This window comes from Saccostrea echinata, unplaced genomic scaffold, assembly GCF_033153115.1.
Source record: "Saccostrea echinata isolate AGI-Se365-2 ecotype Australia unplaced genomic scaffold, CSIRO_AGI_Sech_v1 ptg000056l, whole genome shotgun sequence".
Classification (NCBI taxonomy): domain Eukaryota; kingdom Metazoa; phylum Mollusca; class Bivalvia; order Ostreida; family Ostreidae; genus Saccostrea; species Saccostrea echinata.
The window spans coordinates 12,442,535-12,514,623 of record NW_026889805.1 but is presented as its reverse complement, the minus strand read 5'-3'; the positions used below and the strand labels follow the sequence as shown (position 1 = coordinate 12,514,623).

Genomic DNA, 72,089 nt, shown 5'->3' with positions numbered 1-72,089 from the left:
GTCATGATCGGGAAATAACGGAAAAATCCGTCGACAATTCAGTGTGTAAATAATGGCCTAACAATTAGTATGAAAAACGTCAGTCAGCATTTGACTCAATGATAAATTGTATTTGCTGACAAGGTCATTGTATCGACCATAGAACTTACGAAATGATGACTTTAAACGACACAGCTGATATTCTTGTTTCATCAACGTATTTGTCAATAATTTACCTCGTTTTAGAAATTGAACATAATGGAGCATGCTCTTGCGTATCGAATCAACTGAGAGATATATACCCCGTATGCAGGTGATGAAGGTTTACTGCTGTATAAGTAAGGGAAGTTGACGGTTGAAAAAGTTAAAGTCATCACGTTTATCATAAAGTTTGGTTGTTAGATTACCATTAACGTCTTTTTCAAGTAAAATATCCAAATATGAAACAGATGTGTCAGACTCTGTGGTATCTTTTATCTCAAGTTCACCAGGATATATCGTATCGACATAAGAATGAAAATAGCCATTGTTAATTGACAATACGTCGTCGATATATCTAAATGTCGAGTTGAACGCCACGACAAGTGTTTTCTTCTTTTCACGTACAAGATTTTGGACAAATTCTGCTTCATATGAATACAAAAAAAGGTCTGCTAATAACGGGGCGCAATTGGTACCCATAGCAATTCCAATAGATTGTTGGAAGACCTGGTCTCCAAAAACCACATAGATATTGTCAATCAGAAACTCAAGCATCTTTTTAATGTCAACTTCAGAGTACTTGTGTATACAATCAGAATGTTTTTTAACAAAATAATTTTGCAAATGACCAATGACAAGGTAAGTATATTTACGAGTTCCATTTTTATTGAAAAAGCAGCTGTCAATGATATCAAAAAGCCTGGACTTTTATTTATCGTGGGGAATGGTTGTGTATAAAGTTGAAAAGTCGTAAGTTTTTAAGCTGTTGATTTTGGTAAAATCTTGTGATTTCAAATTTTCCAAAAGTTCCTTGGAATTTTTAAGTATCAACATCTGATTTACACCACTTCTCGAATATATTGTTCCACAGTACTCTTGAAGTTTCTCCTTCACCACTGTTAATATCTTAGTGAGGAGTAAAAATAGAGGCTTGGTTGAACATTTACTGGAACCCGCTATGTATCTTTGTTTGTAAGGATTTTTATGAAGTTTCGGAATCCAATATAAACATGGTAATTCGAATTCATTTTGGTTGTTTGGAATATTAAAAATATTCAAAACTGACATATGATTTTGAAGAATTTCTTCCTTAGAAAGGGAACTATGAGTATAAGTTGGATTACCACTTGTAGAATTAAATCCAAGTTCCTCTAAAATACATTTAATATAATGAGCCTTACAAACAAAGACAATTTTGTTACCTGCTTTGTCAGCAGGGACCAGTACGTACTGATCATGTAATCTATCTAATTATTTTTTCACTTCTGGATTATTAAATACAGAAGGATAGATGGTTCTCATATTGCCTCTCAATCTTTTAATGTGCGATTTTAACAAAAGAAAAAAAAAGACCCCCTAATGGATTAAGAAACCGTTGTTTCAATCTTAACAATACACTGCAGACACTTTTGCAATTGGTATGACTAAATTTTAAGACCATAGATGATTTGTAAATGGTCGATATTAAAAATTTGAAGTTTTCGTCTAGAAAAGCGGGAACATTGTACATATCATGCTCTTTAAATTCTTTCATTTTGTTTGACTCTGATGTGTACTACTCTGAAGATCTCTCGGCAAAATCTATAAATAATAATAAAAAATAAAGCAGATATTTGCTTTGAAAGGAATGGGAAAACCGAACAGCTTTATGCAAAGGGTTTATAACCCTTTTCTATATATTACTACAATTTCTTTTGAAAGTTAACAACTTTATGTTGACTATCCTACTTTATTCACTGAACTCCATTAGTTTTGTGAAAGAGTTTGTAATGATTTCAGAATGACTCCAACTCTCATAGAATTGTATCATTCTTGATATTCTTCGAAATTAACTAATTTTGTACCGTGTGATTTTTTGAAACTCGTTTGAAAATGTAACATTGAACATTAGGAAAGTTAATGATCAATTTTAAAAAATCCTTATCGTTTTAATCATAAGTTGACACTAGATAAGCTATGAACTTTGAAATGAAGGATTTTTTCAAATGAAAATCTCAGTATTATTATTATTTACCATTACTATAGCCTAGACTCACATAATATTTGAATGAGCTTCAAGTTTTTTTCTTCCTTTAAATTAAGTTGTTTATCACTCCTTTATTTCCTTATTTATTGCAAAGATTCAAGCATGTATAAATAAAACTCACGTGTTTGTAGAAATCTTGCCATCGGGAATAAGCAGTCATCAATATTCACAAAAAATTTCAACTCAACCAATGGCGATAATGGACAAAGACAACCAATGGCAAATCAAAAGAAACGATTTTGGAAAGAAAAATATTTCTCGAACTGTGAAATACCATGACAGAGGGTCAAGAATCATCATTCGAAAGCAAGGTGATTACACAGTAATTGTTTTAATTACTGTTGCTGGGACTTCTATCTCTGTACTGTTACTTGTTGCCATTGGCTTTCAACTTTGCTCAAGCAAACTCTGCGGTAAACGAGAAAAATGTCTCTCTAAATTTCATATAAATAACACAGAAATTGAAAATGAATACTCAGAGGTACAAAATTTTAACTATTGAGCAGACTGTTTTTATCTTATTCATGTTCAAAAGATCGAATCCATAACTACGATGGTCATTATTTAATAAGACCAAAGACAGATTTGAAGAAAGTTCACGGCTTGACAATCATTTACATTTGGTCTTATGTCTCCTTACTGATTCTATTTACAAGAGTATGCTCGGAGGACCTTCAATTTTTATACCGTGGCAGACCGCTGACAACCACTTTGATGTTACAGGCATTTCAATAATCTTGTTAAAAGTCAGTATTTTGAAAAATCTATGGTCTTTATAGACCTTGTTTGCAAATACAAACTATCAGTGGGTCGTATTTTGACTGATATGTTTCATACCGAGTGTAAGGCCGTTAGTTTTTATTCTAAATTTGACTACCGGTTACTCCGTCTTCTTGATCAAAGGGCTCAGTGCTAGTGTACCAAGTCGACATGGGACACTCACTACTCCAGGGCACCTGATTCTACTTTTGGAGTTTTCAATGGTCCCTGCCGATTAAGAATATTGAGATAGATCCCTGTTCGATATCGTCATCTTTTTCACAGCAAAACATATATGTATGCTCATTTTCATTTTATTTTCCTAAAATTTTCTTTTAGAAAAAATATTTTTTATACATTTTCTGTAAATTAATTGATGCTGGAAAAGTTGGCACTCAAAAGTTGTGACTGAATCCTTTTTTTTTTTTTTTCTTTTTCTTTTTTTAACTTTTCTTCATATTTTCTTAATGTAAAGTTAAAAAAAAATGAGACGTGTTTTCAAAATAAAATGTAAATACGTTTTGGACATCTTGCTACAAACATATAATATTAATAAATATATATCTATCTCAGATGTTATTAGAAATAACTGTTTTGTAGTTGATAGATTTATTTAAAGTTGTGCGTATCTGGTGGCGGTGACATAATTTATGACAAATTTGGAAGCGGCCGCCGGCCTGGTCGTCTCCTCAACCATCAAAAGTGGTGACCCCAAATGGGCTAAATTGTGCACTTGGTAAAGTTCACGAATGCACAACGCCACGCAATATGGGTAAAATGGACCAATATCTCATTAACAATGTTATCAATGTCAAATAAATAAAATAAAGTTCAAAGGGCTTTATCCCATTTACAATGTTAGCAATGTCAACTACAAAATTGTTCAATGGGCCAATATCTCATTAGCAATGTCATCAATATTAAATCAATACAATATTGTTCAATGGGCCAATATCGTATTTACATATCCAGGGAATTTCAATGTTGAAATTCGATTTACAAGTGTTGAAAATAAAAGGAAATGCGCCAATAGGGCCACAAGATTATACGAGTTAACAGCAGCACTGGTCCATTTGAGGTGGGGTTGACGATAATGCCACATGCACGCAAGAGCATCCGCCACCAATGACTGTCCCACATATTGGTGAAGGCGTCACTACATCATCTCAGTCACCACTGACCAGCGCCATGTAAAATTAATCTGATTTATTCCATTAACCACTTAAGTAGCTATATAGTCATGAAGAAACATACCCTTTTAAAGCTTACCTTGATTATTTTCCTTATTTATGGATTAACATTGCATTAATTCTTGCAATCCAATATGCTTTACAGCTCTAAAATGTTATAAGAAACCTATTGAATCAGATATAACTGCTTTAAGATATATGGGATATTCTTATTAGAAATATACAAAATATGAAGAAAATTGAATGACATTTTTTTTTCAGCTCAAGGTCCTTCTTAAATGCACTTTTAATGTCTGCTTTTACCAAGAGTGCCCCCTTCCCAACTTGCTTATGGTATCCACAACTGTGTCAAAAGATGTGTAGTTAACTGTTGTGTCCCTCGGAGTCTATGTATGCTTTTATACTAAATAGCGCTTGGTTAGACATGTGTGATCATTCACCAACCGCCATCATTTTGGGGTACCATCCCGAGTGGAGATATATCAAGTTTAAGCATTGGTGGTTATAAAAATGGACCCCCATGCGACTCTCGTCTACCTCTTTCTTTATTTTAGCCTGCAAACTATTCCCGTGCTGATTTGCTGATACTAAGTTATTCAAAACAAGTTCTTGGTCCTGGTTATATTTCAATAAATATTTTTCTTTAACATGGAGTTTAAATATGTAAACAATATTTTAATAAGACTGTCTTATGTTTCCAGTTTAACATTGTAAATATGGCGAATGACGTCAATTGAAATTATACCAGTAAACATTCAATCCGATGGAAATAAGCACCATCAAAGTAAATATTTAACTAAAAATAGCCAATCATGCTCTATATAAGTAGGCGCTGCCAGGATCGAACACATTTTTTTTAAATAACACAAAATTTAAAACTTTCTTTCACATGAACCAACCTACCAATGTGTTCGCGATCGTCTGCTAGATTAAAAGAAGGAAAATACGTTTTGGACCTCGGTATATATAGTCACTGTAACATATCTAAAAAAAAATGAATCTGGTATGCGCAACCCGGATTATCCGCGAGGCACATGAGCAGTATAAAAAATGACCATGTACATGCATCATTGAGATAAAATTCCATATTCCTAAACGTTGCTTGAATATGGGCTATATGATATCTTATATGATATGCTATATCTTATGTATATGAAAACTTTTTCAAAAATAAAGCATAATAAAAATATGAATATGGGCTATAATTTAATTTAATATTAAGTAATTGCAATTGTTCTACACGGTTAAAAAGTCTCATTTTTTGCCATTTCTATTACATATTTTACAATTTTTTGTCACCTAAAGACACTTTTTAGAAACCAAGAATAAAATTCAAAATTTCTTGTGGTAAGACTTATTTCTACTCAATATAACCATAAATCTAGTGAATGATTTCATGACTGTTTTTTTTTAAGTTAGTTTGTATCAAGTGGACTCAAGTTAAATGGCGTTTTGTACATCCATCTGCAATAAGCAGATTTTTTATAAAAATATCAGTCTTATAAGTTGAATTCGTTGAGCATGTGGATCAAACAGGAACAGTGAAATTGTGTATTATTTCATAGTAAATTCGTTATCATACAACGAGCTACATCTATACAGTGATTAGATACACGTCGTTTAAATAACTTCAAAAAATAACTGTTAATGTAAAAATATTATAATATGGATTCTCTACTTTGTTTTTGCCCAAAGCAGATGAACGAATTCACTGTATCACTTCAGTTGTCAGGATTAGTCTCTACATTATCATGTTCAGATAAGTTGTAACAGATCAGCAGTGTGTTCGAATGCATATTCTTCTCAGAAAACCATATATTTTTGCTTCGATTATTTCGTATACATTCAATGTTTCTTTATATAGTTATAGTTATTGCCGTCGTTTTTGGCATGTGGATGTCAAATCCTCCGGATCTCATGTACGACCAAAAAAAACACAATCCTGTTTTCATCACATTTAGTCTTTTAAATGTTATCTGTAATTGCTTCCTTGATTAATGTTTCAAGTAACAATCAAGTACATACATGATAGAATACTCATCTAAAGTCCAGATGACTTTGATTTGTGGATACACCACGCATTACGATTGCGAATTATTTAAAATAAGATCTCTATTTCTCATATAGTTTGATAAGGCTAAGTCCAAGCATTTCCTATAATAAATGTTAAACAAAAAATACATTAAAGGGTTATTATGCGTTACCAGAAATCATCCATTTTTATTATTATATTGAGGTCTTGATGCAAGTTTGATGTGTACATGTATCTATTTATTTATAGAACCAATAAAGCAACATCATGCTGTCTGACTATTATGTTATCAATGCTAAAGTGAGATAAAACTGTTTATTGAGCCTTGAAGCACTTCTGATTCTTGTTTTTCTTAATCCTCTAGTAATGTAAGAGAATCTCCTTTTCAAACAATTTTTGAACTTGAATATCGCCTGCGTGGCGCAGTGGTTAGAGCGTTCGCTCTGGAGTCGCGGAGTTAGCAGTTGATCCTTAAGTCGTGGGTTCGAATCCCACAGTAGGAAGTGGAGACCGGTCCTTCGAATGAGACCGTATAAATCGTGGTCCCGTATCGCAGTAGATGCTGGCACGAAAAATAAACCTCACTGCTCAATGACCATAGACGCAAATGAACCAAAAAACAACTTAACAAATTGATGTGATGGCTACAGCTTTTCTATCGTTTATTTCCTCTATGTTTGTGGTGATATTCCAGTATTACCTGCATAGGAAGTTTTTTTCCTTCAAAATGACTCGATACGCAAGGGTATGTTTTCAGTGCAATCAATTTTTTAAACCAAGGCAGACTTCTGACAAATAAGTTTAAGTTACAGGGCTCTCAACCTCGTTTAAAGTCGTAAAGAAATTTCAAATCTGCGATCGATATATTGCTTTTACCTGATAGATACAGAGGGCTGACCGAATGACAGGGGATGAATACTTCTCCCAAGTACCTGATACCACTTCTTGTGTTCTAGAGGTCCATGTTTTTGCTATGTACGTGATTCGTATTGCTTACCTAAATAATGAGATCGATCGCAATTCGTTACCTTCACCTTTTACATTTTCAGAAAAACGCCGAATGAGAAAGGTTTATTGAACTTATATTGGTGAATATTGAAATTGACACGCAGTGGCGGATTTAAGTGGGGGCGCACCCGGCGCCGCCCCCCCCCCCCCCCCCCAAAAAAAAAAAAAACAACTGTCAAAGCTAGCGTAAATCATAGTTTCGTCGAATTCAGGACCCCCTGCCTACTTCTTGCCCCCCCCCCCCTCTTAATTTCAATTCCTGTATCCGCGCCTGGCACGAGTTGCATGGCTGCACAAAGGCACGAGCTTGCGAATGCATATGTTCAGCCTATATTTACCAAGATAAAGTTCAATAACTCATTTATTATATAGCTTAAACATCTCCCATAGATTTTTATTAATTATTTCAATTAAATGACTCAAATTAATAAGAATTTTTAAATTAACGTCTGTCCTGTACGTGTTCAATAACGCATCATTCGAATGACCCTACCAAGCGTTATGATTTGCTTATTGGGGTTTTATTGAGGCTAATATGGACTAAATTAATATCATTAATTAATAATCTCAATTTTGAAAATAAAAAAAATGAAAATAAACAGATCTTATCTAGCTGTCACTACCTATCATAAATTTGCCTTTTAGAGGTTGACCAGACGACTTTTTTGTTTACAACGGGGTATTCGATATTGAACGCTTCTATTCGGAATGTTTCGGACATACTCATATACGTAATACAAACTAACGCCAAGATATTGAACGCTATAAAATTCTCTAGATTTTTAGTAGGTTTTTTATTATAGGCTAAGACTTTACTTAATTGAAAAGTGAAATTGCTGATAAAAACCTCAGATTAAGATTAAATGTACCTTGAAAAATATTGGTGCTGCAAGTAAAATTTGAGGAGGGGTGCTCTTTGGTTGATTATTACAAACAAAGATACTTTGGAAGGGCAAGCAAATGACGTACAAATCTCCTATCTTTACTCCTCACATAAATACTAGCTGCTGTGAAAGAGAAATTTCAGCATATTCAAAAAGTGGTGACAATCAAGAATTATTAAAAATCATAAAATTGAAAACCATAAAATCTTTTTTAAAGTCAGAAACATCAGAACTTAAGACTTCTATACTTTTTATGTACACACATTTCTCACGATCAATTAAATATGGGGCTTCTTTATATCATAGACAAGGGCTTCTTCAAAATAAAAAGGAACTCATAAATTTCAATATTTTTGCAGATAAAAGTGAAAAGTTCAACATTACCCCCCGGGCGTTTATTCAATGTTAAAGAGAAAATAATTAAGTAAAAACATATTTCTGGACCATAATTCATGTTGCAGAATCGCACTGTCCTATCACAGAATAATTGTTCCGTATTTCCGCGTTTCAAACTTTTTACAGTTTTTAAATATAATAAAAGAATTTTCACCGACTCATATTTGCCTTAAAATTTCAGCGGTTTTTCCAAGTATTTAAAAACAGAGCTTTTGATCGCAAATATTATATTTTAAAGTATGGGGTGTATTGTTGATCTTTTGCATCTTTGATGTCGATCAAGAATGACGGAGAGTAAGGTGGTGGGGATTTGATTTATGGATTTAACAAACTTGAATCTACACTGGGGATGCTTGTATGAAAATATGACGAATCATGACTTTGCTCTTCTTCAGATTTTTAAAAGATTTTTCCCATATGTTACCATATGACCCTCAAGGTAGCTCAGTCGGTAGAGCGCTCGCTCCGTGATCGGAAGGTCGTGTGTTCGAATCACGGCCGCGACTCTACCTAAGTCGATAAAAAAAAAATAGGTAGCAACTGTTCCTTCGCCAAGCGCTCAGCACTTTGAAGTGAAAGTTGCTGGTCTTTTGGAAGAGACTTTTTAAAAAACCGAAGCCACGTGTCAGGGTAGGCGTTGACACGATAAAGAACCCTCACTGCTCAATGGTCCTGAGTACTGAGTAAAGGTCTAAATTCGAAGCCCTTCACCGGTTTATGGTGACATCTCTATGTGAGAGAAAAATTCTCGAATGGGACGTAAAGCGTCATAAAATCAATCAATCATATATGGTACCATGTAAAATTTTAATCGCCCATAGTAGCCCCACCCTCCCCAAGGGGGTCACATCTGAATAAACTTGAATCTACGCTATGTCAGGAAGTTTTTGCATATGTTAAATCTTTTCTGGCCAACCGATTCTTGAGAAAAAGGTTTTCAAAATAACCACTCTAAATTTTCCCTATTTCTTAATTATCTTCCCTTGGAAGAAGGTGTAGCCCTTTATTTGTACAAACTTGAATCCTCTTCACCAACAGATACTCTGTGCCAAGACTCTGACAAAAAGATGAAAATGTGAAAAGCTTACGACGACGAAGACAGACAATGGGCAAATCTCGATCAGAAAAGCTCACTTAAGCCTTCGGGTCAGGATGCCTAAAAATGGTTTGAATTTGTTTTTCATTTTGGAGGTTTGGAGATGTAGTTTAAAAGCATCCATCATACAACAGATCCTTTCAAACAAAATAGCAACCAACATTTTTCGACTTTGTGATAATTTTTGCCTCAACAGACTGAAAATTGTCAGAATAAAATATTAATGCGAACAACAGAGTACACGATTTGGAAAATAACCATGATCAATATATTAATGCATCTAAATATCTTCTAGATGAATGATTGCCATACATTTTCCGAAGTCTTTTTAAATATAGTTTTGTGTTTGTTTGTCTAGTTTTTTTTTTTTAAATAATTGAGCAGGTTTCATGTTTATTCATGTTACATGTAAATATTAACCTGTAATGTTTTCTAGAGTGTGATTTTAAAGCTATTTTAGGTTTTAAAAAACCAGAGCCTGGTTTTTAAAGGGTGAGTTCATCACAGAATGATGCAAAGCTTCACGTTTCTGTTTGAAACTGAACATTGTGCCAGGGATTACTGTATGCATAAAAAATTAATTCATAGCATATTCCATTATAAATTCGAGAGTCAGACACTATGAAAATGTTCTGTCTGAAAAAGCACCATAGAAAAACCAACTACATGTATGTGGATCAAGTCTAAACAGGTAAATTTGCACGACAGTAAAATAATGGAAATACAATTGAAATTTTATAAGAACATTACATAACGCTTATATATCCTGAAAAGAAGGGGATAACGAATAAAATATTCTCTTCTGTTTATCTGTTTTGTTTGTCTAAGTGTGATTTCTTGTTTATCATATATTGTGTGTGGTTATTGTATGTCATGCATTTGATGTTATTTCTAGCATATGATTTATATTATGATTTGCAATTGATTGTTGATGAGATTTATTGCATGTATATGATGCTTTTATGAAAACTATGATATGTGATTAAGTGTGTGTAATTTTACGTTTATATTTTCTTTGCGCATGATCTTTAGTTTAATCTATGTTATGAAAGGTATAAAACAACTTTATCCCAAGGTTTGTTTACAAAATACCAAACATTTTGTGCTCAGAAGATGCGAAATTCAAAAAAAAGTTAACACCTTTTCAATGCATGTGTTAAATATATTTCATTGTAGAAATAATTTGATAGTTTAAAATTAAAGACTTTGATTCACTCAGTAACAGATGCTTTGGACTTCAAAGAATGAAAGATGCCATGTGTAAATTTCAAAATCCTGTCCATTGTAAAACAACAAAATTGAACAATTTGTGTAAGATATGATCCATAACTCTGATGAAGTTTTATTTCGTTTGTTTGTTTGTATGTTGTTTAACGTCCCTTTCGAGAATTTTTCACTCATATGGAGACGCCATCACTTGCCAGTGGAGGGCTACAAATTTTGACCTATACTCGGCACTCAGGGCCATTGAGCAGTGAGGGATCTTTTTCGTGGCAGCACCTACTGCGACACGGGACCTCGGTTTATACAGTCTCATCCGAAGGACCGGTCTCCACGTCCCGCAGTGGGATTCGAACCTGCGACGTAAGGATCAACTCCTTACTCCGCCACTCTAGAGCAGACGCTCTAACCACTGCGCCACGCGGGCGACAGTTTTATTTCGTAAGAAGTACAAATCGAGTCAATTTCATAGCTATTCACCGTCGCGGGTTCGAATCCCACTGTGGGACGTGGAGACCGGTCCTTCGAATGAGACCGTATAAACCGAGGTCCCGTGTCGCAGTAGGTGCTGCCACGAAAAAGATCCCTCACTGCTCAATGGCCGTAAGTGCCGAGTATAAGAGAAAATTTGCAGCTCTCCACCGGCAAGTGGTGGCGTCTCCATATGAGTGAAAAATTCTCGAGAGGGACGTTAAACAACATACAAACAAACAAAACAAAGCTATTCACTTCAGGCCAGCACAAGAGTACATTTAACGACAACGTTTTCTTCTTTATAACCTTTTTAAAAATGCAACTATAGTGTACAATAATTGCTGTTTTTCATGAGGAGTACAATATTTACCGAGTCCCGAGGTGACAAAATCATTGTATTGAGTGAAAAAGTCGTAATAATTGTTTTATTACATGTATATGACTCAGTGATTAAATGATACAAACTCATTAAGCAGTCCATACCATCTTATTTATTTAAATTTGCTTAAGCACTAGCCAAACACAATGAGAAAAGCTGTATAGATTTGGAATTTTTAAATTTATTTGAGGTGCAATGTAGGGAAATTAATGTCAGGCACGTAGGATCGTTTTGAAAGGGGGTACATTATGAGGGAAACAATGACAACTTACCTGAAAAAAAAAAAACTTTAACTAGTCATTCTCCCCCAAAAAATGAAATTTCTCCAAATTCTAAATTTCATTTCGGGGGATGGGGTGGATGTCAGTGTCCATTACCGGGAAAAGGGGCAATCAGCCTTTCTTACATTTAGAAAGAAAAGTCTGAGGAGGGGGACAGGCCCCTGCACCTCTCACCCCAGCCCACCCCTGGTTCTATGTACCTGATTTGTATGTTCTCCTGAGTGGAAGTTGAATGCAATTGAATTAATTTTTTAGATCTATTTGTATCAATTTGGAATTTCCTAACCTATTTTTAGTCCAATAAAGAAAAATAAACCTTTATGTTCACATGAACGGTCACGTGCAGGTGAACATAACGTAGTATTTTTTTCTACAATGTTGGATTAAGCCAACAAGGAATTATTGAATCATATAATAAAATAATACAACAAATATATCTTGGAGTACATTTTACATAAAAATGAATGTCATTTTAATGGGGTAACAGTTTAGTCCTTTTTTTTAGCAGGAAGAGCGCATGAGATAATGTGCTCCACTCTTTTTCATATATTTCATTTTTTTTCTCTTCTATGTGCACATTAAAAAAAAAATACACGGAAATTTTAAATGAAAAAAAAAAAATTCTTTAAAACTAATTTTCTGTATTGCCTGTTACACAACTGATCTACTATTTTCATTGAGAGAAGTCCTTACTGGTCTTTGCATGTTGCAAATGTTAGTAATATTTAAAAGCTAAGGCATGATTTTACACACAACGATGAGGAAAATAATTACAAAATAAACTCATTAGATTAAACAATTATGACAGAAAGTTAAAATATCAATGGTATTGAAAATATTATGTAAAGTTTAGTTCAGAAAGCCGGTAACTCATAATTTCAAAGTTGACACAACGAATGTTTACTTCCTCATTTATTTGTTTTAGATCAATTTCAGTAATACATTTTATTTATTGTATATATATTGACATCATGATCATGAGGTCTTTACTTTATTGGATATTTATCCTTTTCTTTAAAATATCTTCTGGGGTGGAGAAGTGCGTTAAGTAAGACTTTTTTTCTTCAATTTTGTGTCCAAATCTAAGAAGTCTTTTCGTATTATAAATGATAATAGTATACAGAAATTATCTCATGATACTACTGCCTTAATAGAATATACTTTGATATTGTAAAACTTTTAAATCCTTTGTCAACACTAGAAAACATAAATATAACCTTGGCAAAAATGTAAATTCATTTACATGAACATAATTATGTGACTGACTCGTATTAAACATTTATGTAGTCTTTGAAGACCAGGTCTTCCAACAATCTGTTGGAAATCCGATGGACATTAATTGTCAGGCGTGTAGCTGCCTATACGCAAATACGCAAGTGTGTAGACATCATTTTCAAAAATGAAATAAAATAAATAAATAATTTTTTTTTTTTAATTAGAATAGAGAGAGAGACGGAAGGTTATTCTGAAAAAAAAATCTCAGTACCATTAAAAAAAATTTTGTGTTTCAAATTGTTTTGTGTCATACTGTTTCGAATCAAATTTAATATTATCATGTCTGTATAATCAAATTTGAAGTTTTTTATTAAATCATTGACAAATCCAAATAAATCATTGATTAATTTGTAATGATTCTATAATACACGGATATTTTCTTTTAAAAAGATCTTTGAGAAATCATAATTCAAACATTTCGTTGAATGCTATGATCTACTCGTATATGATTAAAATACGACATTCTTTGTTAATAACTAACATTTATTATGCTTGTTGTTGAACGTTAATAAAGAGTTTATGATACCAAAATATCGGTAAAATATTTAGCCTCAACTGCACGTACAATAAATTTCCATGGAAGTATAAACTTTGCGTTAAAAACAATATTACTATGGCTTTTATTTTCTAAAAGGCGAAATGGCATAATTTTTATTTTGCAAGAAAATGAATGAAATATATCGTAAAACTCAGGAGCTTCCGGGGGCTTCGCCATCTGGGCCCCACCAGGGTTTCGTCCTGGACCCACGGGGGGGGGGGGGGGGGGTGTCAAGGCGGCCCCAGACGCCCTGCCGTTCTCTGTATACACTTCATTTCCATTCTGGCCACGCGCCTGATTGTGCTCCTTTATTAGATGACCTGTTTTTATATTCATATAAAGTATAATTCATTCAAAAGCTTCTACATGAGAAGAAGAAAACGCCTGCTGTCGTTTGAAGTCAACATTTCGTAAATTCTATTATCGTTGTTATGACCTTGATAGCAAATATAACTTATCAATGGATATTTTTTTGACTGACTTATTTCATTCTTATTGTTAGGCATTATTTACTTAATTTGACTGTTGATTATTCCGTCAACCTTATCAATACGTAAGGCATAGGGCGGGTGTGACCGATGGTCAGGAGGTGATCCCACCTCTGGAATTTCCAGGGTTCCGTGTTTTATGCCCTGTTCACAGATTAGTATTGTTTGTAGGATTTTTGAGATCAATTACTGTTCGATATTTCACATATTTCGTTCTAATACATGTTTAAGTATGAATTGAATCCGTTGAACAGGTCGACAAAATACGAATTCCTTGTCAAATTACGTGCACCGTTTATGACTATTTAATGAATTCATGGTTAGGTTATGAACTGTATTTATCAAGTTATAGTTATACTCTGGTCAAATGTAATAACAGCATTTGTAAATGCAATTTTTATTATTAGGATAGTTTAGAAATGTCTTCTACTCCAAGCAACCTATTATTGTAAGTCATACTTTCTCTTCGATTTCCAGATCCGGAGAATCGACCTTATGTTGTGCTGACTATTTTTTAGTAGGAGGGCAGTGTGTTCGTAAGTAAATATTTATCATAATACGATGTATTTTGTTTTGAATATTTTAGCATATTTAAATTCTATTTGAAATTCTACTGATTCCAATGCGTCTTTCATATAAGCATGTCCAAAGGGATTGTTTGGGCCGGAATGTAAGTACGCATGTCCATTTCCTAGTTATGGTCATCGTTGTTTGGAGGGTGAGTGTCGATGTCCTCGAGAATCATGTACCCCCCAGACTGGCTGCAGCGATCGTAAGTATTATACACAGTATTTGATTTGCTTCAAACAATAGCTATAGATGCCTTAATAAACGTTTACAAAGTATAAAAATGTCTTGAAGACGATTTTAATCGATTATAAAGAGTTTAAAATCTGTATCATAAAATTACATAACAATAAACTTTGTATACAAGAATTATCTTATTTCCCATCCATGGACAGTTCTCTCTCAGTTAAGGTTTTATGCTCTTAATATAAATCAAAGCTGACTGAATTTTCATATTTAACCCTTGTTACATTTCAAAGAAGGATATAATTCACCTTTTCGCTTATTTAGCTTCATTCAACATACTTAATCCGTTGTTTGATTCGGATTCACGTTCACCAAAAACCATTTCAAAATCAAACTTGGGGAATCCTGGCCAAAAGGATCAAACAAACGATGAGGTGAAGGAATATGGAGAAAATAAATCCGGTTCTGCAGGTGTGATAATCGTCATGTCAGTAATTGGTATACTTATCATATGTGTTATAATCTCAGTAATTGTCTTCAAACTAAGGGGGAAGATAAAACTGCGAATACGAAAGTCAACAGCAAGAGGTTCTCAAATGACAAGCCACATTGAAACATATTGCGAAATTGACGATGACGATGTTATGGAAAAAGAAAGTGAATCGGAAATTTATGAAAAAATCGACCAATCCAAAAAAGATGGAATAAAGTATACATCGTTACCACAAAGACCAGGTTTAACCAGAGAGGACAGAGCAATTCTGTCCAGCCTTTCAATGCAGAAAATACTGGAGGATGACGACAAAGAGGAGAATGAAACAAAAGTGCAGCTGAGAAAAGATAAACACATTGGCACGACCCAACTTAAGAGAATGGGTAAAACAGCCACACAGGTCAGTGGGTATATTGAAATGAATAAAGGAACTGAATTGGAGGATTATGTTCCAATGACTTCAGAAAAACATGAGAATGATACATCCTAGATAGTTAATGATACAAACTAGTAAAACAGTCCTTTTATCACAATTCAAGTTATTTAACGAAATGTCTCTGAATCTTTTTGTAGATTCTCTCTCTCTCTCTCTCTTTCTCTCTCTCTCTCTCTCTCTCTCTCTCTCTCTCTCTCTCGTTGCTGTTTTACACATATTATGAGACAACACGATCTAACTGTTGTATTTTATGTATTATAAACATATGCCTTTCTTTACAATTGACCTCTTTGTTATATTAAACACTCGCTATTAAAAATACTTTATATCACTGAACTTGTTAAAATAAATCAATGATAATAAAATGAGACTTTTAATTAAGAACAAACATTAGAGAGAGATTGGACATAAAAAACACTTTCATGAGTATATTTTCTATTCTGATCTTAACAAATTGTCAGCATTTAATAATTTACCAAAATTTAACAGATCTTTTACACTATACGTATTTGGCGATTGAATAAACTTAAAAACACTTGATATAGTATAGCACTATCTTATCCGAAAATCTTTCTTAAGTCATTATACAAAGGACATTTCAAAATAAAATGTCGAAGTAGCCTACTAGTTGTAGTTGTATTTGCTTCGTGATCGGAAGGCCCGGGTTCAATTCTCGTTCGCCGCGCCGCGTTAAACCTAGAACATTTAACCTACACCCCTACTAATGTGTTCGAAACGTTTTATTTTTCGGTGTTCTGCAAATTGTAAAACCCAAGGAGTTCCTATTTGCTCAGGCAGAAGTTCTGGCGAGAAGTAGCGAGACTACAGCGAGATAAGGTAAATTATGCAAGGAAATGTGGCTAGGAAGTGACTTGCACGTGGAGATATGGAAAACAGAAAAGTTATATTGCTCTTCAGTTTTCACCATTGTATAATATCTGTAGAAATGTACTTCAATCTCTCTTGAATTTATTCAAACTTCAAAAAGTATACTTTATGACATTAGTTTTTGCAGTTATGTATTAAAATTTCTTTTTTGGACAAACATACGTACATGTACATGGGAAATGGGACTATATTTTTGTTGTCAGATTAGCAAATGAAGTAGCAACATGGCTTAAACAGATATATCAGCTGAGTGAGTTGAATTGCATTGTGGGTTACTATAGATATTATAGGAACTTTACGCTATGAAAAAAAACAACAAATCTACATTGCAGGCGATTGGAAAGGCACAAAGAACTTTTTTTCCCATGCATTTCGTAGATGAATAGAAATCTGACCACTTTTAATCTATTATTTCCATGCTCACAATTAAAAGAAATCATTTGTTAAATAAACGTGGAATTCTAGGTTTCTCAATTTAAAGCCATATTGTAAGGCGATTTGCGTCTGTATTCCTTTGTTGTACTATCAGTGAATACAATTGTCAGGAGGGTTCCCTGGCCAAAGACACATGCATCACGGGCATTGTAATGTGAAAAACCCTGTTGTCCATTTAAATTCCTACGAGATGCTGCTCGTTTTCCTTCAACTTGAAGCACCTTTATCCTTTTAATCCTTTTACATTTTATACAGTAGCCATCTCATCTTGTGCAAATTGCAAGATGTTTGTTGGCGTCCTGCAGATGAGCGTAAGGTTTCAGAATTTTCATTTTCACCATGGGGTTAAAAAAACAAGTTTTTGTACCAAAAAATCCTGGTTCTTAGAATTCCTTCTGCATATTACACACTAGACGTTTCATATTTTGGAGGTGTTCTACAGATGTGCAATAAGGTTTCGAAATTCTCATTTTCAACTTGGGGTCAAATGCGGATAGAAAGTGACTTTATTTCACAAAACACAACGTTTTATTCAGTAGCCATTTTAATTTTGCAAGATGATTAGGGTGTCCTGCAGATGTGCAATAAGTCTCCAAATTTTCATTTTTACCTTTGGGCCCAAATGGGGGTCGAAAAACTGACGTTTTCAAATTCCAATTTTAGCCGATTTCTTCTTCTGTTTATCGTATGCCGGGAAAGTTTTTTTTTTCCTTTTTCTGAAATTCTCTCTTTTAAATTCAGAATTTGCTTCAATGCAATCTTTAATTTTAGACTGGAATTTATTATTTAAATAATAACATAAGAGGCCTATGGTCATATATATGTTCACCTGTGCATTTAATGCCCGATTTGATACATGTATATTTGATACATGTTTCTATAGTCCCCCAAAAGTATAAATAGATGTTTAGTGCTCATTGGACGCAAAACATTGGTATAAGTTGTGTAACAAGAGGGAAACATATTATAAAGGTGTTAATGATACATTTGAACGCTGACCGTCTGGTCCTTTATAAATTGTTTTTGCTAGGTTCCCTTTGTGTGTACCGTGGATACATGTTTTTTCAGTAAAATTGTGTTGCAATATTTAACCTCTCTTTCAGAATTTACAATACACTAAAATGGATTGTAATGTGCCTATATTTACATATACATTTCAGACATTGCGTCAGAAATCAGGAAGAAATGTGATAAAATTCCAGAATTGTTTCAAGGAAGAAATAAATCGCCACTCAAGAATAACTTTGATGATCATTATAATTATATAAAAATTATGCAATTTTTCGTGTGGACCGAGTATTTGTACTTCGCTTTGCTTTTGCATTGATAAGTAATAATAATTAGGAAAAGATTATGTTTCTATATGTTGAATATAGGGGGCCATCAAAATGCCACGCAGAATTTTTTTTCCTTACAAAAAACCTCTGAATGTAAGATAAACATCTTCGAAAATTTATAAGACAAATGAACATTTTCAATAATTTACAATCTTTAAATATAAGTCAATGCTGTAACATGATTTTGGTACTTGTTATAATGTAAAGCTGGTACAAGTACAAAAAGCGTTCTCTGTAAACTTTTAGTTTAAGCCATGATTGTGTTCAAAGCCAGTATATCTTGAAATTAAATTTTCGTGTTTGTTGAATTTTTAAAAAAAAATTCTTATGCATTCTTTGAAAATTTTGCAATATAAAGCTCTGAGAAGGATCGATTTTAAAACCAAGCAACCGACAAATATTTTGGTGTTACAGAACTTTCAGCAATCTCGTTTAAAAATAGTCTCTTAGCTAATGCAACTTATCGTTTGGTTGTGTTTTAACTGACCTGTCTTACCAATTGTTCTAACCCATATTTTTTATAATAAAAATTAGACTACAGATTATCCCTTTGCCTAATCAATACAGAGGACTCAAGGTGAATGGGACACAATCAATACAGAGGACTCAAGGCTAATGGGACCACAATCAATACAGAGGACTCAAGGCGAATGGGACCACAATCAATACAGAGGACTCAAGGCGAATGGGACCACAATCAATACAGAGGACTCAAGGCGAATGGGACCACAATCAATACAGAGGACTCAAGGCGAATGGGACCACAATCAATACAGAGGACTCAAGGCGAATGGGACCACAATCAATACAGAGGACTCAAGGCGAATGGGACCACAATCAATACAGAGGACTCAAGGCGAATGGGACCACAATCAATACAGAGGACTCAAGGCGAATGGGACCACAATCAATACAGAGGACTCAAGGTGAATGGGACCACAATCAATACAGAGGACTCAAGGTGAATGGGACCAGTCGACAGGGAATGCTTACTCCTCCTACACACCTGTTACCACCGCTAGTAATTTCAGGGGTCCATGGTTTGCTGGCTGGTTTGTGTGATCACAATTTATGTTGTTTAAATGATTAATGAGATCGACACTGTTTGTTATCTTCATCTCTTCCATAGATAAGATTTAAACTAGTCAATAGTCTTATTTCAATACCTTAAAGTTTTCATGATCAACAATATGAAAGGCCTTTTGAAATTTGTGACAGTGCAAATTGTCGTTTTGTACATATCGTTGTCGATAATTTCGCTTGCAACATCCTCACTAAACATATTGTTTTCCCACAGTTAGGGTTGTTTATGGATTTAATTTAGGTTAAGTAAATGTAATTGGTGTGTTAATCAAACAGACATTTCTCGTAGGCTATTTTGTACAGCGCAATTGTGAAACTATTGTTGTCCTTTACATATTGATGCTGATGACGTGTACTTGCCTTTGCTGCACATATTGTCTTACAAATGTAAATATTCTAGCAGACTGGCGACAATATGCGCCTACGCTCACTGTACTCATTGTAGCTTCACTGTTAAGATTACAGTAATGTGGATGATGATGATATCGAAAATTAAATGTTTAACTTTCATCAAATTGCTTATTTGTCATTTTTCAGTTCCAGCAAAATTATAATTGATTGCTTGATTTATTATTGTTGTTTTCCGTTCCTATCGAGATTTTTTTTTCAATCATAAAAGTTCACAATTACTGGTGAATAAAGTTCTATAATCGGCAGTCAGAGCCATCGAGCAGTAAGGATTCTTCATCATGCCAACGCCTAAGGTGACATGGGTCCTCTGTTTGAAAGTCTATATCCGAAAGACCCGAATACAGAATTGCTAATCGGTTAAATGCAAGTAGTTCTGACCGATTAACCAGTTAATCGTTATCTAGCCTGGTTTCCTGGCTCATCCTTGCCAATGCAGGAGTATTGCGGAGTATACGAAACATTAAAGGGGACAGAGAACCAGGCTAATCGTTATCAAAATACACATTTTCTTGACATTTCTTTTCAAGTATAGCTCTATCCATATACACAAGAAGATTAGAAGTTAGAAACATTCTGTTTTTCCTTGATCAGGAAACTATGTGTACATACATTTTATTTCATTTTCAATATAGACAAGAAAAAAAATTAAGAAAACCATGAAGCATGCCTGAGAAATCAAATATTGATAACGCAAGTTCTTTCTGCATTGTCCCCATAATCAAAACTAGGTCTGAACTTTCACTTAATTTACATTGTTTGTTTAATAATATAACTTAAAAGATGACGACAAAAGATAGAACACTAATTCACAGTGCTCAACGGGGATTTATTTGATATCTTTAAAAAGATACTGGACAGTCGGGTAACGACATGATGTTTTTTGAAAACAGTAATTAACACAACACAAAATGACTAATTACCCCTAATCACATTTTGGAGAACCATAATTACCATCAAATCAGCTTGAATATATATGTAAAGATGCTAAATTATCAAATTTGATGAAGAGATTTCTTTTTTTGAAATTTGCGTTCAAATTTACATATATTTTAATTTTTCCGACTAACCGATTACCACTGTTCCGACCGAGTAATCGGTTTACCATATATATATATATATATATATATATATATATATATATATATATATATATATATATATATATATATATATATATATATATATATTATACTGATATCCGCGCGGAACTTTTCATTTATTATGAGCCTCTAGCTATCCTGACCTGTAAAATTTAATAATGCAGTCAAGACAAAATGAACAATGCAGCAAGTGGGTAGTTGCAATTAAAGGTTGCTTTGGATATGCAAAGCGTACCCTCATCAATCGCGTAACAACCCTTACTTAAACTCCTCTAGTGGTTTTATTTTACAAAAAGATTAAGTAAAATGCTGTTTATCGACAAATTTTTAATTGTTCGCCTATCTCTATACTTGTTGCAAGGTTTTACTCTATTGGCAACATTTATCCTTAATTTCCTGTGGTATAATACCGATGTCTGCACAGGTCTTTTTTAAATTTTGAATGTAAATTGATTGGAAATTAGATTAAAAATACATTACGGTTAATGTTAATCATATGAGAGACCCTTCCTACCCGATCAGGATAAATTAGTTAATCCAATCAAGTAACAAAAAAGTACAATAAATGGGTTGTTACATGGTTGCCTTAGGCGCGCAAAGTGCGACCTCACCAAAAACCCTTACTTTTTTTAGTTTATTTATTTTCGCTGTTATCATAACAGTTTATTCACACAACAAAGTGCAAGATTTTCTTGAACGAGAGGTGGTAAACATCATCCAACTACAATGTATTTGCCGACAAAAAAAGTTAGACCATAGAAAACATCATTAATTTAAACTTTTTTTTCGCATGTCAAGTAATTTTTCTTGGTAGTGTCCTTCCCAACTTAAAATGTCTGGTTGTGCCCTGACAAACTGAAATTTATTCCTATGGGCCTTGCATTTTGTTTTTTTCTTTCATTTGCACAATGTATCTATATTCTAGTAGAAGTTTTGGTTTACTAGTTTACTGGTTTTTATGGTGTAATAAGAATACCTCTGAAATTTAAAGCCACTTTTAAATCGTTATGGGAAGCACATTGCAATTTTTTTCATGCATTTCACAAATTAAATGAAATATGCACCTGTCGCCCGCGTGGCGCAGTGATTAGAGCGTTTGCTCTAGAGTCGCGGAATAAGGAGTTGATCCTTACGTCGCAGGTTCGAATCCCACTGTGTGACGTGGAGATCGGTCCTTCGGATGAGAACGTATAAAACGAGGTCCCGTGTCGCAGTAGGTGCTAGCACTTAAAAGATCCATCACTGTTCAATGACCCTGAGTGCCGAGTAAAGGTCAAAATTTGCAGCTCTCTACCAACAAGTGGTGGCGTCTCCATATGAGTGAAATATTCTCGAGAGGGACGTTAAGCAATAATAACTATTATAATATTATCTACTATTTCTTTGCTCACATGTACAAACCATTGATTTATAAACGTAGAATTCTAGTTTATCTAGTTTTCTTTATTCTATTGTCTAACGTGAATTGTTGACAATTGTCTTTATTCCTATCTTGTGGTATCAGTGAATACAAATTGCGCGTGTATTCCTTGGACAAAGATTATAGCACTTAGATATACAATCGTTTTATCATGTGTTGGCCATTGCAAGCTTTAAATGTTATTATTATGATGGGTTTTTTTTAAGGGATTTCAATATATCATTTAACTCAGACGAACAACGTCTTTTCTTGGTGTGAGCATGGGACATTTTAGTTCGCCTGAACTGGAAGTTCAAGTGAGCTTTTCTGATCACATTTTGTCCGTCGTTCGTCTGTTCATACATCCGTCTGTAAACTTTTCACATTGTCGACTTCTTCTGCAAAACCACTGGGCAAATTTCAATCAAACTTGCCACAAAGCATCTTTGGGTAAAGTGAAATATATGGAGATTACGAACGGTATTCAAGCTCAAAAGTCCATTAAACAATACAAATTTTGGAGCAGAGCAAACACGGACCTCTAAAACATCAGAGGTGGGATCAAGTACCATGGAGGAGTGAGCATCCCCTGCCGACCGGTCACACCCACCCTGTGCTCCTTGTCATGATCGGGAAATAACGGAAAAATCCGTGGACAATTCAGTGTGTAAATAATGGCCTAACAATTAGCATGAAAAACGTCAGTCAGCATTTGACTTAATGAAAGATTGTATTTGCTGACAAGGTCATTGTATCGACCATAGAACTTACGAAATGACGACTTTAACGAGACTGCTGATATTCTTGTTTCATCAACTTGTTTGTCATTAACTTATCTCGATTTAGAAATTGTTCACACGTAGAGCATTCTCTTGCGTATCGAATCAACTGAAAGAAATAAACCCCGTATGCAGGCGATGAAGGTATATTGTTACATAAATAAGGGAAGTTGACGATTGAAAAGTTCAAGTCATCACGTTTATCATAAAGCTTTGTTGTTAGAATACCACTAACGTCTTTTTTCTAGTAAAATATCCAAATATGAAACAGATGCGTCCTTTATTTAAAGATCACTGGGATATATCGTATCGACGTAAGAATGTAAATAACCATTGTTAATTGACAATACGTCGTCGATATATCTAAATGTCGAGTTGGAGGCCAGAGCAAGTGTTTTTCTTCTTTTCACGTATAAGATTTTGAACAAATTCTGCTTCATATGAATACAAAAATAAGTCTGCTAATAAAATAACGGAGTGCAATTGGTACCCATGGGAATTCCAATAGATTGTTGGAAGACCTGGTCTCCAAAAACCACATAGATATTGTCAATCAGAAACTCAAGCATCTTTTTAATATCAACTTCAGAGTACTTGTGTGTACATTCAAAATGTTTTCTTAACAGAAAAAATTGCAAAAGACCAATGACAAGGTAAGTAAATTTATGAGTTCCATTTGTATTGAAAAAGCAGCTGTCAATGATATCAAAAAGCCTGAACTTTAACATATCGTGGGGAATGTTTGTATATAAAATTGAAAACTTGTAATTTTTTGTTCCCCGCTTTCACTGAAAGTGCGGAATATTGATTTGGGTCTGTCTGTCCGTCCGTCCGTCCGTCTGTATTTCTGTCTGTCTGTAACGCTTTCGTTTCCGCGCGATATCTCGAGAACCCTTGAGCTTTTGCAACGAAATTTTGCATAGCAACTCCCTATGGCCTAAGGAAGACCTTTATTGATTTTGAGGTCAAAAGGTCAGAGTTCAAGGTCGTAAATTTATACATTCCGTCTGTGTGTAACACTTTTGTTTCCGGGCGATATCTCAAGAAGCTTTTGAGCTTTTGCAATGAAATTTTATACCATAACTCCCTAGGGCCTCTCTTACCGTTCACGGTAGCTCAGTCGGTAGAGCGCTCGATCTGTGATCGGGAGGTCGTGAGTTCGAATCTCGGCCGCGACTGACCTAAGTCGATAAAAAATGGGTAGCAACTGTTCCTTCACCATGCGCTCGGCACTTCGAAGTGAAAGTTGCGGGTCCTTCGGATGAGACCTGAAAAACCGAAGCCCCGTGTCACGGCAGACGTTGGCACGATAAAGATCCCTCACTGCTCAATGGCCCTGAGTGCCGAGAAAAGGTCAAAATTTGAAGCCCTTCACCGGTATATGGTGACGGCCCAATATGAGTGAAAAATTCTCGAACTGGACGTAAAATAACATACAATTCCTAGGGCCTCTCTCACCCCTCTCAAAGTGTCCCGCCCCGTTTTTTAATTATTATTTACATGTATTGTATTAAAAGTCGCATGGCACTATTTTTAGCACAGGGGCTTGTGGAGAGTTATTACGTATAATACACGTTGTCGGCGGACATATTTTTATTACATCTATTAGAACTGTTTAGTAAAGGCTAAATTAGACACCCTGTATTGATTAAAATTTTGACAATATCAAACGTCAATATAAACATTATATGTGAGTTAATGTTTGCATTTAATTTGCACTATATTCAAGTGCATCCGTGGTCTAGTGGTATGTTGCTCGCTTAGCAAGCAAGAGGCCCGGGTTCAATCCCCGAACGATTCTCTTTTTTTATTTATTTATTTATTTATTTTTTTGGATTTACAAAATGATACTATTCATGTGAAATGAAAAAGTTATGATGTCTGGCGTGTACAAACTCATAAAATCATTATAACAGTGTGATAAATATTCTGTATATTAAAAATAATTTTCCATACACATATTAAAGAATAAGCAATGAAATCTTTATATCAATATTGGCATTTTTTAAAATTTGCTTCAATATACATGTATACATTTAATAATTCTACAAATGCAGGGTGCAGTGTGACCCCCCCCCCCCGAAAAAAAAAAAAAAAACTGCGCATGCTCTTCCTTTTTCCCTAAGCTGGGGACACAAATTCTCTGAATTAGCTTGTTATGTTGTTGATTTTGGTAAAATTTTGTGATCTAAAATTTTTAAAAAATTTTGAAGTATCCACATCTGATTTACACCACTTCTCGAAAATATTGTTGGATAGCACTCCTGAAGTTTCCTCTTCACTACTGTTAATATTTTAGTGAGAAGTAAAGGAAGACGCTTGGTAGAACACTTACTGGAGCCTGCTATGTATCTTTGTTAGGATTTTTATGAAGTTTCGGAATCCAGTATAGATATCTGATGGTAATTCAAATTCATGTTGATTGTTGGGAGTATTAAAAATATTCAAGGCGATTCAAGGTTGTTCAAATGAAGGAACAGGCTCTCTTTCAAGGGGAGATACTAGTATTTGAGAATTAGTGAAAATTTAGTAACATCTTTTAAAACTCATCACAAAAACCAATTCGCCAAAAAGTTGAAACTTTTAACAAACACTCAAATGGAAAAAAATGTGTCTCAAATTTTTAAAACTCAAAATGGATTGTAGCTATTTATAATATACACACAATATGATTGTTCGTGAAAAACTCTTTTGATAGTTCTGAACGTGTTTCCAGAATAGTCCAACTTTGAAATAAATTATTTCTATTTGAATTTAGTATAATATGTTTCATTTTGTTTAAGATCCGGAAAATCGTCGGTATGTTGCGCAGACTACTATGTAGTAAAGGGAATCTGTGTTCGTAAGTAAAGCGTTTAAATTGTAACAATCGGAGATTTGAACTAAATGTTATTTGTTTGATAATGTATTAAGATTGCTATCATTCACTTAGCATGTCCGATTGGACTCTTTGGGCCAAAGTGTAGTCACGCATGTCCCTATCCATCGTATGGTCATCGGTGTTTAGAGGGTATTTGTCACTGTCTTCAGGAACTGTGTGATTCAAAGACTGGCTGCAGAAATCGTGAGTGTAATACAATTTAGATTCAGACGTTTAGGTTCTACTAAAGGCAATGTAAGATATATTCTTTGTACAAAATAAAAATAAAAAATTCTTTGAAATAGCAGATCATTAAAAAAAATTTAGTCCAATAGTATTCAAGTTGATGTATATATTTATAAAATGCAAGCAAAAGTAAAGTGAAAGTATGTGTTACGAACGCACATAGATATTACATATTTAGCTTCAGTGCATGAAATGAGATGTTTAATCGCTAATTTGCACTTTATAACTATATGTAAAATAATTTGGACGTAATTTTGCCACTGAATACTTGTGAATAACAGGACTAGAATTTTGTTTTAAAAATCTGCTATTGCAAAGTGCATTTTTATTTCTTGATTTCTATAAATAATTTCCCTTATTTGGAAAAATGTTAACTCAAACACTTTTTTTACAACATCATACTATGACTGTCTGGGGTTGAAGTTCGCAGATCACAACAGTTAGGAAAATTAAAACAATTTGGACACTCTTAAAAAAATTGCCTTTAGCAGAACCTTAGTTTATTTTATTTTGGTTGATTTTAGATATCATGCTCAAAATGAACAGGATGGCTAGCGCTACAATACATGCAAGTTATTGAAGAATGTTTTTATAATACCAGCCATATGTATTTTCATTTAATTGATTCAAACTATTATTGAAATATTATAAATTATATATTTAGATTGTAATTGATTATGCCTAAAACAATGATCGCAACATTTTACTATTTTTCGTGTTCGTCATTATTATATTTCCCAAAGAAATTACTGTAAACGTTGTTATTTTGACGAGTTGAAAAATTGACGATTTTTTGTTTACGAAAATTGACGAGTGTTAATTTTGACGAAATATTGAATCAAGAGTTGTATATATCTTTGATTTCACAAGATTAAAACAAAAATGAATACAAAGAACTCCTAAAAAAAAAAACCAGTTTCAAAACTAGTACTCAGAGTAAGTTCGCCAGAAGCTAGAGGACCAAAAACTTGATGGATTCATTGGCTTAGTTGACTTCAGAACGTCTACGATTAAGCCGCTCTGTGCGAGTTCACGATGTTTTAAGGAATGACCGCGACTTCCACGGGAACTCATTTACAAGCGTTTTCATCAATAAAATTTAATTGTGCTTGTAAAAACCATCTACAGTGTATAAGATTTGATTGAATTAATTGCTCTTTTGTACTAGTCTTTGTTTTCATTATACGAAACCGATTGCCTGAGGTGACAAAGTAGGTCAAACACGGCGTGATAATTACTCAAAGTTAGAATGTTGTGACCATGGGTAATAATAGTATATGACATACTCAATGGTTTTTAAACTGTGATTATATGTTTTCATAACTATTTACAAGAAAATTAAACAGTAATTTTAATCTAGTTTTAATGGGGGAAGCCGAGAAAATTAAGCGGTAAAGTTGTACAACGGTCAATGTCTGTTGTGACGCTATATATATGATATGAAGTTTGACGAGTGGAAATTTTGACGAGAAAAGAAAAATCGTCAATATAGTCAAAATTAGCACGTCGTCAAAATTTCCACGTTTACAGTATATGTGTACAAACCTTTTTTGAAACAAAGATTGACGCTTTCTTCTTTAGAATTTTTACTCATGTATTTCTCATAGACAATAATAAAAAGTCCATTTTTATTGAACTAAAGAGCGTTCAGCACTCAAAACTATGACAACTTCAACAACATCAAGAAATGAGTCTTCTGTTGAATTTGAAAATGTCACCATCGGTGGAAAGGAAATAAGACACCTCAACAAAATAAATGATTCTGATGAGAAGGATTTTTCTTCTAAACCGAATGGTAACCACTTTATACATATGTGCAAAATTAGGTATCAATGCGCTTTTGAAGGGGGGGGGGGTTGAAAATCAAAGCATGCCATTATAAAAATGCTTTTTAAAAAAATCTTATCATTTATGAGATATGCAATATATATACTTCTACACATGTATGTACAAAATGTTATCATCTTTTTTTTTTGCATATAAAATTTATGACTTTTTTTACGGTAAAAAAATAGGTCTGAATTTTTTTTCGGGATGGGCCTGCGGCCCTCCGGTATATAAAAATCGGGAAGCTGTGGATTTGATTTCTTTCAACAATGTGCAGGATGGAGAGTACATATGCATGTAGGTGCAAAAAAGGAGTTATCTAATTTTGAAAAAAATATACTTTAATTTTATTATTCTTACATAAATATATTGATAATCTTGTTTATTATAAATATTTCTTGATTTATCTCACAAGATTTTGAATCAAACATGTTTTATTTCCTTGGATAAGTTGGTTTTTCGAAAACTGCATGTTGTGTTTTTCCTCGCAATCCTTTGTTTTTCTATTAAAATTTAAATTTTTTCATAAATAAATTATGTTAATCGTTATCTTCTTATTTCATTTTTCTAGCCGAAATGCCTCCAAAAACTAAGAGTACTAAGTGGAATTCTAGGAAATACAACCGACGGGGTGTAGAACGAAGAGATCAAAACCTAATGCGGATTTGCCAGCAACTAAATTCAGGAACCGACTGTTTAGAAACAATGTCTATTTAGTTCAGAAGAATATTTGGTTACCAATAGCCTACAGATGTAGTCAGTCCCACACAAGAAATTCTACCTCCCACATCTGTCCTCGCCTTGGTACTAGCATTGCTTGTGAGAGCATTGGGACATTTGGTTATTGCTTGACAATAGAGACAAAAGAGCTGGTTACATGAGAGCTTGCTAAGTCCGGTGAAAAGATCGAATTCATTAGTAGATGGACTGATGTTATAAGTGTATGTCAATATATATGCTTCAGCCCACCCCAATTTATTTCAATGTAGTCTGAAATATTTACATGACATAAGTCTGCAGGGGGCATCAAGATGTGGGAAGGCAATCTGGGGTGAAAGAAATATGATGAGCAATTCAGACTCCGCAGCAGTTTCGATCCCACATATCATGGTCTAAAGTAGACTACGAGTTATGGTTGAGTTTATGACCTCGACTGCACAACCTTGAGTATTCAAGCCACATCATATAAGATTCTCAGTTGAGTTAAAGTCACCTTAGAATGTGGCTTGTTTTCTTGAACCACTTTAATTGGGTTGCTTATTTTTCCAGATACATTTTGGGAGGATTCTAGTATGTTGCAATTCTTTACAGATAGTGCAGTTGTGATTTTCTTTTTTTTTTTGGGGGGGGGGGTTGCAACATAAGGAAAGTCCAGTTACTTTCCCTTATTAGTAGTATAAATACCCTATCTTCCAGGTCAAAACGAATCATGAAATTAATACGAAATCTTCTTTTAAGACTCGTGTTAAATGGTATTGTGTTTAGACTAAACACATATTTAGTTTGGATAAAGAAATTGTAGATCTTGTGATCTTGTGAATAAATTACAAATTCAGGTTAACAGTTTGCTAGATTCTTCAATATCCAAGAACACCAAGTCATCCTATGAAACGGGACTGAAGTCTTTCTTTTATTTTTTTGTAAAGAATATGATTATGTTGTTGTTCAGTCTGTTTGGCATACAAGACATACATGTATTCATATTCTACAACTGGATCCTACCTGTCAGTTACCTGTAGTTATCAATGCAAAATTTAAAATTGGGATGATAAAACACGAAAAATTATTGTTGTTAAGCTTCTTGAAGATTTAAGGAGATTGATCAAGTCTATTGATGCCAGGCTGTCTACACCATTACAACATCTTCAAAAAAGTAAAAGTTTTTCCATGCATTTGTTTTGATATCTATGAAGCAAGTTGTTCAGAGCTGCATAACTGCGGCCCTAGGGTATATAAAAATCGGGAATAATTTTTAATTCAACAATTTTTCGGATTCTGAGTAGGTGAAAAGAAAGAGTACAGTTATTTTGAAAATATCCTTTAATTTACTGCACATGTCGTAAATATCACACCCATTCAACCCATTCTTAGATTTTATCAATGTTGAGGGTTTCTGTTGTTTTTTTTTATTCAGCATCAAGTTGTTCAAGAATTCCAGGATGATTTACTGAAACAACCTCGTGGCATAAAGTGATAGGACGTTTGAGGACAACAAAACAACTGAGGCCTACTCAAACCTGGTTTATTACTGTGAATTTGATGAGGAGAACGTGAAATCATTGTGTATTTAATAAAAATTTGATTCTTGATGTTGATAAACAAATGTGTGCATTTTATGCAAGATATACACCATTTCAAACAGTTTTAATTGCTTCAATAGGAACCTATCCGTGGATAACCTGGAATGGTCATTTTAACATATTTTGTGTACATATGATGAAAGCTGTTGCAATTTATGTTAATTTGATTATTTTGTTTTGGTTTGCCAAAAACGTGTTGGGTTGAATGACATCCCTTAAAATGATATATATTCCATGGCCAATGTTCGCCAAATAAAATTTAAAAAAAAAAATTATTTTTTCTCTGTATAGATGAATTTGTTTTCTGATCAATATGAATCTTTGTATAAACGTTAAAATTTGCTTTCGTTCAAAATGACAGCTCCCTTTGCAGAAAAATAAAAACAAAAAACTTCATCATATCTGCGTTTTAATATTTAGCAAAGCAGGTTACAACATTATCTTCGTTGGTAAAGCTTATTTTTTATTGGTATATTAGAGGAACCTGGATTTAATTCTGCAACTGATAGTCCAACTTAAACCTATAGTTTCCTTGTCCTTTAGATAAGGTCAAACATGCCCAAATGATCTTTGGTCAAGGTCATGACAAACCCACAGCTCGTGTATAAACCTTGAGTAAAGTAGAAACTTTCAAGTCTTTTCATTAGAGTATTATAGAATTGCGCAAATTGAGTATTCTTCTACCGGTGACTTTGAACCCGTTCAAATGACCTTCATTGAAATGTTATGGACCAGACAAGATTGGATGGACATATTGATGGATGAACCGACGGACAAGGTGATTTCTAAATCCCCTCCAAGTTTCGTTAGTGGGAGATATAAACTTGAAATTGATTTACATTTATAACTCAATAATAGTAAATTAATGAGCAAGCTAGCGAAGCGGTATTCAATTTGTCAGCACGGCCAAGTGTGTTATAAGACCGACAACATCCAAAAATAAGAATTCAATGCTTAAATGATTATTTTATGCCTGGTGATGTATTTTACATGCTAGGTAGAGCATGTGTTGGCTCTCTTACGCTACCCTAGGAGCTTGCTATGGAGTGCACTAGGAGCTTGTTTGAGGGATCTGTTTGGTAAAACAGTCACCTCGTATCCCGTTCGGTATAAAAGTGGATTTTATTTTGCCTTATTCGGTTTGGTTGGCTTACCTGTTCGGTATAAAAGGCAGCATCCTCTCTAAAAATATGATTGTATTGATTATGCAAGAATTAGCCCAATGACAAAAAATGCTAAAAACATAGTTGATGAAAAAAAACTGAAAAAACAAGACTGCTGATTTTATCTGAATAAAGTCAACTTACATTGTACCAAAACTGAATGTTATAAGAGAAATGGGCTTCAGAACAACAAAGTATGAAGTTAGTTTCTTTGAATGATACTGTGTTCTAACTTACAGAGTTGACACCATGATGGTCAATGTTTCCAAGATTTCTAAGCTAAAAAAAAAAACTTTAAACAATTATACATGGTATTGAAGTTTAAATTTTTGGGATGTTCAGTTTTTACTTGATCATGTTGGTAGATTCATGATTATATAAAAATGACCCCAATAACCAGACTGAAACTCAAGCAATATTTCACGTTGATCTAAAATTATAACAAGTTTTTCATAACAGCCTTCTCCAAAACCTTTCATACAATACCTAAAATGATGACAGGTCTATTACTCGTATTTCCGACATTGAATGAGCTAGCTTTTTATACAGCTGTTTGATTCCAGCAGGAGATAAAGGGGATAATTCCTCCCTGGAGAATGAAGATGATGCTCATAATGAAACAAAATTATATTCTTTCCACTTCGTGGGTTATAAGGAAAGTAAATGGCTCTTCCGTTAAGCTCTCAAAGATTTTAAGGAAAATATGTAATGCTTTTAAAAAAGGAGAATTTTCTATATGTTGAGATGAAATTTTACAAAGTCTCTGATAACAGGAAAAAAAAGCAAAGATTTTTGAAACAAGAAATTTTTGAATTATTTCTAAGAATTCCTTATCTTTTTTGTTGCTCCTGTTTTAAATTCTATGTTTAATCTACGAATTTTAATACTCGGTTCTGTCTGCAAAAATAAAGCGGTTTACGTAGGGGTTAATGTATGAGTAGCGCTCCATTCCTTTAAAAAATGGAGCCGAAGCCCTGAGAGGGCCGAGGCCCTTGCTTTTAAGGAATTGAGCGCTACGAGTAAATTGATTTGCTTAAAATTCACCTTTACATGGCCTCTTGTTCTTTATGAATGGACATAGTGATCATTCAAGAATGACCGTGAAGAATCGGGTGGTCTATTGCTATTAAGTAATGGAGAAGTCATATTAAATAATGTTAACTATACGGACAAGGATTTACTTGTTTTGACGGCACAAATGTGAAAAGGGAAAGCCGACTTCACGATCTGAAAACAGACAAAGAAATATCAGACTTGCAATCAAATCAGTAAAGATTACAATTCTGTATATTTTTTTTTATTTTCATAAAATATCCAAAACACAGGATAATTTACTGTAAGGAAAATACATGTATAAACAAGATATGATATCAAATATTAATGAATATCTTGTTAAACTAAATTATGTCATTTTAGGTTTCCGCCCGCAACTAGGTCAAAAATACGGTGGGCTGTCAGCAAATTCAGAGAGCGGCAAAGATTTCGGAATGAAATGTCAAAGAGCCGGTCGGATCTAGTTGATATTGATAAAATGACAAAGGATGAGTTAAATTACACCTTGTCAATTTTGTATGTGAGGCAAAGAGGGTCGACGGATCTGAATATACCCCAAAAACATTGTATAGTTTCTTTACTTTACTTTATTGTATGCGGATACCCTTGGGCAAAACTAAAAGCTTTTGACTGATCATGATGACGAGTTTTCTCAAATCAAAAACACTTTGAATAATGTAACGAGATGAAAGGCCGAGCATAATGTCGGTGGCGCAAAAAAGGCTTTGCTAATTGCTATTTTATGGTCTAAAGAGACGCTATTCCCAAACAGCTTCTCCATACCTTACTTTATCAAATTGGGCTTTATTTTGCCTTACGTGGTGGGCAGAAACATCGTTATTTACGGAGAGGAGAGAGTTCGTTCTCAACCGTTTCCGAGGACGAACAAGGGAAGTTTCTAAGTTATACGGAGGACACATGGAAAAGTAATCAAGGCGGACTAAAATACAGAAAAATTCCAAAACTTTATCCAAGCATATGAAAATAAACAAATGCTTAACATATGTAAAGTGAAATATTATGAGTAATACGTTAGTAAGTGTGCCGATGTACAATCATGCTACACGTTTTATCTTCGCCCACTTACAAAACCCACAGTTAAACAATGGTATTCTGTGCAGCCCATCGACAGACATAAACTTGCAGATGTAGTTTCTGATCTGTGCAAGAAAGGGGGTCTACAAGGATTTAGAGTGAGCCAATCGTTCCATGCGTCGGCAGTCAAGTGACTGTATCACTCTAACGTAGACGAGCAACTCATTTCCGAGATAACGGACCATAGATCAAACGCTATCCGCAACTACAAACGAACTACTTCAACACAAAAACGAAATCTGAGTAACATTCTTCAAGGACATATACACAGTGATACCGATATCAATAACAATAGTCGTTGTAAATGTGTTATATCCAATGAGCAAGTTCATGCTCTCTAATGAAATGTATAGAAATAACGAACATTATTCAAGCTCAGAAGTCCATTAAACAATACAAATTTTGGAGCAGGGCAAAAAAGGACCTCTAAACCATCAGAGGTGGGACCAGGTGCCATGGAGGAGTGAGCATCCCCTGCCGACCGGTCACACCCGTCGTGTGTTCCTTGTTATGATCGGGAAATAACAGGAAAACCCGTCGACAATTCAGCGTGTAAATAATGGCCTAACAATAAGTATGAAAAACATCAGTCAGCATTTGACTTAATGATAAATTGTATTTACTGACAAGGTCATTGTATCGACCATATAATTTACGAAATGACGACTTTAAACGAGACTGCTGATATTCTTGTTTCATCAACTTGTTTTTCAATAATTTACCTCGTTTCAGAAATTGTTCATACGTAGAGCATGCTCTTGCGTATCGAATCAACTGAGAGATATAAGCCCCGTATGCAGGTGATGAAGGTATATTGCTGCATAAGTAAGGAAAGTTGATGATTGTAAAGTTAAAGTCATCACTTTTATCATAAAACTTGTTTGTCAGATTACCATTAAAGTCTTTTTCTAGTAAAATATCCAAATATGAAACAGATGTGTCAGACTCTGTGCTATCTTTTATTTCAAGCTCACTGGGATATATCGTACCGACAATACGTCGTTGATATATCTAAATGTCGAGTTGAAGGCCATATCAAGTGTTTTTTTTTTCTTTTCACGTATGTTTTTGAACAAATTCTGCTTCATATGAATACAAAAATAGGTCTGCTTATAAAATAACGGAGTGCAATTGGTACCCATAGGTATTCCAATAGATTGTTGGAAGACCTGGTCTCCAAAAAAAAAAAACATAGATATTGTCAATCAGAAACTCAAGCATCATTTTAATATTAACTTCAGAGTACTTGAGATGTTGTTTTAAACAGAAAGGAAGGAAACAATCTTACAGATCCCTGGAGGGCAAAATACGAGACACTCCGAAGGTACACATGATTTAAAAACAATCCAAAAAAAGCTAGACTAGGTTTTTTCTTAATATCAAATGATCAAGAATATTAAATTTATACTTAAATAACAATAAATGGCTTCTCATTACAATCCTATTGACGACCAACAATTTTTTGAACAATTACTATTAAGCATCAGAGGGGCTACGATTAGTTATTGTTCAAGACGAAAGAAAAAAGAAAATAAAGTTAAAATAAAATATAAATAATATGTTAGACGGTGTGACCGTTGGTGAGGGCGGAGCCATCAAGGGAACATTTCTACATTTTATTGTTCAATGATAAATCAGTTTTAAAATCAAGTTGTAATTAGTGTCAGAAAATCATAACAAAGAGCTCAGCTTTAAGTTCTCTTACCTCAAATATTTTTCATTTCAAATAAAGAAATTTAAGGGTATTTGGTTTCATAAATCTGGAAAACTTTTACTAAGATATTTCATCATGAATCGCCTAGCCAGTGCACTCAAAATCAAGTAGCATAACGGGGAAAGAGCGTGCACCGGACCAGTCAAGGATTCAACCGACCAAGGCCGTGCAAGGCCCAAGAACTCTTAAACGTTAACTCTTTTACCTATGTATCTGTGCAACAATTAATACGTGAACTTGCATGCATGAGCATCATTTCTTTATCTTTCACGACTTAATTTAAAAACCTCAATCCAGAAACATCAAGTCATTTAATTCTCATGTTTTACTTCCAATGAATGGTCATGACATCAAATACAAATAAGGACAATTGTCAGGGACTACATCGGAAGTCGAACTTGGGACCCAAACTACAGAAAGATAATTTAACTCCTGGGTTTTCAGGACATTTGGAAACTGATCATCTGACCAACACTAGGGCTGTGTATCGTGAGGGCTAAAAGTATCAGCATCGCAAAATTTCTGAGAATTATTTTCTTAATTTTAATGGAAAAAATGTAGAGTAAATTTAACGTTTCTGAATTTTTTTAAAAACTTATCTGATTCGAATAGGCTTTAGTGCTTTCAAAACTAACATATAAGCAAGGTAAAAATCTTTTCTTTTTAATATCTAGAAAAACAAATTTAACTCAATAAAAGTTTTTTCCAGATATTAAATTGTTTATGCCAAAACTATTAGAATTTTAAAACCCAAACTTGTGAATAATAGGGTACATTTCAGGTCATGTCATGTGTTTTGCAGTTCCTCATGTATTGTTTAACTTAGATTTCCTCATATGATTTTGGACTTTATACACTATCATAATCCACCATGGGTTCCAAATGGCTGAATAAATTTTCTGTTCTATATTTTTAAAAGTACTTTTTAAAATAAAAATTAGAAATCATTTTACTTTATCCGTTGAAGTGTATCCACATGTATAAATGGAACATGTGTTTGATGTGGTAGTTTGAGCTTCAGACATGTCCAAAGATTTTTCTTTTGATGGTGAGTTTCACGAAACTGAAATTTGACACTTAAAAAAAGTGGTAAAACTTGTGAGAAAAAAAAAATCACAACAACAAAAATGAGACACAGGCCTCCACTTGCAAACATATATAGGAACAAGCAGATAATCAAAGACAAGAATGAATGAATGAATACATAAATAAATAATAAAAATAAAATTTAAAAGAATTAAAATGCATACCCCTTCCCCCCTTCTTGAGTTCATACCAGAATTCAGTAAAGCTTTTCATGCAATATTTTACCACTAAAACATTTTTTTTTAAATGTATTATTCAAGAGGAAAATCATACTATGTCACAAAAAATCTTATATTTCTAGTTTGTGTATTGAAAATAATCCTAAAAACATTCGTAATTAATAAATTTATCAACAAATAAATTACAGTTGTTCCTTTTCCATAAAGTCTGGTAAAAGGGGCCACAGAAAGATCCGCCCCTCCATAGTGCGTAGTACGCAGTCTAGACAGTGACGTCACTGGAATTCCTTGAACTGAGTTTTTTTGTTTCACCAAAAACATAGACTCTAGTAAGGTTTATTAAAAGTTGAATAAATCTTTCTTTAAAAATAGAGTACGCATATGAAATATCAATTATTACAGTTTGTTAAAAATTCAACAGTTTCCGCTGATTCAGTAATGAATGACGTCACATGTCAGGTCTATGACGATCGAATGCAAGTTAGTTGAAAACGAAAGTAACAAAGATGTGTACTATAAGGGTGTTTTTGATTATTAGAATTGATAAAACTTCATTAAAGCAGGATTGGAATTAAAATTACGATTCTCCAGTTTCTCGTCTATGCGGGAATTCGTCGCGAGATTCAAGATGGAAAAGACTATGGACGCCATATTGGCGACAAGGTTCTCAGTTCCATAGGTATTGTAATAAAAATATAGTTTACAATAGAATTCAATATATTTTACATATATACGTGTTACCTATAGGGAGAGCTTCGCTCTCACGGGCCCTTCGGGCCCGTGAGAGGGCTCCGCCCTCTATTAAAAGAAGAAATATCTCAGTTAGAAAGCAATAGAAACACTGATAATTCACCGGAAATTTAAAAAGAAAAAAAGTTGGAATATTCGAAATGAAAATTGAAAGATATACGAAAAGAATACATTAAAGATCTGTTTGTGAGAACAAAAGTTAAGTGGATAGAAGGAGAAAAGCCGACAAAGTATATTTTAAGTTTAGAAAAAAAAACATAGATTATCAATAATCTATGTTCTTTATGTCAGCAAAATGTTGAATCAATTGTACATATTTTCTTTATTGCCCTAAAATTAACCCATTGCGGTCTCTTTTAGAAGTTTGGATATTTGAAAAAAACTTTAAAAGTAATAAAATTTGATGTTTGCACAATTATACTTGGTTCTTCTAAAGAAGAAACAATTATTAATCTCATATTGCTACTTAATTAAACAGAAGATTTTTCAACAATCAAGAAATAACCAAAATATAACTATCCACAATATCAATAAATACTTATATGTGTATTATAAATTTGAAGACAAATTGTATAAAATTAACAATGAACTTCATGTGTATCAAAGAAGATGGATGAACTGGAACCAGATATTTGAAAACAAGAACATACATGTATAGATAAATTTATGTCATCTATATTATTATTTTAGCATATTTTGTGTATTCAATTTTTTTGGTATTTCATGTATATTCCTAAAAATCTGTAATTAAACCTTCCAGCTGTAGTGTATCTGTGTATGTGTATGTATGTTTGTTTATGTCTAAAAAAAAGTTGAAGTCATCTCGTTTGTCATACAATTTAGTTGTTAGTTGGCACTTATCGTCTATAGTCAGTAAACACCCAAATATAAAACAGATGTGGCATACTCTGTGATATCTTTTATTTCGAGTTCACTTGGATATATATATTCGTTATATGTTGTTAATTTATAATACGTCGTCTGTAAATCTGAATGTAGAATTAAAGACCACAGCAAGTGTTTTCTTCTTCTCAGGTGAAAGGACAAGGTATGGTAACGGCCGAATCGGGCCCTTATTTGATGTAAAAATCAGAACACAGTTAAAATTGTAATAGTTTGTAGTTAGGAACTTAAAATGATGCTTGTTTTAAAACCAGCATTAATTATTTTGATTTAAACTTACAAGAAGACCACAAGAGGGTGCAGAAGAAGGACATTTTCCCGAATTTCCTCAATTCTGGTGGAATTTCGTCAAATTTGAGATACTTTTCACTTCGGGAAACATACAGCACAAGCTTGCCTATCTGAGATTTTTATACATAAGATGCATATGATGCTAGTTTATGAAATATATAAATTTGGCAGATAGGCAAGCTTGTGCTCTATGTTTTCTGAAACAAAATGTGTTGTAAAATCGATGAAAATTTGCATAAAAATGAGAAAATTCGGAAAATGGCATATTTTCTGACCTTTTTGTGACCTCTGGGTATCCCATAACTTAGAACCAATACTTATTTTGTGGCAGGGGTCACAACAGGTTTTTATTGATAAACTGTTGCATAATTCTAAAAGACACCTCAAACCAGGGGCCAAAAAGGGGTCTTAGCCTATCTTGTCCTTTGTTTAATTAATTCTGCTTCATTCGAATATAGAAACAGGTCAGCTAGTTAAGGAGCACAATTAGTGCCTCTGGAAATTCCAACAGTCTGTTGAAAGACCTAGTCTCCGGAAACTACATAGATATTGTCAATGAGGAACTCCAGCATCCCTTTAATGTCAATTTCAGAGTACTTGTGTGTGGAATCAGAGTGATTTTAAACACTTATTTTGTTGATGACTCATTTAAAACCTTGCGAGTTCAATTTTTATTGAAGAGGCAGTTATCTATCATATCAAAAAACCTAGTTTTTAATTTATCGTATGGAATGGTTGAATATAGTGTAAAAAATTGTACCTTTTAATGTTAATGACTTTTGAAGAATTTGACTTTAAATTTTCTGAAAGTTCTTTGATTTTGTAAGAATCAATTTTTTCCATGCAATTGTTCATTATGTTGTGTTTGTACCCAAAATGCCTTTGTTTAGTTATGAATATAATTAAATAACATATCTTTGATAATATCCTGATTATATAATACACTTATAAACAATAACTACAATTAAATCTAATGAAATTTGAGGAAGTGCTTAGAAAATAGAGAGAGAGAAAAAAGGACAGACAGATAGGCTTAAAATGATTATCATTAAGTCCACTACAGTTATTCCTGAGATCAAAGAAATGCCGCAGACATCATTCCCCATTAGAAAGGAAAACTTTTTATCTACTACCTGACAATTTTTCATATTCGTCTTAGCTAGAAATGAAAACATCAAGTTTTCAAAACAATATCATCAACACTTTTTAAGTTATAGCTCAAACCAAAGCATTTTTGCAAAGTTTCAGTTAATATTGAAGTACCAAACAGGAATTTCGTCGAAATTTTATGTTATAATTTGCAAAACTGTATGGCTATTAAAAACAAATTGTCTATCGATGATCAAGAGAATTCAATATATAAAACCGGTAACACTTGTTTATAATGAAATGGATTACTATCAATATCAATTACTTCCTCAATTTATTTGTCTCATATTTATATCAATCACATTTCTCACCAGTTATCAAAAAATTCTGTGGCCAAAATATGGCTTTATTTGTACATTGGATCACGATAATCTTATCTTTCCAAAAAATATTTGGAGTGGAAAACTGTTTAAAGTAAGGCAATCGTTTTTAAAGTTTGCTTAAAATTCAACAATACAAACACTATTTACCATGTTCATATTGAGCCATAAGCAACATCAAAGCTTATTATCAAACGCATATCAAGAATATTCTAATAACAGATGTAAATATGTGCCTATTTTTTTAGAATCCCATAATAGAATGTAGTTCTTTGTAATGTACTTTTTTTATTATCAAAAACTACCTTGATAGGCTGACCATATTTCCAGAATAGTCCAACTTTGAAATGGATTATTTCTATCTGAAGCTGTATGATATCTCTTTCTTTTTGTTTTAGATCCGTAACATCGTCGGTATGTTGCGCAGACTACTATGTAGAAAACGGAAACTGCGTTCGTAAGTATAGCCTTTAAATGGTAATAATCGGATATTTAAACTAAAGGTTGTTTGTATGATAATGTTTTAAGACTGCTTTCATTCACTTAAGCTTGTCCGATTGGACTGTTTGGACCAAACTGTACTCACACATGCCCATACCCATCGTATGGTCATCGGTGTTTAGAGGGTATTTGTCAATGTCCTCAGGAACTGTGTGATTCAAAGACTGGCTGCAGAAATCGTGAGTATACCATATGCATTCATAAACACATTTTCAAGTTCTTAATTCTAAGTATTATATCAAAATCATTTCCTAAAGCATATTGCTCATGAAAGGCGAACTGAATTTAACAATATTTTTCAACTCTTATTGCTTGTAATATCATCTAGTTTTGAATATATTATCATATGATTTTTTACAGAATCTTATCATTATATTTTAAGAAGTTTCATTTTTAGCTTTAATAATATTGTCTTTCTGATATTTAAAACATTCAAAAAGTCAATGAAGTATGGTATGAGAGAGTCTTTACTAGAAGTAGATCTCTTCGTTTTGTTTTCCCTGTTTAGCATCAAAAGACAAACAGATATCATCCACCCATTTGACCTCAATTACAACAAGAAGTGTTCCACTGTCAAACCACAGGGCTGTTCTTGGAAATTTAAGCACTAGTACTAGTCCGAAGGAGATAAATGTAAAAAAGTCTGAAGATAATAAAATCGGTTCTGACGACAACAAAGCCGGTTCTGCTGCTGTGATGACAGTCATCTCAGTAATAGGTGTCCTCATCGTCTGCTTGCTTATTGTAGTAATAGTATTCCAAATCAAAGGTAAGATAAAAATGCGGATTAAAAAACCAACAAACCGAGGACCCCATGTAACAAGCCAACGACATGTTGATACTTACTGTGAAATTGACGAAGGTGAGGTGACGGAGGACAAAAGTAAAACACTGAATGAATTTGAAATTTACGAACTTATCGATCAATCAAAGAAAGATGGAACAAAGTATACACCACTACCACCAAGACCAGGTTTATCGAAAGAGGAAAGAGCGGTGATGTCCACTGTTTCAATGCAGAAGATACTGGAGGATGACGATAATAATGATGATGATGATACAAAAGTACAAATGAGGAAAGAAAAAATCAATATTCAAAACCCACCCAAGAGAATGGGAAAAACCTCGGCCCAAGTCAGCGGATATATTGATATGAACAAAGAGAGAGAAGAGGAGGATTATGTTCCCATGGCAGCAGAAAAATCTGAAAATAACACAACTTCTACCAAAGACATTGTATAATACTATCTGGTTACACCTGGATTGGGCTTACGTAAAAACATTTTTTAAATCAAAAATAATTTTTGTTTTTGTTTTCTTGCAGAGAGAAATGGACACATGAATTGTTTATAATTTTTTTGTAATTAACATATATCGATTCCTGTGCATTTATTTGATTTCGTGTAAATGGGGGACTGGGGTAAAAAAAGTTATAAATAAAACCATATATATTTATTTTAAAATATCGATCGGTACATATAATTTAAGGTAGTACAAAACACCTATTAAATTTATTTTAATTAATTTCTTAAAAATTACTTGAGAAATAAAGAATAATATCCCAATATTGTCAATTATCAATGATCTTTGTAAAAACAATGAATAGCTGTGACATGTTTTCGTCATATTTTCTTTAAAAATTGGAGACATCCTATATATTGCTCACTTGTAGCTTACATTTTGGGATGTGTTTATGCTGTCTAAATGCGATATAAAAGTCTGTTATTAAACGCAGTGTAACTTTTGATTCATAAATAGTAGAGGGCTGATATTTGGACATGTATATAAGGAGTCGCAATTCTTTAGGTACATTAAAGGTCAAGGTCATCTTAAGAGGTCAAAGGTCAAATATATTGTGACGTCATCTACTGAATCTTTCACTTTTTTGCCATTGAAATTTTTTAAATCTCCAAAATCTCTCAAAGCATCGGTTCAATTTTCCGTATTTTGACACATTTTAATCTGTGATCCGTTTCAGTCAATCTGTTGATCATTTGTAAAAATTGAATAATACATTTTCTCTTAGGAGAACTTAAAGTGAAGCATACTTACATGTGAATTTTCAATTCCGGGGCTACGTATGTCCTAGTTACTCAAATTTACCATTATCAATTTATTTTACTGAATTTTAGTAACAAAAAGGTTGCCTTTAAAAAAAGCATCACACGGGTTTGCAATTGATGATTTTTAAATAAGGCGCATTCTCATGTCGAATGTTTGATTTCACAGTCTTCTTACATGGGTCTGATAGGCCATACTTCAAACTATGTGGGCAAAAAATACGCGGTTGAATTTCTTTCATATTACATATAAAAAGAGATTTTGTATCCTAGAACAAAATATCAAAGTTTTAAAAAAAAAAATGAATTTGAGGGAAATTTTGGCCTATCTATTGTGTACTACATTAAGATATCTATTTACCAGCGTTTTCGTTTTGTAAATTGATTTCCATAATTTCTGATTAATTTTGAATCCCGTGAATATCTACAAGGGAAGTAAAATTTCAATTGGAACTCTAAAATTTTAAACTATGGTGACAAACTATGGTGTTTTATTATACAAAAATAAATAACAACGTTTCCTTACTTCTGTGTGGAACCTGTGTTGTAAATATATTTATTTACTTTATCACAAATTTCCTCTCTACATGAAACATGTTTGTAAATAACTCGCCAAACTAAAATTATCTATTTGTTTTTCAATTACGCAAAGATTAACATTTAAAATCAATTTTTGCTGGAAATACTCATTTTCATTGTTTTACCCCAACTTGAAAATCACGGGGTGTATAGTGATGGAATGTCCACCCTTCTTTTCGTACCTTCGTAACACTTGGGGGTACCATCTCTTATCACAACTCCTTTTATACCACTAAATACATTTTTTTTTTTGATACTTTCAAAGAATCTTAATTACATAGTGCCATTGTGCACCTCTTATTTTTCGGTTCAATTGGATGGATATTTTTGGTTTCCAAAAGTAAAAAATGGACACTACCATTCTTTCTATTGTATTGTGGGTACACATATCTTATCCGGAACTCCTCCTATGCCACTGAACAAAATTTAATGCGAGTTGTACAGAATCTTTATTATATAGCCCATTGTGCACCTCGTATTTTACGTTTCGTCGGATATATTTTGGGGTTTTCCAAAGCAAAAAATAGACACTGCCATTGTTTCTATAACATTAAGGGGATACCCGCCTCTAATCTGCAACTCCTGCTATATCACTGCATACAATTTAAAAAGAATTTCATACAATCTTTACTACATAGTGCCATTGTACACCTTCTTTTCATTTATTTCGATCGGACAGATATTTGGGGTTTCCCACAGTAAAAAATGGACTTTGCCATGATACTCATATGGGAGCGGGGGTATCATTTTGTATCATTTTGTTAGCCCAGCAAGTGCTCTTACTACCTCTAGTTTAAATTTTTATTGCACAGAAGAAATAAATATTCTTCAATTTCATTGATGAATCATTATGTCTTAGTACAAAATGTCTTTTTAAAAAACTGTAAAATTATCTATAGAATGTAAATGATCTTTGTTTAAATGTCAACAATAATTTTTCTTTTTTTAAACTAATGATTCTTTAAATATATATTTATGAAAATGATTTCTTTCAAGTTATTCTTGAAAATAAAATATAAAAATAACGAACATTATTCATGTTCAAAAGTCCAACCAAACAATACAAATTGTGAACTGGGCAAACATGGACCTGGGAACATGGGATCAGGTGCCATGAAGGAGTAAACTTTCCTTGTCGACCGTTAGAAAACTATTGTGATATGAACACATAAAAGAAACAAAATGTCATTGAGTAGAATTGAAAAATGTTTAACACATTTCTTGGTGATAAACTAGTATTTTTCTGTCGAACTTATGTATAGATTTGAGAAAAAAGAATATTATGCATCAGTCAGCAAGCAGTATCGTAACATTCAATATTTTGTTTACTGAAATTCTAAATAGATGAGGGTCGTTCAATAAGTAAAACAACATACGGTTTATCATAATAAATTTAGAAGCAATTAATTTTATTTTTTCACAGTCGAGAAGTACTTTTTAAAATCTCACAATCACCAAAAACCACATTCTGTTTCCTACTCCCTTTGCAAAGAGAAGAATTTCTAAAGTAAGCATGATCACTACAATGAGTCGGAAACTGTTTTTAATGGTCTCCCCCAAGAAGATGAAAATGAAGGCGTATGTAAAAACTACGATTCGTTACAAAAATCGCTGGAGAAATAATATGAAAGATATGGTTTTGACATCTGGAAAGACAAGCCTTAAAACTATACAGTGTTAAGATGGATCAAGAAATCCAAAAATGGAAAAGTGTTACAAGATTGCAGTTGAACTGGTTGATCAAAATCTGTAGATACACCAAACAATGTTGATGCTGTGACCAGCCTGATATCTTTAAATAACAGATGTACAGTGAAAGAAATTGATAAGACACTAAACAATTCATTATCACAGTTTATAGATTTCTGATGAAGGAAATGTGAATCTAAAAATATTTCTTTATCAGACGGGTGCCTTATTTCATTACAGATGCCTAAGAGGAAACGTACGTTAAATATGCCAATGGTCTAGTAAAAAAATAAACACTTTTACAAGAAGACATGCTAAATCGGATTATGGGTTTTAAAACGTAACATTGGTACATTTTTTTCAGACGTCCAAAATACACTGATGAATAGCACTCTTAATGACATACATTAAATTGTACCATTTTTGTACAATCTTTTGATTGTTTTCTTGAGTTTTTGGAATAAAAAAATCTCACAATGATTGAGATTTAGTGAATACGGGGGATGGATAAGCTCTGTAAACGTTCTTTTTTCCTTCAAAATTCCTTTTACATTTCCATGCTTTTTTTTGTAATACAAACCGTGTCTTTTGGGCATTCCTAAAGATGAGCATGCTGATGCATTCTGGTCAAGGGTATAAAAACTTAAGACATGTATTAAGGTTAACATGTAATATTTTGAGTAAATAAAAAATATAAAGAATCTGCTTCTTGTGCTGTTCTTTTTTTTTATTTTACGACCCTCGTACTGCTTACCAGATTGAGTAAATTGTGCGTTGTGTTATACTGTGCTTGGATTGCAAAATAAAAATGATTTTAAAATAAATACGCGTATTTATTCCATGGAGTACAAAAAAAAGTATATTTTTGTTGTAGACAGTAAAACAATCAAGAAGAGAAAAAATACCTAAGAGCAAATGAAGGACTGTAGCTTCAATAAATTTACATTTATAAAGACTTTGTACCAAACCTGCTGAAGGACGAAGATCATCAAAAATTAAAGATTAGCTATTGTTTGTATAATTTAAGACAGTACCAAATGAAAGCCAATTAAATGCCGAAAGACCTTCCCAGACTTAAAGTTGAAAATTATCCAAATAATCACAATGTAATAAACTAAGTAATGTATGAGGACTGAATGAGCATCTATGACTAAACTGAAATTGGTATATTGCTAATCGACCAGCAGAAATTCACTCAATAGAAAATCTGACACCTTTGAACACATAAGATTTTTAAAGTGAATTAAATTGATAATCATTTTAAGTATGGTGCAATAACTTGAATAATGAGTGGGGTGTATTTATTGTTTGGATTCTGTAAGAACCTGGTTGCATGAAAGTGAAAATTTCAATGATGTCACATGATATTTTAGATTATTATACAAGGGATAAATGGAGCTTTAATTTCATTCATTAACATTCAGCAACTCAGCTGTGTCCAATGCGTTACCTGCACTTTGATTGTATGGTAGCGAATCTTCAAATTGCCATGATTCTGCTACCTTTTTTTTTTATTGTGACGTTGTTTTTTGGAAGTCGCGACGGCATCATTACGATACAAGAAATCAATCTACTAACCAGAATAAAAATCAATAATATTGTGGGAAAACTCTCTTTGTCAGTCAATAGTAAAAATTAAATGACAGCCAATATTCTTATAGCTTATATCGATTATGTTGCCCGTTTTTCTATATAAAGAATATAGAGACTTTTCTTTACTGAATTTAACAAACAATTGCTGTGTTTGAATACGATGATTTAGCCACTTGAGGAGTACAATATTCACCGATCCTGAAGGGCAAGCTTAATATTGTACTTCCAAGGTGGCTAAATCATCGTACTGACTGACCCCCCCCCCCCCCCCAGCGATAATTGTTTTATTATATGATTCAATGATTAAATGATACACTTGAACTCATTAAGCAGTTAATGCCATCTTACTTGTTTACAATTGTTGAAGAACCCAAATGAATTGAGAGAAGTAGGGTTAAATAAACAATACCAGTCGTATATTATTATGGAAAACTGACAGCTGAAAAAAATCTTTAATTAGCCCTTACGAAAAGAGAATTCTCTTAAATTCAAATTTTGTTGGGTGGAGTTAGGGGTGGGGAATTAAGGTATATTAGTGGGGGACCAGTTTTTCAATAAATATTTTAAGTCTAAAATAAAAGTAAAAATTTACGTTAAGAAAAAAATGCTGGGGGGGGGGGATGTCCCTGCACCATAACCTAACCACCCCCACCTTAAATGATATATTCCTAATGTTATGTTCAACTGAGTGTAAGTCGGTAGCAAGTGAAATAGCTTTTCTAAACGATTTGTTTCAATTTGGAAATTCCCAATCTATTTTCAGACCAATGTAGCGAAAATAAATCCTTATATTCACTGGAATGCCAGGTGAATATAACATAGTATTTCGTCTACATTGTTGGATTTCAGCCAATCAGAGAGATAGGAATTATTCAATCATATAATAAATCAGGTTATTGTGATTTGGAAACGGGAAAATTTTATCAATATACATGTATTGTGTTTTGATTTTCTAGAATATTTTATAAATTAAGGCAGGATAAAGAATTTGGTAGATACATTTTTTTTTAAATTTGCTAGCTTCAGGTCATCTCCAGACGATTTTAAAACGTTAATTGTGAGCATTTAAAAACTGAAAAAAGCAAGCAAACATTTGTAAAAAAAAAAATAAAAAATAAAATAAAATAATAGGAAAGACCCAGAGACCTTATAAAAAGAAACTTTATCACCTTGTGTAAATCTGCTGCTTCGTTATTCTTTTAAAATCCATCTCCAGTGCCCATAGCACAGTGAAATATGCAGATTATATGTCAAATGCGCACATCTTCTTTATAAAAGCGGTTTATCATTATGAAACTGACTACTCGTGTCAGTACAAATTCTTATACATGTATATCTAAAAATAGTTGCTTGCAAGGAATGAAATAGATAAAGATAACGAACAGTGATTAAAATAATAAAAAAAATCTACAAGCAATAAAAAATCTGTGAACAGGGCATAAAGCACAGACCCTCTGAAATTCCAGAGGTTCTTTAAAACAAAAAATACTATAGTAAACTACAGTTTCAAATTTATACCTGTACATAACACTCAATAAGATTGAGCAGTGAGGGATCGTTATCGTACAACGCCTACCGTGACCTCGGTTTTAAGGTCTCATCCGAAAGACCTTCAACTTTCACTTTAAAGTGCTAAATGCTTGGCAAAGGAACGTTTGCTACCTATTGTTTGTAGCGGCAGGGGCTTGAACCCACAACCTAGGGAGAGCTCTATCGACTCAAATTATTGTAGAAGGAATCATGCATAATCATGTTTCCTTAACACTTAGCTTTATAATTCCCACAATGATTCCAATGTCTATTATTGAGATGATTTAACTGGTAATAATTAGCTCCATCCAGAAGTAATGAACCGAAATTTCCGTTCGGAGAGAGAAAAACCTGGAACATAGATACCGAGAAAGTATTTATTTTAGAGTTGTCCTTTTTAGATTGATAACGTTATTTATTGGCTAAGTGAAATAAAATGTTTTCATCCCAAACTTCTAAAGCTTTTTATGTAATAACTTCCTCAAAGCTTCAAACAGTATCATTACAATTTATACGTGATGGAATACTCACCATAACCAAACATGATTCAGAAGATTTTGATTTGTAGACTTACGACAATAATTGTGATTCTTCAACATTTATCAGCAACAGAGAATTGCTTAAAGTAAGATCTGTATTTATTATAAAGCATAATTCTTTTAGAAGAGGCCAATGTGCCCATGCTGCTCTTATAGTAATTGTATAACTAAACAAAAAATACAGTAAAGGGTTATTAATTCTAGAATCTAATCACTTTGAATTGAGATGCTGACTTTTTGTTCAAAGTTTGATATATATGTAACTAATTTGAAGAACTGGTAAAGCAACATCATGTTGTGCTGACTATCATGTTTTGGATGGGAAGTGTGTTCGTAAGTTTAATTTTTCAATCGAGACATCAAGCAAGCACAATTCAATTTTTTCCCCAAATTCATGATAAGTTATTTCTTTTTTCTCACAAAAGTTCTTGAATTTTTTTTATATCAAACATGATTCTTTACAATTCTTTCAAGCCTGTCCGTCCGGAACTTTTGGACCAGACTGTAACTACGTCTGTACATACCCTGATTACGGACGCCGATGTTTGGACGGAAAATGCCAATGTCCAAAAGAAATTTGTGATCCATCAGAAGGCTGCAAAAAAGGTGAGTTTTTGTTGTATTTTAAAACAATTGTATATTTTAATGTCAAATTTGAAATAAAAAGATTAAAACGTACATTTGATTAAATATGGTATTAAACTACTGTGAAATTACTAATTTTTGCGTATATAATTTTCATTGTTTTGTGTAATGAAGAAACCATTACATTCATGTTAAGTTTCATATTCATGTTTTCAGCATGTTTTCCTCAGACCATGAGAATATAATGCCACAAAAGAAATTGATTTTATAGTAAAAGAATTCAACTGATGATGTTCTATTTACGATTTTTTTTCAGAATTAATCATTTCTAAAACTAATACCATCTCCATTCTTACTTTATCGTCATCCTTACCAAACTCAACATCTGAATATAATGTACAAAATAATAATAGGAATTTAACACGCCAAGTAAAAGGAGTCTTAATCAAGGAAAATTCCAGTTCTACAGTTGTTGTGGCTGTTATTTCAGCAATCTGTGTTCTTGTTATCGGGTTTCTTATTGTTGTTCTGTTAGTCCAATTAAAGGGAAAGATTACGATACGACTTGAGAAAAAGTCGTCAAGACGAAAATCTAACGTTACAAGCCACAGACACGTAGATACGTACTGCGAAATAGATGATGATAAGGTAATAGACGATGGAGGTAACGATACGGAAGCTGAAGTCGAGGAGTATGAAGTCATCGATCATTCCAAAAAAGATGCAACTAAGTACACAGCTCTTCCCTCTAGAACAAACATCGCTAAACATGGTAGTAAAACGATGTCAAATGTTTCAATGCAGAAGATACTGGAAAGCAGAAAAGATGATCGGAAAACCAGAATGAGAGATAGCAAAACACTGTCAAAAATGCCAGTGCAGGAGTTATCGGATGACAATGCGGAAGATGACAAAAAAGTTGAGATGAGAATTGACAAATCACACTTAAAAACTACACAAAAAAGGTTTGGTAAAACCTCAGGACAAGTTAGTGGTTATATTGATATGGATAAGGGAACCAAAAAAGAAGACTACGTTTCCATGTGCGCTGAAAATGGTACTGGGAATGATTCACTGCAAGGAGAAAATATTAAAGAATAAGGTGAAAACATGTGATGAACAAATGCAGACACGCCTATAGCTAAGAGTACAAGTTTGAAAACAATACCGAAAAATCGATTTTTAAAATTATGTAAGATTAAAGTTCTCTCCCAGAATTAAATACTATTTTTGTATTAATTTTTTTTCTGTTTTATTCTTCCTGTAATGAAACGCTAAGTTGCTATATTTCATAAAATGATTCAATTATAATAAGAATTGTTTTTTTTTTTAATAAATGCCTTATTATCGAATCAAGTGTTTATATAATTAGCTATTTCCAGACTTGCTTGAACATTATACATTTTTAAGAATATGCATTACATTTTATATATTCATATCACTCCGTTCTTTTCATTAGTGACTTTAAAAGATTGTGAATTTATGCTATTTTGGGATGAAATGTTTCCTCTGTCATTTTTTCCCTACTTATCCCAATGAAGATAATATTTTTCAGTTCCTTCCTTATTTTATCATGTTCATATTATTATATTACTACTTGTTAATTGACAAATAATTTCTAAATTTTACATTTAATTAGAGCAAATTGCATTAGACCTAAAGGATTTCACTGTTTGTGACGTGCTGACGCTTTGCTTGTCGAGAAGTTTAAATACTACGTCACATTGTTACCACATCAAAGGAAGTAACCGAGATTGCTTCTCTCCCACGCTAAAGTCGGTCAACTGCAATACACATCGCCGACGTATAACGGGTTTATAAATGGGGACAGACAGTCCATCCGTCCTTTTATCGAATATTTCCTTCACAAATCTTAAACAATTGAAAATAGAGCAGTATGCTTTTTTAGAGTCCATAATAATTGAAGTGACGCCATTGTATATATGCCACATAAAATGTTGTGCCTGATGAAGCTGGATGTTTCCGTATCAGTCCTGGTCATTCTGGGATTGTAGTAGTTTGTTTCAAATCACTGTTGAAAATAATGGTTTTTCTTTGAAAAAATAAATTCCGTGTATGTATTAAACCATGAACTGAGGGACTTTAGAACTGAGTACATAGATCTACATGTATACAACAAACAACCTTATCATGAGCGGATCTAGAGGGGGGATCGGAGGTGATCTGGAACCCCCCCCCCCCCCGGAATTTGCAGAGTTCATAGTACTAAATAATTATGAAGGCAAAACTATGGAAAAAGTATCCAAATTCACAGAAAACTCCAAACTGTATTTGTACAGTAAAATAAAACACAATCTTAATATGGAAGAATATCTTATGCTTGAAAATAGTTTCAAGAATAGACAATTACTAATTAAGTTTCGAACAAGTGACCACTGCCTACTGATTGAAACTGGTAGACATAAGAAAATACCTCGACAACAAAGGTTATGCACTTCATGTAATGCTATTGATGATGAATTTCATTTCTTTTTACAATGTAATTTGAATATACAAGCAAGGAATATACTTATAAAAACCATGTTAGATAATTGTTCCTCATTCTATCTCAAATCACCCATACAGAAACTTGAATATATACTTAGCCCAACTATTTAAGTTATACCGGCTGTTTTCACTTTTATAAAACAATCATTAGAATTAAGAAATAAAAGGTCCACATCGGTGTAACATATAAGGAGTAAATTACTTAAATTGCGCCTATTGTAACAATGAATACATTCATTGTTCTATGTTTTATTTTCTTATTATGAACTGTATTGCTTGACCCATATGGGTGTATTATGCAATAAAGAATTAAATTTATATATAAACCAAATAAAAAGCGGATCTGTGTTAAGCTGGTATGAAAAGAAGTCAACGACTACCCCCCCCCCCCCCCACACACACACACACACAAAATAGATTTTTCAAGTTTGGGCGAGTTTACGTTACGAATACTTCTGCCGAGAAGGTAATTCGTACTCATAATTGTCAATAATTATGTCAAAATGCGAAATTAGTATTTGTACATATCTTTGCTAAGAAAAGAAAAACGCATTTGTAATAGCTTTTTTTTCTTCTCTCTCCTTCCCTCTCTAAGAAAACCTTTCAGTGGCTGCATACAGTCATGTATATTTTATTCTATTGTACCATTATTGTGTGACAAATAAATATATGATCTAGTATTTTCATTTATTTTGATATTATGACGAGATGCTTTAGCCTTCGGTCTACATGTCATATACAAGAATCAAAAATGAAATCTCTGTGGGAAAATCGTTTTTTATTGGGGGGTTGGGGGTTGGTACTCTTATTTCTTTTATTATATAAATACGACAGACTGCCGCAGGTTTTTTGCATGAGAAGGGTTTTTTTTTAACAATACTGTGCATTATGTAAAAAGAGACACATTTTCGCAATCCTTTATAAAACTGAGAAAGCAGGAAGTACATGTACGAGGGTTGTCCAAAAAGTTCGTGGACAAATGCTTAAATTTCTCTATAAAGTCCGCAATGGCAAACATGTACGATAATACCTTAATATAGACCATGATTGAGTAAATGTACAAAAAATTAAAGCAATGCACACTATTTACTGAACATTATAGGTGTAAATACTTTGTATATGCAAGTTGCACGGGCCAGTCTGACGTAACGCTTATTTCATGATAACGTCAGAAATATGAATTTTGAATTTTTACCGCATGTTCATAGACGCACTCTTTTTTTCTTTATCATGCCACATTGCCAAATGTGTGCAATATTATATTTATGTATAGATTATAATTTAAATTCAAAAATTCAAAACAATACACAATAATTTACGAACGTCATCAAAATTAACACTTAGTAAACACAGGATGCTTAGCCCAGCCCGACGACGCTATATTTATAACAACGTCATGAATTTTATCAAATAACAGTGGTTTTACACTTCTTGTAGTGTCTCCGAAATTTTACACACCGTTGAAAAATCGTATACACCAATTACAAATCACTAGACTAAATTTTTTCCAATAAATTTAAGTTGTTTGAATAAATATTTTCTCTTTGAAGACGTTTCAACCATATTAACCATAATTGTATGATTGGACGCTGTCCCGTTCGGATGGCCGACGTCGCTTTTAATTTCTGTCAATTTTTGAAACATACTTCTTGCGGTTTTCACTTAATATTTTCATTGTCTATTTAGTACGCAATACTAAAGGTATCAGAAAATGGCGATAACCGCTTTATTTGTGATATATTAAATTTTTATTCAGCTTTGACTCGTTTTAAAAAGAAAATAATTTCAATCATATCACTTTATTTAAAAGTTCATGGCATTGTAACCCTGGTCCGTTTGTACTATCGGCGTCCTTTAATGACCGAGATTTTTACTAAAATATTAAGTTCAAACAATAAAAACCAAACTATTCCGACTTGGATTTTCATAACTAATATTTTGGTATACAATAAGACCGCGGAACATTAACTGGCAAAATTGGAAATATGCAGCTTACGTCATTTCCATCTGTCGCAGTCAAACACTTGATGATAGACAATGAAATGGGCGGGTACAATTCGGCACGGACGTCTGCGAAAACATTGGATTGAAATTGCAATTCGAAATTCATTTTCAATCCACCTGAGCTATTTTTCGCAAAGTTATAATGTATGATCGAAACAACAAATAATTTCAGTTCCCAAATGCGTATAGTTTGAAATTAATGTATAACAACTTTTTATTTTGGGGACAAACAAAAGTTATAGGAGATATAGCTATATGTATATTCTTTTAGGGGAAGACCATTTGATTCCAGAAGTTGGGGGGGGGGGGGTTGGCAAATGTTGTCGAATCAGATTATTTATGGTTATGTCTCACATGAAACAATATATTAAATATTTGTAGGATGACAAAAGACATTATTTATTTTCTTCTTCACTGAAAAAAATATGAAATTTAATTTCAATCCATCTGAGCTGTTTTCAAACCTAAAGTGTGAATGTATGATTCAAAAGACAAATAAATTCAATTCCCAAATACATATTGTTTGAAATTCATATTTATACGAGTTTTTTAGCCTATAATTTTAAGGACACGTCAAAGTCCTAGAATAAAGAGATTATTTTTTCAGGTGATGGCCATTTGATTCTAGAAAGGGGGGTGGGGTGGGGTGTCAAAAATTGTCGAGTCATGCCTTCACAGGAAGAATATATTAATTTCTAGGACGACAAGAGTTTTTAATTTTTTTTTAGTTTTTTCTTCTCTGAAAAATGTTTGACAAACAAAATCAGGGAGGGTTTGTCCAAACTAAAATAAAACGTTCTTATTCATTTCCAAGATCGTTCAGCCCCCCCCCCTCCAACCGCCCAACCACCAAACACACACATACCAAACAGAAATCAAATATTTGTCCCTTTATATTTCTTTAAAAGCATGGGATAGAAAATTCTGATTTATATATATTTCAAATTATTTGTCTTCTGTGTCAATCAGTAACACCGTGCGCTCTAGCGTAGCTGAGGTGGATTGAAAATGAATTTCGAATTGCAATTTCAATCCAATGTTTTCGCAGACGTCCGTGCCGAATTGTACCCGCCCATTTCATTGTCCATCATTAAATGTTTTGACTGTAACAGACGAAAATGACGTAAGCTGCATATTTCCAATTTTGCCAGTTAATGTTCCGCGGTCTTAAGCACATCTTGAACCATTCATTTTGACAAACATGCCATTATCCACGAACTTTTTGGACAACCCTCGTGTACCCATAACAAGGAACACAATACGTACTGAGTACTGCGTACGCAGAGATTTTGCAAATATCCTCCATTGTGTGTTTGTTGGGGGGGGGGGGTAGAAAGGAAACAGGTGCGTTTTCAGCAACTGTGGGACAACTTTATCACATATTAATAGTGTTTAATAATTATGCGATGCAATTTGTTTTCTTAGATCTTATGCGTGTTTTCTTACTTTATATGCTTGAATTAATTAATACAACGTTTAGAGAATATGACATCTTAAATATTTATCACCAATTCGTACTGGAAATGGAGTATTTATCTTGTTTTAACTCAATCAAATTATAAAAACGAATTGATATTATTCCACATCTTTGATGTGTTACATACGGCATAGACTCGAGTAATTGGCGACAAAAAGTGGGGGGAGCTCTCACTTCAATCCCATTCGTTTTTATCCCTTCAAGTATGTTAACGGGCACATAATATAAGAAACCCCCCCGGGCCACTTTTTTTTATGGAACTCTAAATGGCAGTTTTCTTTAGCCCCCCCCCCCCCCCCCATTTCACAATTTTTTTTTCACTGTTATTATTTTTTTATGTATTGAAATTTTCATTCGGAGACCTGTTTCACAAAAGCCCCCTCCCCAACTTTTCTTTACAGTCCAATCTAAGCTCTTCCATGTTATTATGCCGAAATAATCCTTCCCCGTAAACCAGACTTTGAAGAAGGACAAAGAGTATGTAAAACATAAATTTGTAGGACTAAAAAAGAATGAAAAGGACATATGCAACATACACACATGCAGTATGCATATCTACAACACTCACTCAAATAACAAAACACATTAACTAAACGAAATCGTAAAAATACAACAACGAATATATTATCAATATTGACAACCAGAACTTAATATCTTTGTCACCTTGTTGTATGTAAATAACCGGCAAACTTTTGTGTTAATGATGAGAACAATAGCATTGGCCAAGGAAATTATCGTACTGTTTATGAATACAGAGTCGGTATATAATAAACGTTAAGTAAATGTTTGTATTTCCATAATTTGTAATGAACGTATTCACATGGAATACTTGAAAATGTCTGGTGCATAATCTTGTAAAATTTAAACTTAATAAACTAATGAAATGGATGATTAAAAAATGACAAAAACCTAGATAAAAAAAATTTGTTAGAACTCGCTGTTGCAGAAATGCCTGTCCACAAAGAAATACCATTCGAATACACACATAAACCAATCAGACCAAATTCACGATATTATCGATAGACAACACAGATCATACCTCTTTTTTGATTAAGAAGAACAAAATAACAAAAACCTAGATAAAAAAAATTTGTTAGAACTCACTGTTGCAGAAATGCCTGTCCACATAGAAATGCCATTCGAATACACACATAAACCAATCAGACCAAATTCACGATATTATCGATAGACAACACAGATCATACATTTTTTTTTATTTATTTTATTTTATTTTATTTTATTTTTTTTTTTTTTGAGATTAAGAAGAACAAATCTTCTCAAGTCTACGACCTGATCTGAATAAATAATACGTCGACAAATAAAAACCGGTCTTACAGACATGACCAGCTACCAATCTCGACTTTACATACGACGAGAAGTTAAAAAAAACAAATTGTGACAAATCAACCAGACACGTTTCTGTAGACAGGCAGTAACAGGCACATTATCAAATGACAGAGCTGCATTTTAGACCAAAGACAAAAAATAAATAACAGGGGAGAGAAATATAATTTGAATGTTTTGATTTTGAAGAAAAAAAATCTAGCAAAATAATAGGGATGAGTGAAGTAGCATAAACACACCTGAAGTGTGGATACCCTACCCCCCCCCCCCCACCACCACCACCCCCCTAATCAAAATTAATAGTGAGAGCTTATAATTTTATATTGCCAATCTCTGAACGTAAGAGAAAGTACAATCTACTTGCATAGTATGATTGACAGGAAAATCTCATAATTTTGAGAAATTATAAACTCTTACTATGTTTTTATCAAGATGAAAGGGGGGGGGGGGTGTTCCACACTTTAGCTCCCTGAGTGAAGCAGGGATGTTTGATCAGTGTTGGATTCTAAAAGATATACAATACATTTTTATAACGCATATACAGATTCGTATCAGAAGAATAAAAGACAAAATGCGTACTATTTACCTTTAGTTTTACAGTAAACTGGAAGTGAAAAAGAATTAGAAAGTTTACATTAACAATTAATTCTAACTACATGTACTAATTATTAATTTCTGTGAACTTGGCTTTAATTTCACATCTGGTAATACAACTTACTGTTACACTCAAACTTTCTTTTCAAAATATGAAATTCATCAAAATACCTTAGTGTAATACTTTTATCATTCCAGTGGAAGGGACTTTGAATCTTACGAATACTGGAAAACATCATAAAAATTCTTACATAAATACACTGCGTGCACCAGTGAATGTTCTCTAAATCACTCTCTTTACTCCTCCCAAAAAAAAAAACTGCTGTGAACGAAAAAACTTCAGACGTACTGTGCTACAATTTATCCAAGAAGTGGTATAATTCAGATGTTGATTCTCTTAAACTCCAAAGAACTTTTGGAAAATTTGAAATTATTTCTTTCATTCTCAAAAGCATAAATTTGCTTGGCTTTTCAACACGTTATACAACCATTCTTCAAGAAAATTTAAGAGCAGGTTCTTTGAGATCATAGACAATTGCTTCTTCAAAAAAATTGAAACTCGAAAAATTCATATCTTGTTGCCTACATCACTTCGTAAGAAAATTCTGATTCTACACACAGTTACTCTGATGGTGATGTAGAAAATGCCCATGTTCCTCATTTAATATATCTTTATTATCTTTAAAGCCAAGATCTTCCAACAATATGTTCCACGCGCAATGACACCTGCATACTGCTTTTACGTCTCCCAGTTGATTTGGTAAGCCAGAGATTGCTCTGATTTTGAACTGAGGCAGATTACTGACAAAAAAGTTGATGTAACATGGACTTTAAACAATCACTTTTAAAGTCAGCATTTTGCATATAATGACATCCTCTGCAAATACATCTTATTGTTAGCTCATATTTTTACCGATATGTTTCATACCAATAGTTGGACATTTGTTTTATATTAATCTTGACTACGGATTATTTAGAGTACCTGATCAATACAGAGGACTCATGGCGGATGTGACAGGTCGAGAGGGGATGCTTACCTCTCCTGTTTGTAATGTTCACTTTGCACATATAAGTGATCCTGATTTGATATGAAGTTTGCAATTTGATAAGGGAATATCTCATATTTCACATACAATATCTAGAAGGTAACAAAATACCCAAGATCCGGAGAAATGGGGGGGGGGGGGGGGGGTATCTTATCGACTTGCATTATACAGCTCTTAGATTCCATTTTTGTAACATGATGGTAGATTTAGATTTATTTTGGGGAATTTTAAAATAAGGTATGTTTGATAGGAAAATTTTGTGATCAATGTGTGTTTAAGTAGGACTGTTATAATGTTAATACATTCATGCGTGATAATTTTATTTTTGCGTAATCTGCAGACGAAAATTTCATTCCCGTGTATATTTGTATCGTGTATATTTGTATTATTAAACACTACACTATGTAAATCACCTTCCAATATTCTTGAAAAATGCTGTCTTGTTTATAAATACCAAATACACATGTGTCTATCTCCTGTAAAGCAGGTGTCGCGAAAATTGGAAATGTACAGAAATAACTATGTACAACTGTTTTACAAAATTCTTTAACATACTTTTTCAGTAACATATCTACTTATAGGAGCCTCTGCTGTTTTGTTTTTTACCTTTTTCCTCAACAATTTTATATTTTCCGCTTAAATTCAATACAAGTCCTTATTTTTCGAATATTTTCAAATTTTGCATGCTGAGTTCCATTAATTATTCTCTAACGATTTTCTAGTTCCAGAGGAGTACATCAAAACGATATCTTAAATGCTGTAGTGATTAATCACTAAGATACGCCTACAGGGAAGTCTGCACACCTAATCACTACATGTCCGTAGGAAGCAATTTCAGTTGGGGGGTGGGGGGAGCACAACCATGCATTTTCTGTTTGGAGGGCACTATCAACTACCAAAAAATTCCTTGACAAGAAAAAAAAAAAAAAGAAAAAGGTCACCAGACGTTATTATTGACTGCAGCACAAGCATATAGTAGCTATGTTTTCTATAGTATTCTATATATCAGCAAAATTATCGGGGGATCGAGGACACGCCCCCCGTGCCCGTGCCCCCTCCCCCTCCCGGTTCCTATGGCCATGCACTGCCACAAGAACCAAGTGAAAAAATCTGCATATGATTAAGCAAATTGTGCTAATAAGCATATTAGTTTTGTGCAATGACAATCAAGTATGGCCACGCATATTGGCACTTGCCGATTCCAGAGCAGGGTTGTTTTCAATGGACTTTTGAGCCTGATTACTATTCGTTATCTTCATATTTCATTCCATATACTATGGCATTCAGATACGCTGGTATGACTGCACATTTATCTGTTATCGCTGCTGTGCAATATAGCAGCATAGTCCTGACATTTCTACATTCCCAAATCTTATTTCTTGGTCCTTTTTGTCGATTCTTATATGCAAACCCTATATGCACACTGTATGGTACCTTGACTTAATGAATATAGCGTTTTCAATGATTTAGAAGCTAGGAATTAATGATGTACAACACAGCTGCCCTCAACGTTGTCGTTTAGTTTTCGTTCTTTTTCTTTGTATGGTACATGTATGGTACATGCCTATATCTTCTATGTGTATGCACATTTTGGACAAAATCGTGCATGTCATATTTGGACAGGAAGTTCCCAAATTTACCCCCCCTCCCTTTGACTGACATTGGGAACCCTGATTGATTTCTCAAATAAGTCAAGTTACTAACTCGGTTAGCATAGTTGTTGTCAAAATCCATTCACTCATTTATTTAACCATATTTTACACTCATAATGTAACTTTGTAGCAGTAAAGATAGACATGAACAATTTTGAAGAACTTTAAGTGAAAAAGTATTGTTCATCTTTGCCTACGTTTTATTTCACTTTAAATGTTTCTTTATGAAAAGTGTAAGGTTTGTAGTCAATTGAAGCGGGGAATAGGCACCATAAAGATTTTCAGAAAAAAGAATGCTTTGTTATGATCACGAATACAATTTACATTCAAAATCAAATAATTTTAAGGGATAAGTGGACGATTATAGGATTCTTAGGGGGAAGGGGTTTACCATGCACAAACATGCATTCTCTCTATCTCTCTTTCTGCATCTGTCAAACTGTGATTAAGTATCTTGTAATTTCTCATGAGGAAATTAGAGTTTATCCAGATGTTAATCGATTAATATGCATTTCCTTGTGACTTCAACACAGAATACATATCTTCTGTGATTAAAGGTATGTATCCATAGTGTTTTATACAAAATCAAAAATGCTAACTTTCTTAATTCAAATCAACAATGTAGTTTACTTTGTTATATATTTCTAAATTAGTTAAGAAGATGTACATGTAGAATGGAGTATAATACATCCTTATTTTCATTATCTTTTAAAATATATTACGCTACAGTAAAAGTTAATGTAAAACCATGTTATTGCCTTGTTTTGGCTAATAATTAACATTCTATTTCTTGATGATTCATACTTGTAGCAATATTACTACTTTATACTGCCATGGACACGAATTTCTTCAGCTATTTCATTTCCCTGCTCCTGTATAATATACCGGGGACTCGGACGTGCGAAGAGTAAGTACAGCATTGTTATAGACCTCATTTAACAAGGTCAATTAAAAAGTCGAGATATCCTCTTTCCATAAAAAGCTACTGAGATATACTGGATAAGCTGTTTTCTATGAAGTGAGACACAGACAGTTACTGAAATGAACATTTTTTCCGTGATTTTCTATCAATATAATGCTATTAGAAGCGAGAAAATATTTGGCTGTGAATGTATCCTTAGCTATTAGTTAAAATTAGCCCTAGAAAACACAATCAGAAGACTCTATAATTTGGCTATACAAGGAGAGTGATGTGTCATTAGTTAAGTAGATTAAGATACAGGAAGCGGGATCAGCTGACCCGTAGTTGATGTAGTTCCAGTCATCAGTTGTTAATACATAATTTATTTCCTTGTCTAAACTTAAAGAAGTGAGCTGGTAAAATTTGTTAATTGTTCATTTTAAAAGAAATGAAGGTTTCTTTGTTGATTATTATTTCTTTAACAAGATATCTGGAAGGTTGCCGAAAGTAAGTAAACAACAGATATATGTCTTTAATCTTAATTAAAAAATGTGAGTCACTTGTTTTGAAAGTGTTGCTTAGATGCAGATGAAAATCTTTTATATGGAATAAATTTGTAAGTATGATAACAACTATCTAAGGCAAAAACATGTTTGCAACAATGATAACATATTGTCAGCAAAGCCATCTGTCAAATTCTTGCAATCTAAATTTGATTGTTGATAAGGCACTCTAGAAATTAAACCCTTTTCTTGCTATGGCTAGGTCCGGGGATTCATCGTCCATAACAAATTGCTGTCCCGATTATTATCTTAAAAATGGAGTATGCGTGGGTAAGTTAAACATGAATATATTGGTCTGTTTTACTTGATGCTGTCAGATATTTCATGTGTAGGCTAGCATTTTCCAAACCCATTTTGCAGATTGTCCAGCTGGAAGGTTTGGACCCAGTTGTCAGTTTAACTGTGAATATCCAAAGTATGGAAGACGATGTCTTGGAGGATACTGTACCTGTTCAAGAGATGCATGTGATCCGGCAATTGGATGTAGAGAAACAACAACTTGTAAGATTTATATTTTGTCGTATTACAGTAAAACTGGGACATGAATTTTTTGTTACTTTTATACAAAATTCTTTATATGCATACATGAATGTTTTATACTATGAGAGATGGGGAAAAATTTATTATAAACGATATTTCTTTAAAATTAATTTGAATATATATGCATGATGTACCAAAACAAACGTTTAGATAAAGACAAGTAGAATATATGTACTTAACTATTGTATCTTTTTAAAGCTGTACAGAAAACTAGTCCACAAGACTCTGCATCACTTACCTCATCATCAAGGAAAGTGACAACAAAATCAGTAACTATCATAACTACGATGTACAAAAATGACGACCAGTCAACGAGGTATAGTATATGGGATGACAAAAACACATCAAAGAGTTTTGTAACAAGCAACCAAAAAATGGAGTCAGAAGTCATCAAAGACACACAGAAGGCTGGGGATTCCCAAGACATTTCTCTGAATATCATTATCATGTCTGTCATCGGTGGATTGGTCATACTGTTACTCATCATTGTGATCATCGTACTGATAAGAGGAAAACGAAAAGTAAAGGTTGAAAAACGAGATTCTATAGTGACCAGTAGAGGAAATGTCAATACCTACTGCGAAATAAACGATTTAAGAATTCCCTCCACGTCACAAGATTGCAGAAGGAGCGATGTGGGAAAATATGAACTAATTGACCAGTCAGAAGAGGATAGGAAAAGATATTCCTCACTCCCTATGAATTGCAGGTCAGATAATAATAGGAAAAGTGACTTAGTAAAGTACGAACAAATTAAGCAGTCAGATAAGGAAAGAACGAAGTATTCTACTCTACCCTCCAAAAGCATGCCTGCCTCAAACAGAGATAGTTATATAACCCCAGTGCCTGTCGCAATTCAAATTACAAATACCGTAGAAGAGCACTTTCCAATATTAAAGGAGACAGAACAGGGAGTTTCAGAACCCCCTGTGTTGTTAAGAAAGGCTAGCAATAACCGTAATCCCAATCTGTTACCTGTTTCAGATCCCTTTGCAGCATCCAAAAGTGTTAGTGGATACATTGACATGAACGAAGGTGGAAAACTAGATGAATATGTTCCGATGGAGGGTCAACTAAACAATATGAAAAACTCTGATTCATGCAAAAGTGAAGAAAAAACATTTATTGAATGAAACTTACAAATGATAAGCTTAAACACAGCTTTTGTTTCAATTTGTTCCTTTTGAATGATGTTATATAGTGATGTTTCAATTCTACCACAAAGCATGGCGACACTCATGCATCACCTTTAACTTAATCTGTCTTTTTATCCATAGTTTTGTTTATATATCTGGATCAAATTCAACATCTTTGGAATAATGTTGAAAAGTAGTGCTATGTTTTTTGTTTTTTTTTCAGTATTACTTTTGCTATTTTAGACAGTGAAAGATGAAGGTTGAATAATTAGCATGTGTTTAATCCATGTTGCGTGTATATCACCTCCTCATAGAGTATCCTTGTGATTTTTACATTAAAACATGTTTATATGTTTACATGTTTATTACCCATGATTTCTTTTCCTACATGTAATCAGACACAGAATGCACATTAAAACCAAATACTAGTAATCACTGTACTTTTTGTCACTCCTTTTTACTATCGCAACCGACATGTCACATCTATCATTAGGATGTCGAATAAAAGTAATACCCGCACATTTTAGAGAAAATTCGGGTAAATAATACTCCCTGTCCGCTCGTCACATTTTATTGCCTTGGCAAATCCTTCTAGAAAAGAAGTAACGATATTCTTTTTGCTAATAATTATGAATGCCATACAGATTTGCAGAGATTTAAGTGAATTTAAATTTCAGCCAAGTGTATGGTGCTTACCGGCGTTATAAGGATTGGTTTGAAAATTATACACTTCAGAGTATTTTCTACAAAATTTTTGGTCCGGAAAAAATATCTTTGCGAGTATATGATTGAACATGTCATGTAAAAGCCATTAGGTTTCTGAATTTTGGCCAATGTACTACAGTTCCCAAGGGACACAAGGGGCGTGACAACTTTTATACGGCGAAAGCTTGTTAGTTAACCTTTTTTCAATATTATAAAGGATAATTGCGTTCAAGTACATGTATAATTGTCTATCAGTCAGAATTTTGATTTACATTTGAAGCTATTTCTTGGATAGGTGATGAGATTCGCTTTTCCTTCAAACCTCGGTAACAACAATTAAGTCCTGCTTTGGTTGATTTTGCATCATTGGATTCATCCTCCTAGTTATGCTTTGGATGTTGCATTTGTCCTATATTTTGATGATGAATGAACACAGTAAAGCTCTAACGACAGTTCAATTGATCATTATATATGTACTAGGTTGACAATCTTGATTGAGTGATTGTTTCTTTCGTTGAAGATGCCATTAACTGGAACATTTAATTTAAAGAATAAGGTAAATTCTACTTGTCAAAAGTGCATATGAAGTTACATAGTATTCACTGGTAATTCGGAAGTTACATGCAACATACACAATTATTGCTGTTTTTGAGGTCAATACGATTATTTAGTCAGAGAGCTAGGGTTGGGAATTATTCAATCATAAAAAAAATAAAATTTCTACGCTTTCCTATAAATTTATCATATTAAAATCACTAAGTGGAGTTCATTGCAAAGTGATATTTTCTATAAATTTATCATAAATTATTGAAACAGGGTTCTTTACAAGGGGTTTTACCATGGCGGCCCGCTAAGGTTAAATTTTTGTGTATCGTGGTGAAGCGAGCTGCGCCATGGACAAATTCGATTCGGCGGCAGCCATGATTAGATTTTTATCACATATCTACGATGGCCGATATGAGCCGTCAAATTACATATGTAAGAGTAACTCTATAATCTACGCAGAATTAATTGACTTTATTAGTAATACCAGTATCATTCTGTACATGTACATCTTTGTCAATGAAAAAAACTTTTAGTTGTAATATAAATTTGTACATGTACAAATCCTGAGTCAATATATATTTGTAATCACTTAACATTCCTAAGATCAATTGGGGAGATTATCTGTAAACTTAGAAAGGGATAAAAACAAATACCATATGTGTGGTTTTCTTCCCATGTTTCTCTCCCTTTTTTTTGGGGGGGGGGGGGGGTTAAATAAATGCTGTATGTCTAATTTTAATGATATTAAAGAGAGCAAGACTGCTTTTACTTTCATATACGTCGTCTGAGATCACGAATTTGGGATTTTTCCATGAAAGAATATTTTGTAAGTGTCTTTATTCAGATTCCTCGTGTTTTTGTTTGATTTTAACTTCTTTCATGACAACGCAATATTAAATTCATTCTTAAGCCCCAAATACTAGTTAAAGATTCTAGAGACAATGAAGCTGAATCTTTAAGTAAGAAGTTTATTCATTTCCTCATTCTATTCTTTTCCTTGTTCCAATGAAAAAAATAAAGGAGAAAAAATTAGATTGGAACAAGGAAAAGAGTAGAATGAAAAATAAACACACTTCTTACTTACGCAAATCATCAAGCGACATGCAGTCTTTCATCTGGAGGGAAGGGAAGGGAAATAATAAAGATGCAGCTTCACTGTCTCTGTAATCTTAACCAGGACTTTGGGGCCTACGAATTAATTTTAATTCTGCGTTGTCAAAAAGGAAATTAAAATCAAACAAAAACACGTATAGGACACTGTGCTCATTAACCTCAATTTATTTGTATCAATTAGTCTATTAACATTTTAATAATGAAAGTCTACATTTGATAATCAGCCCCTCCTGAGTTGACCTCTTTAAGAATGAATTGAGTTTTTCTGTAATAAACAACTTCAGAAGAATGGCACAGGCCCTCCACAGTTTCCCTGTCTGATATCAAATCCTTAATGAGATATTTCCTGCCATTGAATTGTATATACTAAAAATGCAAAAAATAAGTATTAAGTTCCAAGTATGTTAATAAAGTTTGAGTGTTTGAATAGGTTCACAAATAAGCGTTATTTGTTTATAAGATGACGGAAATGTTATGCCTATACCTATCCCAAACAAATAATTAATCCAATTGATATATTTGTTTTTAAAAATTGGAAATCATGTAAGCATTCTTATTTCAATCTGGACCCGTTTAGCATATAACACAATTTAATGATTCAACTTCAAAAATCATCTATATTTTCAAGAAATCGTTCTGAAAATATGAATACTAATTTAAACTGACTGTTCGTTGTTTTAAAACAAAACAGATGCAGACATCGGTTATTCACTTGAGTTTCAGAAAATGTATATTATAATGAAATAAGATTTGTCATTCTTTAAAAGGAATAACCAAGAAAAAGATTCATCTTATATCATTGTTCATTCATAAATTGTCAGTTGCAATCATCTCTCACACTAATTACTTCCAAGACCTACATAAAATAATATTACATTGTTTTGTTCATACTTCTAACCACAGTACATCCGTCTTTTGTCATACATGTAGCAGCAACTTATTTTTTTATTGAATTAGATAAGAGAGAATGCTATTATATGCATGGAGTGGGTAATTACTTTTAAATTCTTTTGATTTAACTGCTTTACGTTCAATAGAATCAAACGTGAATTGCAAAAATTTCAGGAGCAAATCGATGCATTTCTTGCACACTGTATTCTTTAATAATCAGCTAAAAATAGCATCATACATTTGAACAAACATTTGAATACCTTTTTATCCTACATCAGAGATTTTCTTCGTATAAGCTGTGTTCACACTAACAACAAGCCCATAAATAAAAATCTAAAAAAAAAAAAAAAAAAAACTTCTTGTATAGAGAGAGTATTTATAGACATTGTATGCCTGTTGCCCAATCTACTAACATTTATTAAGTTCTGCAAACCAATGTATAATTTTCCTCTTTGAAAAGTTTCTATTTCATGAAAATTCGAAGATAACAAATAGTGATCAAGCTCAAAACAATACAAATTGTAACATGTTTCGAGGAAATTCATTTAAACATTATCCTCCAGTGTGCAGAGAAAATTAAATTCCGTCATGAAGTTATTGTCTGTTCTATAAATTGAGTGTATTGTGTTCTATGTCTTAATTTACAACATTGACATCTGAGTATTAAACTTCCCAATCATTTCTTCTGTAAGAAATATAAATATGCTTTGCCACTCGTATCACTTTACCTTCAGTATCATTCCATACTTTTCATACCAAATGAGAGATAACACATGCTTAAAAATCATTTTGAATACTTATTTGTAAAAACAATTTACTGGCGTATTTATCTTCCTTTTCCAAGCTCTGTCTAAAACAATTTTACGTGTATTCCATGAATTCTCTAAGGAATATTAATGAATTTCAGATATTATATCAGCAGTTACTTAATCATTTTTAAACGGTACAGAAAACTGACAGATTAGACGTACAGGTAAAATAGTTTGCATCAGATATAATATATATATAGTAACCTCAGTCTATTCCAAGAAGCAATGATATGAACAAACTTGTGTCTGTGCCAAAATGGAATGCTGGTAAAGAAGCTTTCTGTAAACTTTAGCTCCTATTGTGATCCCGCTATTGCTCGAAGAGCTATTCTTTGATCATAAGTTCACTTTGATCTTCACTCAGTGGGTGTGTGAAAAATCATATTATATACAAATGGCATGTTATGGAGAATAACAGTTGAAATTGAAACCGTCACCAAAACATCTTTTACAGATGTAGTGAATGAAGGTCATTTTCCAAATTAGCCAAAAGGATAAGAAACGTTTAAAAAAAACTTAAGTATTTTTACCTGTCAAAAAACGTAGTATATTGAAGCGTGTATATTGTCATGTGTTTTTCCACTGAAATAATACAAATTTGAAGCAGAGCAAACCTGGACCTCTTAAACATCAGAGGGGGGTCAGGTGCCATGGAGGAGTAAGCACCCCCTGTCGAGCGGTCACAACCGCCGCCGCCGCCGTGTTCCTCTTGTCATGATCGGGCAAACGGGAAAATCCGTAGACAATTCAGTGTGAAAAAATCCTAACAATTTGTATTTTAATTTGAACTTTAAACGAGACAGTTGAATCTTTGTACCATAAACCTAATTATCAATAGCTTGCCTCGTTTAATAAATTGTTTGCACGTAGAGCATGCGCTTGTGTCCCTAATCAACTGGGAGACATAAACTCCATATGCAGGTTGTTATGGCATATTACTACATAAATAAGGTATTTACTACATAAATTGACGATAAAAAAGTTACAGTCATCACATTTGTCATAAATTTTTTCCAGTAAAATATTTAAATATGAAACAGATGTGTCAGACTCTTTGGTGATTATTTTTATTTCGAGAGAAAAGGCACATAGCAATGTAGGAATGAAATTGATATTGTTTATTGATAAAACGTCGTCGACATATCTAACTGTTGAACTGAAGGCCACAGCAGGAGACCTTTTTGCTGTTTGTTAGGTTACCATTTACCCCTTTTTATAGTAAAATATTCAAATATGAAACAGATGTGTCAGACTCTGTGGTACCTTTTATTTCAAGTTCACTGGGATGTATCGAGTCGACATGTGAATGGAAGTAACTATTGTTAATTGATAATACGTCGTCGATATATCTAAATGTCGAGTTGAAGGCCACAACAAGTATTTTCTTCTGCTCATGTAAACGTTTTTGAATAAATTATCTTCAAATGAATACAAAAAAAGGTCTGCTAATAACGGACCCCATTTAGTACCCATGAAAATTCCAACAGGTTGTTGGGAGCCTTGATCTCCAAATATTACACAGATATTGTCAATCTGAAATTCAAGCATCTTTTTAATATCAACTTCCGAGTATTTGTGTGTAATATCAGAATGTTTTAACAAAATAATTTTGCAGATGACCAGTGACAAGGTAAGTAAATTTACGAGTTCCATTTTCGTTGAAAAAGTAGCCGTCTAGCATGTCAAAAGCCCAAGACTTTAATTCATCGTGAGAAATGTTTTTATAATTAGGACGGATGATAAAAACAAACCTTTATCAAAAATCTTGAAAATAACAACTTAATCCATTTTTGTATATTTTGTCCTACAAAGTAAAAAGTTACATAGATTTACAAGGGTGAAGACATATAGATAGAATTTTGAACATCATAGAAAGTTTACAATTTTTTAATATACGTATTTTAGAAATCTAATATTTGCATCATTAACAATCAAAGTAGGTCCAAAAATATATATCAATTCAGGCATCCATTTTTTTAATCATATGACCTTAAAGTATTGAAAAGTTGTACGTGTTATTAATTTTAGCAAAATTTTGTGATTTCAAATTTTCTACAAAGTTCCTTGCAGTTTTTTTAGTATCCACATCCGATTTACACTACTGTTCGAATATATTTTTGTACAGTACTCCTGCAATTTTTTCCTCTACTGTTGATGATATTAGCGAACACTAATATCCAACTTAGATTAATGAAAAAATACAAATATGAATATCAAGCTTATAAACAAAGGAATGAAATTAGTGAGTGATATTGGATGCGGATTAATTCAGGGCTCATGTGACCACTGAGCACCAAGACCTTGCAGCCCATTACGCAATTCATTACGTAATATGGACATGGGATATTGGTAATCTGGACATGGGATATTGGTAATATGGACATGGGATATTGGTAATATGGACATGGGATATTGGTACCTGTAGTTAATTACAGAACAGTAATCACTCTAAAAACAAGCTCATATACTTTGGGCTAAAAACGTTTGTTGTGCATAATTATGATTGTGCTTCTTTATTAGCCGACCTGTTTTTATATTCCTATATATGAAGCAGAATTTATACAAAAACTTTCCATGAGAAGAAAACACATGCTGTGGCCTTCAACTCGACATCCAGATATAGCGACGACGTTGTATCAGTTATCAATAGTTACTTCCATTTATATGTCAACTCGATATATCCCCCTGAACTTGAAATAAAAGACACCACAGAGTCAGCCACATCTGTTTCATATTTGGATGTTTTACTGACTATAGACGATTAGGACCAACTAATAGCTAAATTGTATGAGAAACGAAATGACCGGGTTTATCATCGCCAACTTTTTCTATTTGCGTAGTAGTATTCCGCTATAACCTGTATATGGTGTTTACGTCTCCCAACGTATTCGATACTCATGAGCATACTCTGAGTACGATCAATTTTTAACCGAGGCAGACTACTGACAGACAAGATCTGTTACAGGGATTTCAATGACCTCTTTCAAGTCAGCATTTTGTTAATTCTTTGCTGTTATAACGACTTCTTAATAAATATAAGCTATAAAGGGTCTTATTTTGACTGACGCGTTTCATGCCAACTGTTAGGTCTTTGTTTTTATGCTAAATTTGACTACGGAATAGGGGATGCTTAGTACTCTTAGTACTCCTAAGCACCTGATCCCCATATTGATTGACAACCATAGTAAATCAAAGTTTTCATAGTTATCACTAAAGTATTTCAAAGTTATCACTTTAGTGTCATAGTGATCAATATAGTATATCAAAGTTTTCATAATTATCACTATAGTTTTGTTTGTTTGTTTATTGTTTATCGTCCCTCTCGAGAATTTTTCACTCATATGGAGAAGCCTTAACTTGCCAGTGGAGAGCTGCAAATTTTGCCATATACTCGTCACTTAGGGCAATTGAGCAGTGAGGAATCTTTTTCGTGCCAGCACCTACTGCGACACGGGACCACGGTTATCGGTCTCATCCGAACGACCGGTATCACTATAGTAAATCAAAAGATGTTCATCTTATGAAATGATTTTTTATATCAAAAAAATTAAAGTATTGCACTGACAATGTTTATCGAATGATTTATGTTGGAAATTAAATTCATCTTAAGTTTTCATTTCTAGATAATTTTTGAAATTAAAATATTTTCCTGGAAATATTAAGTAGTCATACTTGAAGGAAAATATGCGTATTTCGAATTTATTGTACATGTATATAATTTATCGAATTCGTTATACGGATATAATAATTACGGATACAGTGAAGTTCACAAATCCCCAGGACCTCGCTATAACCGGGTTTTACTGTACATAAATAGGGAAACTTGTCAAATACTTCACTTGTTAGTGGCTATTGATGCTTCTAGTCAGTAAAATATCCAAGTATGAAGCAGATGTGGTAGACTTTTTGGTGTCATGTTGAATTAAATTTACATCACCAGTAATGATGTGTCATACTGGACTATAGATCAAAGGCGAGAACGTACAAGAACACTTTAAGGATTTTGTTTTAGATGGTTAATATCTAGGCTCTAAACAGTTTGTTTGTAATTGAAAAGTGTGTATGCGACAGTTGAGGAATATCTGTAGGAAGTGCAAGGTGTAGACCAGCTTAAAAAATTATGGAATACAAGGCTGAACTTTTTTGTCTAAGAAGTTGCTAATGTTAACAACAGCTATAGCTTTGTAGGCAAATTTAAGCTTAAGGAAGCGACGGGTTGATTCAAAATTTTTAGCGTCCTTAGAATATAAAGAGCTTTACAGACCTCTCAATTGTTCATTTGGTATTAAGAAAGTCTTTATCATCAACTACTGTGAACTTTTGCTATTTCCGAACTCGGTCATAGTGTTCTTGATAGGAAATGTTATTATAGACTTTTCCTTCTGATTCCTATGCTGTAGTTTGACCCAATTTTGTGGCCCACCCTACGTATATACTTGTACCACCTTTTTTTTTTTTTAGAAAAGTCTTCGTGATGTTTCCTATATTCTCCAATATCGAACTTTGAACCCTATAGTTGTTTACAGACATTGCTTTGCAGAGATTTGTATTTTCAAAAACATAGGGAAGGGTGCTCGTATATCAATATGACTATTTTTTCTTTGTTCTTGAAAGATTTTACCGGTGTTTTCCTCTGTTAAACTTTCAGCCGTTTTTGTAGCCCCACCATAGTCATAATTTGAAAAAAAATTGAATTTACAATTAATAATAAAAAATGTTTTCACTTTCGCTGAAATTTTGCTTTTATGGCTTAGTGGGTTTAGAGGGGTTTTTTGAATGACAAAGTCTTCTTGAGAAGGGCTCGGCTCTTCATTTGAAAAAAAAACAAAGCACTTTAATCCACATTTCTCAAGAACGTCATGTCAAGTTTTGTTAAAATTGACTCACTGTATCTGGAGAAGAAGACG

At 33.2% G+C, this 72,089-nt stretch overlaps 3 protein-coding genes and 1 non-coding gene across 4 annotated transcripts; all 4 read left to right on the top strand.

Moving 5' to 3' along the window:
• Positions 1-24,445: 24,445 nt before the first annotated feature.
• On the top strand, positions 24,446-24,519 carry Trnat-ugu (transfer RNA threonine (anticodon UGU)). Its single transcript has one exon. It is a non-coding gene; the product is annotated as a tRNA-Thr (tRNA).
• Positions 24,520-40,297: 15,778 nt separating this feature from the next.
• On the top strand, positions 40,298-42,247 carry LOC133173853 (uncharacterized). The gene is made up of 4 exons (XM_061308927.1): positions 40,298-40,371; positions 40,676-40,734; positions 40,826-40,957; positions 41,287-42,247. The coding sequence occupies exons 1-4, from the start codon at positions 40,298-40,300 to the stop codon at positions 42,018-42,020; spliced, it is 999 nt and encodes a 332-aa protein (XP_061164911.1). The 3' UTR covers positions 42,021-42,247.
• A 6,524-nt stretch (positions 42,248-48,771) lies between these two features.
• On the top strand, positions 48,772-50,484 carry LOC133173852 (uncharacterized). The gene is made up of 4 exons (XM_061308925.1): positions 48,772-48,854; positions 49,043-49,101; positions 49,243-49,374; positions 49,670-50,484. Exons 1-4 carry the CDS (start codon positions 48,772-48,774, stop codon positions 50,452-50,454), a joined length of 1,059 nt encoding a protein of 352 aa, XP_061164909.1. The 3' UTR covers positions 50,455-50,484.
• Positions 50,485-61,311: 10,827 nt separating this feature from the next.
• On the top strand, positions 61,312-63,550 carry LOC133173246 (uncharacterized). Its single transcript, XM_061308227.1, has 4 exons — positions 61,312-61,386; positions 61,645-61,712; positions 61,803-61,943; positions 62,181-63,550. The coding sequence occupies exons 1-4, from the start codon at positions 61,328-61,330 to the stop codon at positions 63,113-63,115; spliced, it is 1,203 nt and encodes a 400-aa protein (XP_061164211.1). The 5' UTR covers positions 61,312-61,327; the 3' UTR covers positions 63,116-63,550.
• The last annotated feature ends 8,539 nt before the right edge of the window (positions 63,551-72,089 follow it).

Bases quoted from the DNA above. Each gene is read 5' to 3' on its own strand.
- LOC133173246 (XM_061308227.1), top strand. From the start codon at position 61,328: ATGAAGGTTTCTTTGTTGATTATTATTTCTTTAACAAGATATCTGGAA. The intron at 61,387-61,644 runs GTAAGTAAACAA...TGCTATGGCTAG, and splicing joins TATCTGGAAGGTTGCCGAAA to GTCCGGGGATTCATCGTCCA. The intron at 61,713-61,802 runs GTAAGTTAAACA...CCCATTTTGCAG, and splicing joins TAAAAATGGAGTATGCGTGG to ATTGTCCAGCTGGAAGGTTT.
- LOC133173852 (XM_061308925.1), top strand. From the start codon at position 48,772: ATGATTCAGAAGATTTTGATTTGTAGACTTACGACAATAATTGTGATT. The intron at 48,855-49,042 runs GTAAGATCTGTA...ACTAATTTGAAG, and splicing joins GCAACAGAGAATTGCTTAAA to AACTGGTAAAGCAACATCAT. The intron at 49,375-49,669 runs GTGAGTTTTTGT...ATTTTTTTTCAG, and splicing joins ATCAGAAGGCTGCAAAAAAG to AATTAATCATTTCTAAAACT.
- LOC133173853 (XM_061308927.1), top strand. From the start codon at position 40,298: ATGGCTTTATTTGTACATTGGATCACGATAATCTTATCTTTCCAAAAA. The intron at 40,735-40,825 runs GTAAGTATAGCC...CATTCACTTAAG, and splicing joins AGAAAACGGAAACTGCGTTC to CTTGTCCGATTGGACTGTTT. The intron at 40,958-41,286 runs GTGAGTATACCA...TTCCCTGTTTAG, and splicing joins AAAGACTGGCTGCAGAAATC to CATCAAAAGACAAACAGATA.